This window comes from Mytilus galloprovincialis, chromosome 9 (genome assembly GCF_965363235.1).
Source record: "Mytilus galloprovincialis chromosome 9, xbMytGall1.hap1.1, whole genome shotgun sequence".
NCBI lineage: Eukaryota > Metazoa > Mollusca > Bivalvia > Mytilida > Mytilidae > Mytilus > Mytilus galloprovincialis.
Window position 1 is genome coordinate 51,630,781 of NC_134846.1, and position 53,378 is coordinate 51,684,158.

A 53,378-nucleotide genomic window follows, 5' to 3' on the forward strand; every position below is an offset into this window, starting at 1 on the left:
GTCTAAAAGTACACGACCTAGGTCATTTACTAGACCGTTAACACTTTCACTGGTGGCTGTGTCAATTTCAATACTATTCAAAATATCATTTAACTGTTGTAATGAGCTACCTGTATCGTTTGTCAACACCTGAGTGAAATCGTCTGTTTTTGTACTGTCCCACCTGATGTAAGTATTACTGTTTATTGTATGATTATGCGAATTGTTTAATGAATTGCTCGAGGGAAACGAAAATGAAAAATATAATCTATTGTGAACATCAGAAAACATAGGATTAAAATCAACAATACCGAAATCTGATGTTATATCAAACATACATGGAGACATAATTAAATAATCTACTAAACTTGCATCTTTACAAGTTGTACAACCAATATGTTTATCAGCAAATAATCTGCCATTACAAATATAAATACCACTTCTTTTACAAAGTTCTATTAACATATTACCATATTTATTTACTCTACCACGATCTTTACTACACCTCTCAAGAGGGATATCTTTATCTTTAAGATGAAGGTATGAAAAAATATTATCATCATTATCATAAAAATCATTGACATCTAAAATTTCTAATAAGTTTTCGTCAGGAATAATGTAATCTGAGACAGTAGAAGTTCTGGCGTTAAAATCACCAATTAATGCAATATTTTTTTTATCAGTTGAGTATTTAATTAATTCATCTTCAATTTCCAAAAACGACTCTTCAGAAGTATATCGTGTATTTTCGGGGGGTATATAAATACAACCTAGCAAAATGTTTTCTCGCAAGTTTGATAAATTCTTTGAAATTTCTACCCACTGAACAAATTCAGATTCAGAATTTATAAAATTTAAAAATTTCGACAGGTGTTTTCTATAAACAACAACAATACCACCTGATTTCTTTTTACATTTTTTTCTATGTTTTGCATAAAAAGTATAATCGTGTGGTAATTTCAAGTCATCTAGATCATCAGTTTTAGTTTCAGTAAATATAAGAATGTCATAACTCTTTATTAATGTGGCAAAATCTGGATTCAGCAATTTAGAATTAATACCACAAACGTTAAGATAGGTAAATTTTAAATTGTCAACTGTCCAATTTAAAGGTCCATGATTGTCTGATGTGTTGTCCTAACTGTAATTTCCTCTACCGTTGTGTATTGGATTAGGAGGCTCGTCACGGGATGGATTATAAGGTTGTCCGTCTACCATTATTTGGTCGCAATCTAATTAAAAACCGATCTCTCATCGCTCCTGTTTCTGATATGTCGCGTGGGAGATCTAACGAAACCCGCTTTGAGGTCACATGTGAGTGAACTAAAAGTCATGAATTTATAAAGATATGCAAATGAGTTGACGACCTATTAATAAGCCAATCAAAAAAGTTTATGAATTATTATGACTGACGATTTCGTCGTAAATAAAATAAGTTACATCCCTTTGCCTTACGTTAAACTTCGAAGATCGTGGAAGACTCAATTTCATTGGTCGAAAAAGACACACCTACGAGGTCACTCACATGTGACCTCAAAGCGGGTTTCGTTAGATCTCCCACGCGACATATCAGAAACAGAAGCGATGAGAGATCGGTTTTTAATTAGATTGATTTGGTCGTAAATTAAGGAAGCTTTTGTACCTCGGCGCTGGAGTTCTTTAAGTTTAGGGATCAACGCTTTACGGCGATTGCTAATTTCGGTTGGATACTGTTGGTTCACTGAGAATTGTGGTTTTGTTTTAAGTTTATTGGGCACAGATTTACGTACACGTTCGTGGTCACGGTAATTTGTAAATCTAGCGATAATATTGCGAGGTTTTCCATCACGACGTTTTCTTAGTCTGTGCACGTTTTGAAATTGAATAGCATCTGCATTTGGGATTTCCAGTTCTTTTTCTATAAAGTTTTTAATCACTGCTTCTGTGTCTTCGTGATCATCATCAAGGGTCTGTTGAATTCCGCCAAAAATAAGGTTATACTTCATAGAGTGACTCTGAAGTTTTAAGAAATCTTCCCTGACATTGTTTGAATCAATTTCTATATCTTGTGTATAGTTTTCTACCACTCGCATTCTATCAGAAATTTCGTGATGATGTTTTTCTTCAGTTTTTAAAATGTCATCATGCATTTTCTGTGTCTCCTTAATTTCATCTATCTCTTGCCTCATCCCTGTTAAATTTTGATCTATTGCTCCGAAACGTTCATCTAATTTTTTGTCAAGTTGAGAGAAGCGGTTAGTAAATTCCAAATCAAACCTTTCAAATCTTTGGTTCATCACATTTATTGACGAGAACAACATTTCCATAGTTATATGGGTACGTACAGTATCATTTGAGACAGGAAATTGTTGGGATGCAAACGGAGGTTGTGGATTGTGATATGCAGGATATGTAATGTCTGTTGGTATACTTGTACATTCAAACGTCTGGTTCATAGGATTATGTTGATATTGTGGTGGAATGGGCACACTTCTGTTAGATAAATTATGAGGTGTGCTAGTATGCAAAGTGTCATGAGCTTGGTTCAGTACTTGAGAAAAACTTTGTTGTTGTTGTTGAAAGGGCGACGCCATATTTGATTTTGTTTTGTTTGGAGGTGTAAAACCTGTTTGGCTACCAGTGCTCCTTGTTCTCTTTTTGCCCATTTAGATCAAGATGCATATTAAATGATCAGTATATATCACTTTCGAAAACAAAATTCGTTTCAAATTCATGTTTTTCAATCAATTCAGTCGAAATTTTGCGGGAGCTCTTGCATACCGACCTACTCACTCCGCCATGTTGTTTTTCTAATATGCTTTAAGTTGGCATTTGAAACCACAAAGTGCAGGTTCAGTTACATCCGATATTAGGTCAACTTTTGGAAGGAAAAACCAAAGAACTATCAGTGGATCATCTGATTTAACCTTTTAAATGCAATGAAATAAAATGAAGTATAAACAGTGCACTCAATGAAATGTCTCAGTTGCTTCACTGATCATGAACTTGTTTTAGTACAAGTACAGCCCGTAACAGAGAAGTGATCGAATTGATGTTTCTTTACCGTCAAAATTAGCTACGTTATCGACAAACTTAATTGAGTAGTGACCGAACTATTGGTACTTTATCATTAAAAAGATTGACAATGCTGACAAACTTTCATGTGTCGGTAATCAAGTTTAATACCGATAATACTGAAAATAATTCTAATAATATGAAACAAAATATGTCCATGCACCATTTCAAAGTCAGAACAGAAAAAAGATTTATGGAAGGACGTCTTGATAGTATTATTACCCAAAACTAAAAGATATATACTGGTAAACAATTAAAAAGATGTTTGATAGGAATGAAGTCCTTTATTTTTTCGGACTACAATCTGTACCATATGTGTGATGGATTTGAATTCAATCAATGACTTTGAAATGTTTTCTCATATGTATACACAAAAGGGAGGGCTGGTATTTGTACTTCTGTTAGAATATGTCTTCGTCCGTTTCACATGCCAAACTTTTCTAGTACAGTTTAAACGGGAATTTTTTTTTTAATATGACAAAATAACGAGCAAAACTATTTCTTCGCACATAGAATATTTTTGTTTAGTAAAAAGCAGTAAAAAAAAAATTCTCCCAAATATACCATGGCCAGGACCTGACAGTTTTTAGCAGTGTACAAATGAAAATCGTCCGGAAAACTGCGCTTGCCAGGGTCGGATCCAGGATTTTGGAAAGGGGGGCGAAGTTTTAAAATTTGCCGAAAAAAATTTTGGAACTTTTTTTGGCTAAAAAACATGAAATAAGTGTAATATGCACTTTTAAAACGATTCCTGGCGTGGTGCATGTATATTTTGTAGTTCCTGAAAGGTGTAAGGGTTGGACATTTTAAATGCTGTATTCTCCCTATTAATTGTCTATCATTAAATGATAGTACGGATTTCAAGCTATTTACCGATAAATTTGATGTGGGACTTTTCAGTTAAAAAAGACACATGGAAAATTCTCGCTTGTTTGCTGTAAGTTAAGTTATTATAACCTCACAAATTTCTTGTTGTAAACAAGATATACGTCGGGCTATTCGATAAAATTTACAATACTACGGACACGAGCTAAAAAAGATAAACAAGCAATATTTATCCAAATGTTTGGCTGATATGTTTCACCCAACAAAATTAAGGGATTCCAAATCAACCAAAAGCTACGAATGAGTCTGAAATCATCGGACAACGAATATATAAATGACGGTCGAAAAATGTAGACATTAAGTCTGTTAAGGTTGTAGTCTGGTCTTGAAAAAAGTATTCAATATATCAGTTCGGCGAAACAGACATTCCGGTCAGACATTCAAACCCCGGCCAAAAAAATACGCCCGTATTTATCTATCATGTTCATTTAATGCTTAATAATTCTGTTGGATATTCGTTTCTAATAGCAAAAGAATGGACAAGATTATTGTTTTCAATCCAGATACGGCCAGAATTTTTGTTTGATGCAAAAATTAGAGTCAATTTTTTATCTCTCAAATATCTCAGACTGCCTCCTCAAATCAAATAGTTCGTACCTTAGAATTTAAATCTATCTAGAAATTATACTGACTGGGGATCATTATTCAGCTGTTATTTCAAAATAAGATGCCGATCATGGGGCGTTACGAGTTGAACATGTTTTCGTAGGCAAATAATATTGCCGAGGATTTTTTTTCTTCATGAGAGTGTACTTATATAACTAGTTTTACTGTTTTGTGGACTAATGAAATAGAAGTCAATATTTTCTTGCTCAATCCTGTGTCGCCTTGAAGGTGTTAAGATTGTCATGCTCAGCCTAAGCAATTTTGTGACAGTAGTTTAAATTTTAAAATGACTGAGTGACGTTTTTTCGACGCACTGGTCAACTCCACCATAGTGAATCACATGACTTTCAGTTAGTATACACCAGCGAAAAATATCTTTATAAGTAAAGAATTGGCACATAAAATAAATACACGGGAAATTGCAAAGTTCACGTCGTCTAGTCTAGTCTAGTCTGCATGATTAATCATTAAACTTTTACAAAAAAAAATAAAAAATGTCCAAGCAAAAGGGGGAGGGGGCGTACGCCTTCTACGCCCCACTCTGGATCTGCCACTGATTTGATCATTTCAACTCCTTTGTATTTCATAATATTTGTCATGAACAAAGACATATGTTCGATTGAATAATGATTTCCTCGTAACAAATGATAGAAATTTCGGAGATCCCGTATTTGATCCTTTACCGTTAAAATGAAAATGCCAATGACAGAGGTTGATTATAAAAAATGTTTTACTGTGTTAAAAAAACTTTGACTTAAAGTCATAAGAAACCTCAAATTAAAAAAAAATATGCATATGTTTTTTATAACTAAATGGATAGTTTTCATTATACAACTTATGTACATATACAATGAAAACTTACACGTTGGACATGAAATATTTTGTCGATGAAGAAAATTAAATTATGTCACTTCTGAAATAAGTTTGTCGATAACGTAACTTATTCTGACGGCAAAGAAACGCGAATTCGATCACTACTCTGTTACGGGCTGTACAGCCCGTAACAGAGAAGTGATCGAATTGATGTTTCTTTACCGTCAAAATTAGCTACGTTATCGACAAACTTAATTGAGTAGTGACCGAACTATTGGTACTTTATCATTAAAAAGATTGACAATGCTGACAAACTTTCATGTGTCGGTAATCAAGTTTAATACCGATAATACTGAAAATAATTCTAATAATATGAAACAAAATATGTCCATGCACCATTTCAAAGTCAGAACAGAAAAAAGATTTATGGAAGGACGTCTTGATAGTATTATTACCCAAAACTAAAAGATATATACTGGTAAACAATTAAAAAGATGTTTGATAGGAATGAAGTCCTTTATTTTTTCGGACTACAATCTGTACCATATGTGTGATGGATTTGAATTCAATCAATGACTTTGAAATGTTTTCTCATATGTATACACAAAAGGGAGGGCTGGTATTTGTACTTCTGTTAGAATATGTCTTCGTCCGTTTCACATGCCAAACTTTTCTAGTACAGTTTAAACGGGAAATTTTTTTTTAATATGACAAAATAACGAGCAAAACTATTTCTTCGCACATAGAATATTTTTGTTTAGTAAAAAGCAGTAAAAAAAAAATTCTCCCAAATATACCATGGCCAGGACCTGACAGTTTTTAGCAGTGTACAAATGAAAATCGTCCGGAAAACTGCGCTTGCCAGGGTCGGATCCAGGATTTTGGAAAGGGGGGCGAAGTTTTAAAATTTGCCGAAAAAAATTTTGGAACTTTTTTTGGCTAAAAAACATGAAATAAGTGTAATATGCACTTTTAAAACGATTCCTGGCGTGGTGCATGTATATTTTGTAGTTCCTGAAAGGTGTAAGGGTTGGACATTTTAAATGCTGTATTCTCCCTATTAATTGTCTATCATTAAATGATAGTACGGATTTCAAGCTATTTACCGATAAATTTGATGTGGGACTTTTCAGTTAAAAAAGACACATGGAAAATTCTCGCTTGTTTGCTGTAAGTTAAGTTATTATAACCTCACAAATTTCTTGTTGTAAACAAGATATACGTCGGGCTATTCGATAAAATTTACAATACTACGGACACGAGCTAAAAAAGATAAACAAGCAATATTTATCCAAATGTTTGGCTGATATGTTTCACCCAACAAAATTAAGGGATTCCAAATCAACCAAAAGCTACGAATGAGTCTGAAATCATCGGACAACGAATATATAAATGACGGTCGAAAAATGTAGACATTAAGTCTGTTAAGGTTGTAGTCTGGTCTTGAAAAAAGTATTCAATATATCAGTTCGGCGAAACAGACATTCCGGTCAGACATTCAAACCCCGGCCAAAAAAATACGCCCGTATTTATCTATCATGTTCATTTAATGCTTAATAATTCTGTTGGATATTCGTTTCTAATAGCAAAAGAATGGACAAGATTATTGTTTTCAATCCAGATACGGCCAGAATTTTTGTTTGATGCAAAAATTAGAGTCAATTTTTTATCTCTCAAATATCTCAGACTGCCTCCTCAAATCAAATAGTTCGTACCTTAGAATTTAAATCTATCTAGAAATTATACTGACTGGGGATCATTATTCAGCTGTTATTTCAAAATAAGATGCCGATCATGGGGCGTTACGAGTTGAACATGTTTTCGTAGGCAAATAATATTGCCGAGGATTTTTTTTCTTCATGAGAGTGTACTTATATAACTAGTTTTACTGTTTTGTGGACTAATGAAATAGAAGTCAATATTTTCTTGCTCAATCCTGTGTCGCCTTGAAGGTGTTAAGATTGTCATGCTCAGCCTAAGCAATTTTGTGACAGTAGTTTAAATTTTAAAATGACTGAGTGACGTTTTTTCGACGCACTGGTCAACTCCACCATAGTGAATCACATGACTTTCAGTTAGTATACACCAGCGAAAAATATCTTTATAAGTAAAGAATTGGCACATAAAATAAATACACGGGAAATTGCAAAGTTCACGTCGTCTAGTCTAGTCTAGTCTGCATGATTAATCATTAAACTTTTACAAAAAAAAATAAAAAATGTCCAAGCAAAAGGGGGAGGGGGCGTACGCCTTCTACGCCCCACTCTGGATCTGCCACTGATTTGATCATTTCAACTCCTTTGTATTTCATAATATTTGTCATGAACAAAGACATGTGTTCGATTGAATAATGATTTCCTCGTAACAAATGATAGAAATTTCGGAGATCCCGTATTTGATCCTTTACCGTTAAAATGAAAATGCCAATGACAGAGGTTGATTATAAAAAATGTTTTACTGTGTTAAAAAAACTTTGACTTAAAGTCATAAGAAACCTCAAATTAAAAAAAAATATGCATATGTTTTTTATAACTAAATGGATAGTTTTCATTATACAACTTATGTACATATACAATGAAAACTTACACGTTGGACATGAAATATTTTGTCGATGAAGAAAATTAAATTATGTCACTTCTGAAATAAGTTTGTCGATAACGTAACTTATTCTGACGGCAAAGAAACGCGAATTCGATCACTACTCTGTTACGGGCTGTATCACACCCACTTAACAATAGCAAGAATCAAATGAAAATTGAACCAATGTCAGTTGCACCCTGCATGAGTCGAACAAATACAAGTTTACAAACATTGTACATAAATATATAGTTGATTGTGTCTGGGAAACAAATTTAGCAACAAATCTTAACGTTGACTCATGAAAATGAAGTCAAGGTCAAAGGAACATGCATGTATATCTTACTATCCGACCCCTACACCCTAAATGGTTGGCACAATGGGTATAAAAAAAATCAGTTTAAAAAGCCTTAACTCATCAGATTGATACACATATAAATAACAAATTCACAGAGTGGATGTGACCGGGTACTTGTACATCCACAAAACAAAAGACCAATATGTTGAATTAAAGATAAATTAAGAAATATTATAAAGCCGAAATATATGTCATTAGATGGAGAAAAAAATATACGTTGATTTTATTTTGGTGCGGTTGATCATATTTCTGGACTTATCTTCACCATGAACGATGCTGTAGAGGTCCGGACGAGCCTGTTTTGCCAAACTGGTCAGAGTTCACAGTTATCGTCATTTGATTTAAGCCCCAGTCCCACTAGACCACGATTGCACCACGCTCACCGCGATCTAAAAATAAATTCAGATCGTGGTGCGGTCGCGGTATGAGCGGCATGAAAATGTAAATTTTCGTTGCTTTCACGATGCTACTACGTCCTCATTACGCTTCTACAACGATCCCACTACGATTATACCACGTTCTCACCGCGCTTATTCTGCGACCTCACTACGCTTATCAAGATCTTTCTACGCTCATCACGTTCTCACTACGACCATACCACGAGTTATCCGATTGCAACATGATCTTACCACGCTTCTACTGCGATTATAGCACGTGCTTACCACGATTATACCATGTTCATACCGCGATCTTACTACGCTCTCAGCAATAACGTCAACAGCGTGTTCCATTTTAATACAGTTCCATTCCTTCTATTTCTGATTAATGCGTACATTTCTCGGAAACAATAGTTATGTCACCAAAATCTACTAGAACACGTGGGTGTGGTGGTGGGGGTTGATGTAAAGGCAGAGGGAGCTCTGATAGTAACGAATCCTGATCAAGTAGAGATTTCGGACCGACCAATCCAACCTAATTTACAACCTATTGCTGGTCCATAAAGCTGAAATGACGATATTTTAGTGAACGGTAGCCGAGAGATGACACAGATGTGTCAATAGATATAGGAAGATGTGGTATGAGTGCCAATGCGACAACTCTCCATCCAAGTAATAACTTTTAAAAGTAAACCATTATAGGCCAAGGTACGGCCTTCAACACGGAGCATTGGTTCACACCGAACAGCAAGATATAAAGGGCCCCCAAAATTACTAGTGTAAAACCATTCAAACGGGAAAACCAACGGTCTTATCTATATGAAAACGAGAAGCATGGTTGAGTCGTTAGAGAAAATGGACAAGAGGTCTCAAATACATAAAGACAAACAAAACCTGGAGAGATTTAATATATTTTATGTGAAAATGACAATAAGAATGTTGGTCGTAGTATGAACGTAGTCAGGTCGTGAGAAGAGCGTGATGAGGACGGCAAGGGCGTGCTAAAATCGTACTATGGTTGTGAACAGCGTGGTATAGTCGTAGTGGAAGCGTAGTTGGGTCGCGGTGAGAACGTGATGGTCGAAGCAAGGTCGTGATAACGTCGCTGTGAGATCGTAGCGCAGTTTCTCCGAATAGAATCACGCTTTCGCTACGATGGTACAGCGACCTTTGCGATCTTTCGACGATCTTATTGCGCTCTCACTACTACGCTCTACTACGACCTGATTTCGCCACAACCGCACCACGATTGTTTTGAACATGTTCAAAGTTGGCCACGCTCATCACGATCTTGAAGACCTCACCACGACCGTGATACGACCTTACTGCGATCTACACGATCGTACTGACGGCGTGCACAAAGTTGACGGCAAATGTAAAATGCGCCTTTTAAATAGTTTTATACAACCGTGTTTAAAATATTTTTGAATAAGAATAGGAATAAGAATTTTTTTATGATAAAATGATGAATGCATGCCATTAAAATCCACATTACTAGTAAGGTAAATTAAAATTTAATCTATAAACCATGAAACGGGCATATAGAAAACGGCAAAAATACGGTGTAACTTGTAACGTTAAATAAGCATAAATTAGAGTTTTTGACCTAAAACTTATACAAATTCAACATATTTTCCTGCATTTTCGTATAATAGAATTGTTCGGATTCGGACTCGGACATCACACGAAATTCATCGCAAAAAAAAAATCAAAAACGATCATGGTAGATAAGTTTGGAATGGTCTTCGTTATGTGTAAGAAGTAGTAATTTGGAAGGACTAATAATTGAAATGGAAGAATCGACAAGAAAAATATGTAATTACAATCTTTTTATTTTCAAAATAACTTGGTATTCCAAATGTGCATAATGTTTAAAATAATCTGCAAAATATGAATGATTCGATAGTCCAGACTGAACACCTGAATTTTTTTAATGTCCAGCTAGTATGTTACAATCTTAAGAAATGACGTTTTAACCCTATTTTCTGAAAAGGGTACACGACATAATCGCTAATCATTTCCATTTCACTGCTCCTAGCATATATCTATTTATATTTCCAGAATGTGCATTTGCTGCACTTTTTTGTTCGAAAGAAAAAAGAAATATGTTGAACGTAAATATTTAAAGTTATGTGATAAACTAAATGTCCAGTGTTTTTGTTACGCGCTTGTTTTCTGGAGGAAAATGCCGACGTCGTAAATGGTTTTAGTAATTTGAAGACGTTACGTTTGTGGACTCAGCTTTGTGCACGCCGTCACAGTTACGATCATTAAAATTTGCATTTTTTTCACAGATCGTAGTGCGATCGTGGCTTAGTGGGACTGCGGTATTAGAAATTATAGTCTCTAGTGCATGTAAACAGTGTATAACTTGAATTTTTTTTTCATACATTTTCCCAATTCATATCTTGATATTTTATGCATGAAATATTAAGTAAGGGGATAAAATTGCATGTAAAAAAAATGGGTGGTTAATCTTTATGCTTAGTAGTCATTTGGCCCAATTACAAAAGATCAAAATTAGTATGCCTGAAGCTGTCAAACTGAATTATAAACCGCCTTAACACAGATTTTACTATATTTTGAGTTAGAGCTGGTAGACTTTTCTAGGTACGATTTTTTTTATATGAATTTATTGTCCAAAAGAAATGCACTACGAAATAACTGTTCTCGGGCCCACTGGATTATGTATAAAGAAGAAGATGTGATATGATTGCCAATAAGACAACTTTTACAAGAGACCAAATGACACAGTAATTATAACAACTATAGGTCACGATATGACCTTCATTAATAAGCAAAGCTCATACCGCATAGTCAGCTATAAAAGGCCCCTAAATGACAAATGTAAATCAATTCATACGAGAAAACTAACGGTCTAATACATGTATCAAAATGGTTTACTTTTACAAATTGCGACTTGTATGGAGAGTTGTCTCATTGGCACTCGTACCACATATGAAATGGGGACCAAAACATTAAATCCTTAATACACAGTTTGATCTAGCATATATATCAAAGAATCCAAATCATTTATGTTATTTTTATTATGAAATCAAACAAAGTTTACTATCGAACCATTTAGACCCCGCAATGAGAACTAGTTTAAAAGCAGGCCTAAACTCCAAAATCAATCATATTATTTTTCAAGTATGAGACCTTATGGTCATGACATATTCATAAAGATCCACAGACTTATACTCAAGTGATTGTTTTGAAACTAGAAAATCATTGTTTTTGCCCTTACACCCTAGACGGTTTGGGTCATATTAAACACCCAAAATCAATCCGCAACCATCCATTTGATGTATGGAACCTTGTGCTTCAATTCTGTATAGATCAATACACTTATACCCAAGTTATTGTCCTGAAACAAGAAGCGGTCCTATTTTGGCCAGTAATCCCTAAAACAGATAGAACATTAACCTCGAAAATTAATCCCAACCTTCCTTTTGTTTTATAGAACCATTTGGTACAATTTCATAGAGATTCATACACTTATACCCACGGCCGACACTCGGCTAAACGAGAGTTTGGTCGGTTAATCTATATTGAGTATGCGGCTATATCGGCGGTTGGTCTGTTACGCGGGTTGGCTAAAGTCTGTTAATCAGGTGTTATCGAGAAAATCATTGAAAGTTCAGCATGTTTCATTGTATAACTTTTTAAATATATTGTTATCATAAGAATTATTCATGTCTAACAAAACAATTCAATGTACTGAATGCAGTGGTGTAATTATTATTTTTCTAGCTTCAATGTACGATCTATAAAATGAAAAGGCGGGTCAGTACTCATCAATAAATTCATACACATTTTACACACAAATAAAGTACACAAAATGACACGTTGGTTGAATTTACTTGCATGCATATTATTTGAACATCGAAAAAAGACAGGCATTATGTTTGTTAACCATATTGATATCATTGTGTGAAAAATCTACACAAAAATCTGTGTTTTCGTAACATAAATCAATCTTTATTTAAAACCTGGTCTGTTAATGGGTCGGATGTATAAAACCCGGTCTGTTAATTGGTCTGTTAAGAGTAATGAATGGCAATAAAGTATTAATTTATTGCTATATTGGGTGTGATCGAATCAAATGAGTAGGCTCAAGACAAGCGGCTAAAATAAACAGAAACAGCACATGGGCAGTGAAACATAAAATATACGGAAACAACACATGAACAATGAACAATTTAGACAATGGAAAATGAAAATTGATAAAAACGGTTTCAAAAAGTGTAATATTGTAGTAATATTAATTTCATCCAAGAATGGTCGCATATATCATGTGGATTCTGTTTAATTGTCATGAATGCCACCAATTTGTCATCTACATTGGTAACCAGTATATAAATCAGAGATAAACGTCGTAATGTAACTCAACATCAGTAAGTAAAATATATTGGGATGCTTTAGTATAGAGAAAGAATAATGAGTAAGATAAATAAAATTGAAAAAAAAGTGACATAACAATTTTAATAGCACAGAAATAAACAACACCCCGATCCGGACCCTCGTGGTATACACGAGAATCTGGATGGAGACGCAGAATATAGAATAATAAATTAGAACAGTAGAGACTGGTGCATTGCTAAAAAAAAGAGAGAACAAATAATATTTTTTTAAGAATACAGACATGAAACCCCTGAGTGTGGAAACAGTAACGGATTGCGATGTACTCATATTGGTGACAAATGCTAGAAGTTTACATGTGTAGTTCTCCTCTGCACTCATGTAGAAAGGAATTAGACCGTTGGTTTTAAATTTTCCGTTTGAATGGTTTTACACTAGTAATTTTGGGGCCCTTTATAGCTTGTTGTTCGGTGTGAGCCAAGGCTCCGTGCTGAAGGCCGTACATTGACCTATAATGGTTTGCTTTTTTTATTAAATTGTTTTTTGGATGGAGAGTTGTCTCATTGCCACTCACACCACATCTTCCTATATCTAAAAATGGAATGAAATGAGTAAAAACTTAAGATAACCTTATGTAGCTGCATTCTCTCCTTTCCATTTACTTCTTTAGAATGATTTGTAAACAATATATGATTAACAATGATTAAGTAATAAAAGAAAAGAATCAATTGGATGATTCTGACGAATTAGGATTAACGTCCAGTGAAAAACATTATGTGCATATTAGGACAGCAACACGTTATATGTACCCTGTGCTGTATTAGAAAGACACTTTCAGTCGGATTTGAGAACGTGCTACTCTGAACACACACAAAAAAAGGCTGATTGAAAACGTTAATAATAAATGCATGCATATTCCAGCGGCCAATCCATAGACACATCCTTCCAAAAAATGCAAAGAAAGTCAAAATAAAAATGCTCTTACTAGAAGGATACTGTTGCACCGTATTCAGTTTCAATTTTTGTTTTACTCAAGTACATCCCATTCTTAACTTTTTCAATGGGAAAATATAAAGGTAGCAAAACTATTATGATATCGTGGCTTAATAACTCTTAACTGACACAATTTCAATTGTCCAACCCATTAACAGACTTTATTCCCATAATTTTCACTAAAACGAGGTATTATTCACGTTATATTACAATTATGAAATGTTTACTAATGTCAATTTATTTTTTAGAACAAAAGTACTATTTTGTGTCCTTTAAATGATATCTTAAATTGTTTGTTTCGCCTTTTATTAAAAAAAATTGCTATTCGTATAAGCATAAATAAAACATACTTGCGCGACGCCTTTTAGTTTTACTGAAAACTGTGCAGACTATGAAATATTTTTACAGGTGAAAACTGTTCTATGATAGATATCATTTTGACAGACACTTTTCTTTTTTTGATTTGGTTCTTATAATATGCCAAAAATCTGTATATTAAATAGAGTTTAACATTAAATTGTGCGTTTTACTCTTAACAGACGTATTACCAACCCGATTAACAGACCAATCGCCCATATAGCCACATACTCAATATAAATTAACCGACCAATCTCTCGGTTAGCCGAGTGTCGGCCGTGATACCTAAGCTATTGCCTAGAAACAAAAATGCTTCGGACGAAAACGGTGACCGCACGACATCGCCATACCATTATACGGCCGCACATATTTGGCGGACGTATTTGAAGTAGAATTGTAATTTATGGGCAATAACTCTAGTAGGAATTTGACTGTTATTTTTCGTCATTTTCAGATTTTTGTAGGTTTTGTTTCACTGATTAATCTTAGTGTTAAGTTTTTTTTATCCACCATTTACAAAAATAATATTTTCCAGATTACAGTTTCAGTGATATTGATTTTGCTTTAACACGCGAATAACTTTAACAATAGCAATATGTTTGAGAAGTTTTACGATGATCGGAGAAAAAACACCATAGGAAAGAAACGGAACTCTGATATTTTGAACACAAAATGAAACGTTGGACATTACGTTTTTGTTTAAAAATTGGATAATTCAGTGTTATAAATCCTGGTTTATTTAAATTTCGGTTCCTTTTTTTCCTTTAATTTCAAGTCTAATGTGATGAATTCAATCAGAAATCACTGTATCTTTAATCGAACTGACCAGTCTACATATCTATTTTTTATGCTAATCTATAGCAAAATGGAATTGGTACCAACATCGTGCTCAACGTATATGTAAAGTTTTTCTATTTACCTTACAGTTTTCATAATTGAGTGGAGATGTGTGTTGTTTTTTTTTTTGTTTTTTTAGTTTTTTTTTAACGGATAAATCTCCACTATATTAAAAGAAAATAGACGATACTTTGAAGGTTCAGAAATTAGATTAATCTTTGGAAACGCAGACAATTGCTTAAAGTTGAAGTTTTTTTCGCATGAAATGAATTATTTATGACTATACGCACAGAAAAACAAATACAAGGAATGAAGGCTTGATTTTTGAAAGTAGTCTTTTCTTAAAAATGTTATTACGTACACTACATATATATATTGAATGCTTCTTGTGATTTATTTATGTTGGAAAAGCGTTGAACGTTTCCACATTTTAGTATGATAAGGGATATATAACTGAATTATTTATTGTCTTTCGATTATCGTTTGATTATGAATACTAAATCGTAACTTGGAGACTAACTGTATTCCCGTTTGTACATTTGGTAAACTGTGATTAAAGCGAGATAACTCTAATTAATATGTTACTGGCTTAGACTTAACAACAATCAATTAAATAAATATTCTTGTCATCTGTCGGTAAATGTGTCTTCCTTTAATAGTACTGCAACCAGAGTTCATTTTTTAAAACTTTAATGGTCCGGAAGAACACACACCTAAATTATATATCGATGGAAAGAGAAAAACGTGTATAATAAGAAAAAATGGGTCGTAAAAATTCAGAGTGGTCACAATTTTGTGAAATTGAGGTCAAAGGTCAGACTAAAAATATCAACATTTCAACCACAAGGACAAAAAGGAGAAATATTCTGATATTTATTCAATAGAATGCTACAAAAACGATTCAATCATAAGCATATGGTTTAAACGATGTTAAAACGACAAATTTGACTACTTATATGAAAAGCTGCCATTAAAAAATGGCGTTGATTTGGAACCATCTGATTTTTTTCCATTTAAGACATAGCAAAAGAAGAAGTGGCCTTGACCTTTTCACATCCATAAACTTTCATATTGTGTATAGTATTTCACTATAGTATATTACAGAATTATTTTCTAAAGTATAAAACACCAGTTTATCAAATTATTTCAATATTTTTTCTATCTTTGAAAAAAAACAAAATTCAAGCGCTGAAACAGTGTTTTTAATTTTGCATCTTAAAAGTTGTGTATTTTGTGAAAATTAGTATCTAGTTATAGATAAATACATATTGTGTATTTGCAAAGTCTAGACAGAGCAGTGATAACACAAAATATACTATAGTCACACGAGGCGAATGCGAGGTTTAAAAAAAATTAATGTAAAACAAAGTCAGTTTGGTACATGAACATTTTTTAGTGGGATACCGTATTCGGCCGTGTATAGTACGCATTTATGTATAGTCCGCACCCCCTTTCCATCCCCTTAAAATCGAGAAAAAAAGTTTTTTTTACATTTTTTTTTTTTTTTTTTTTTTTTTTTTTTTATTTATAAAAGCCTAGTTCAGTGTAAAAATCCATTGAATGGGACCTATTCTCAATGTATTTTATAAAAAAAAAAATTGTTTTATTTATTTCATGAAAAATAATGAAATGGTAGAGCTTTTCATCAGGTAATTAATATTAAATAATTTTATAAAAGTAGTTATTAATCAAAAGATCCCTGTTAAAATCAACATTTGTCTAAGTATCTCCAAGCTGATATAATATAAAAAAAATAATTTGAATATTTTGGAACAAAAGAAAAAAGAGATCAAACATTTCTCTAAATTAATTAGCTGTAATCAAAATGTTAAAACTATTTAATCTTATATAATCTTTTCATTGATCATGTTGTTTTTTTGCCTGGGATTATAATATGTAACACCTTTCAAAACTTGACATCATTATTTAATTGCTACACACCCATACTTAATCCTTAATTACCCCTCTTGATTACCTTTGCAGGATGTAACACCTTTACTTTGAATAATCAATTTTGAAGAGAAAAGTTAAAAAAGAATAAAAGAATAAGAATTAAATGAAATAAATATAATAAACGTCTCCAATATACATTATTAATGCAATAAAAAAAAAAAAAAAATTTTTTTTTTTTGATAAAATTTCAAAAACCATCTATAGTTGTGTATAATCCGCACCCCTTGTACAAACTACATATTTAAGGGAAAAAAGTGCGGACTATACATGCCCAAATACGGTAATCCTGGTAAAAAAGTTAACTCATTAATTTTTTAAGGGAAGGATGAAAAATTATACAATGCAATGCTAATTTTCTAATGTTGTAATTCAAAATCAGTCATGATCCTTATATAACTTTTAAAAGTGACACACAATAGCTCAAGTATTCATAAAATAGGGACATGAATCAATCTCTTAGTCATCATATGCGGATTCAGTACGCGTATTAGCATTACAAGACACTTCCCTTTTTCATAAGAACAAGTTCGGCGTAGGACAGAGTTTGTTCAAAGCAAACACAGTTTTTGAGTACAAATGCTATCTGGAGCGTAAATACCGTCATGATTCGGTCAAACTCGTCAGATATAGTATTACCTTTGCATAGGAAATACAAAAGAAATGTGAGTACAAAGTTTCGATAAATGTTAGTGACCCATATTCCCATATGCATATGCATGATGTATCTGCACTGCCAATCCAAAATGTAATAGGGCGAATGTTGCTACAGAAACGATTGATTTTGTAATAGCCATCCATTTGCGAATTTTTGTTATCTTTAGGGACAATATACGGTGTTATTTTTATCAATTAACTAACAAATGAACTTTTGAGCCTAGGCTCCGTGTTGAAGACCGGACCGTGACCTATAATGGTTTACTTTTATAAATTGTGACTTGGATGGTGTGTTGTATCGTTGGTACTCATACCACATCTTCCTATATCTATTAACAAGCTATGCATTTCCATAGAAATACCAAAACGAGGACATAGCTCATAAGCACGAGATCGTATAAAAGTGTCAGGTTGTGAGGATACATGTCGATCAGTTTGATCACATGTATGGATTTCTGTTGTTTCTAATTTAAAGTTCCCCAAGGGTGACTGGGGAAACGAAATATGGTCACTTGATCTTCTCCAGTCCGGCAGTAAAACGAAGTGGGGCGTCCGTTTGGCTGTGCGGGATGTATCAAGTTCGCAGTCACGTCCGGTCAGAATGGGGACGTTAAGTCCGATGCCTCGTGTAAAGGGAGTGTCACGTTCTTTGCATGTCAAAACCCTTGCATCAACTCTTTGAGGAGTCCGAAGGTGGCCTGTTGCAATGGAAAATTTCTGTCCCAATCCAATATACCATCATTTTCTAGTGCCAGTCTAAATTTTCCCGATCATCATCCCGAATGGCCTCTATTATGACAAAACCTACCTATTGTTTTTATTGTTAACTTGTTCTCGTCCTGAACATGCATGGAATATTTGTCACTGGACGTTAAGCAACCAACAATCAATCAATCAATTTAATTTAAAGACGCACCAATTTTGCCTTCTGGTGCAAGTCTCATAACATCACTGATGATTCGCCCACGGAAAGCAGAATATAAAGAGAAGTTGGTTTTAGCATCACCTTGTCACACACCAAATCTCTGCGAATCTTCAATAGTACTTTTCCCCCGACCACTTGCATGCATATTAATTGCTCTGAGGTTAAACATTGACATACAATGTATTTTCACACAATGTCAACTATAGTCATTATCCGGAAAAACCTCTTATCCGAAGGATTTGGTTATCTTTTATATAAAGTCAAAATTTTATTAACAAAAATATAACTTATTTACAGAAAATACACGAAAGAACTACTATATATATTCAAATCACTCAAAAACAAATTAACTTCTCCTACAAAATCTACATAATCACATCGAAACTATCAAATTGACGGTGAAGGAAAAAATAAATGGTGGAGCTGATTGACGGATAGGAAATTTCCGTAATTAAAAAAGGTACAAATGATGTTTTTATTTTTGAGTTTTTGACAAAATTGTTTGGAATTTGCCCAACGAAATTTGCATGCAGTATCACAATAATATGTTTTGTCCTCTCAAATGTCAAATACTATTTTTGAATCAAATGTTTTCTCGTTTTCAAAGAAAAACGCGTTAAATTTCTACCTAAAAAACAGCTAACGTTAAGTTTGAAAGTTTTACTTGGAGATGGTATTATATATATGTCTTCATCATTCCGATGATCCTTGATAATATGTGCATAGAACATATTTACGAAAATAGCGGGAAATTTAACCAAAAAATATATTTTTGGATTTTAAGGATGAAATTTGAAAAAAATAGGCAGGACAGGAGTTTTGAGTAAAAAAAAGGCAGGATGAGACACTTGCAAAAAAAAAGTCAGGACGACAATTTAGGTAAAAAAAAAGGCAGGATGAGACACTTGCAAAAAAAAAGTCAGGACGACAATTTAGGTAAAAAAAAGTCAGGGTAAACTAAAAAAAAAAAGGCAGGACCGATTAGAGTGAAAAATAAAAAGGCAGGACAGAGATTACAGCTAAAAAAAAATGCAGGACACAATTTTTCATCCTAGCCTCCCCCCCCCCCCCCCCCCCCATAAAAATCAAATGGTAGCCCCCTTAGAATACAAGGGGAAATACTGATTTTTTTTCCATTTTTATCATTGAAACAACAAAGGTTAACTTATAATAATCTTAAACCATGAAAAAGATGAAACCGGCTAGTTGGGATATGTTTTCCTTACAATTAGTCTATACAGCATATATTGGTGACCTATCGCTTATGGTTTCCAAGATAGCAACTTGACCACGAAAACTTGAAATGAAGTCAAGGTCAGGTGAACCCAGTAGGACAAACATGCAGATATTGCAAGGAACAAATCAACAAAATGTAGTTACATGGTACTATTACCGAGTCGCGAGAACTTTTATGTGACAGATCGACATACAAGATATATGGGAACAAATGGCATGAAGCATCCAGGTCTACATTAAAGGGGCACTAGCTACGAGATATATCAAAAATCTAAAGTATGATATTTTTTTGTTCAATCACTAATGAAAGTGAAATAATAATCTGATTTTATCAGCTAAAATGGTTCAATTTTGTCAAATTAAGCTAATAAACATTGATAATGAATTATTCACTTGCAAGTGAATAACTCGACCTCATTAAATCCGTATTCATGTGAACTCCAATTTAACCCCATTGAAAGTTAAACAAAGGTAAATAATTTGATTGACTGATTCAATCCACCAAAAATCATTCTTATAAAGGTAACCAGGTGATCCGCAGGGTGCAGCTTATACGACCCCAGTGGTTGAACCCTGAACAGTTGGGGCAAAATTGGTCACATTATTCAAGCTTGATTCTGTCTGAATTTGGATTGTGATCAAATTTTTGACATAAGATAGGTTTTTGTCACAATATTAATGTGGTCAAAGCTCTAACAAATCTATTGCACAATACTGTGCAATTGAAGATTTCTTCTTGAAACTTTTCAAAATTCGAAATTTGAAAAGTTTTGAAAAAAAAGGAAGCCCTTCGAAAAATGGTACCCCCCCCCCCCATTTTTTGAAACCCCCTTGGAGTAATAACCCTCAAACTCAATCCCATGCTTTCCACTGCAGGATTGAACCTTGTAGTAAAATTTCAGAGAGATCCATACACTTAAACACAAGTTATTGTCATGATTGTTTGGGAACTAGAAACATGCTTCTTTTTGGCACCTAATTCCAACATATTTTGGGCAATTAATCCAAAACTTAATCCCAGCCTCCCCTTTGTTATATGGAACATTGTGGTACAATTTCAGAGAGATCCATACAATTACACATAAGTTATTGTCTTGAAACTAGAACCAGATGCTCCGCAGGGCGCAGCTTTATACGACCGCAGAGGTTGAACCCTGAACGGTTGGTGCAAGTATGGACACAACATTCAATCTTGATACAGCTCTGAATTTAGATTGTGTTTAATAGTTGACACAACATAAGTTTCTGACACAGAATGAATGTGGTCTAAGAACTTAAAAAATTTAAACTGGACATTTACCTTTTATGGTCCAATATCCAAAATCTAAATACATGGTTAGATTCAGCATATCAAAGAACCCCAAGAATTCAATTTTTGTTAAAATCAAACTAAGTTTAAATTTGGACCCTTTGGACCTTAATGTATACCAACTTGAAAACGGGACCAAAAATTAAGAATCTACATATTCAGTTAGATTCGGCATATCAAAGAACCCCAATTATTCAATTTTTGATGAAATCAAACAAAGTTTAATTTTGGACCCTTTGGGCCCTTAATTCCTATTTCTATTTACTTATACTAAAGTTATGGTGCGAAAACTAAGAATAATGCTTATTTGGGCCCCTTTTACCTAAACTGTTAGGATTAAAACTCCCAAAATCAATCCCAACCTTTCTTTTGTAGTCGTAAACCTTGTGTTCAAATTTCATAGATTTCTATTTACTTAAACTAAAGTTATATGTGTCTTCGAACGACGGCGACTACGACGCCAACGTCATACCAATATACGACCGCAAATTTTTTGCGGTCGTATAAACATAAAGTGACGCTACCCAAATTTGTACTTCTGTGTGTTGTGGTAATCAGCAAACTTACGTTAGAGAATGGAAACTACAAATTGGCAATTTTTCCATTTATAAAGGGCAGGGCAGAACTTGAGAATTGTTAAAGTGACCCCACCAAAATTCAAACTTCATCTGTATTTTGTGGAAATAAGCAGTGTATAAGTTTGATAACATTTGGTTGAGGCAAACTTAAGTTAAAGAACGGAACTAAAAATTTGGCTACTTTTTTTTCTATTTTTAAAGGGGTATAACTCTAGAACGGTTAAAGTGACGCCACGAAAGTCCATACTCGATTTGTGTTTTGTGGTAATTAGCATTGTGTACAAGTTAAGTGTTTCATAACATTTTGTTGAGGCAGTCGGCACTACCAAAATTTGTACTTTATCCGATTTTTGTGGTAATATCATTAGTATAGTGTATCTAGTTCACAATATTTGGTAGCCAAAAGTTTTGAGAAAGAAACAAAAACCGGAGGCTCTTAAGAGCCTGTGGCGCTCACCTTGGTCTATGTGCATATTAAACATTGGACACAGATAAATTCATGACAAAATTGTGTTTTGGTGATCATGTGTTTGTAGATCTTACTTTACTAGACATTCTTCTTACTACAATTATCTCTATCTATAATGAACTTGGCCCAGTAATTACAGTGGAAAATACATTCTAAAAATTTACAAAAATTTATGAAAATTGTTAAAAAATGACTATAAAGGGCAATAACTCCTTAAGGGGTAACCTGACAATTTTAATAATGTTGACTTATTTGTAGATCTTACTTTGCTGAAAATTATTGCTGTTTACAGTTTATCTATATCTATTATAATATTCAAGATAATAACCAAAAACTGCAAAATTTCCTTAAAATTACTAATTCTGTGGCAGCAAGCCAACAACAGGTTGTCTGTTTTGTCTGAAAATTTCAGGGCAGATAGATCTTGCTTGACCTGATAAACAATGTATCCCCGTCAGATTTGCTCCAATTGCTTTGGTTTTTGAGTTATAAGCCAAAAACTGCATTTTACCCCCCATGTTCTCTTTTTAGCCATGGCGGCCATCTTGGTTGGTTGGCCGGGTCACCGGACACATTTTTAAAACTAGATACCCCAATGATGATTGTGGCCAAGTTAGGTTCAATTTGGCCCAGAAGTTTCAGAGAAGATTTTTGTAAAAGTTAACGACAACGGACGCAAAGTGATGGGAAAAGCTCACTTGGCCCTTTGTGCCAGGTGAGCTAAAAATCAGAAAAATAGTTCCATTTATGAAGGGGCATAACTCCAGAACTACCAAAATTCAAATTTGATCTGCTTTTTGTGTTGAGCAGTGTAACGTTTCATTAAGGCAAACTAAAGTTAGCAATTTTTCAATTTATAAAGGTGTACAATTCTAGAATTGAACAAAAAATCAAACTTGATCAATGTCTTGTGTATGGCTGGGGCACAACAAACTTGGCACTGATCAATAAACATAAGGTCAAGGTCAGACTATACCTGCCAGACGTTCGTCTTGAATTCATTCCATACACCAAATATAGTTATTTCCAATAGTTGCAATTTTTCCATTCTCAAAGAGGCACAACTCTAAAATGGTTAAAGACTAAGTGACAACCATAACTCAAACTTGAACTATTTTCTGTGCTAATAAGCATTGTGTATAAATTTCATAACATTTGGTTGAGAGAAACTTAAGCTTGAGAACATAAACAATTTCTTTTGCCATTTTTCGATTCATAAAGGGGCATCACTCTAGAATGGTTAGAGAGACATTACTAAAATTCAAACTTGATCTGTGTATTGTGGTAATAAGCAAGGCATACAAATACTCGATTGGAAGGCACTTTAATTATTTCAAAATTGCAATATACAACAAATTTCAGGAGTGGGTTGGTTTATTAAAGTGGAGGGCAAATATTTGTTTCCATTTCCCCCCTCCAGTACCTAATCACTACTGGTTTTCTTTTAAGTTATGGAAATCTGCTTGATACTTGCCCTTTAAATAAGTATGAATTTTGTAATTCAAGGAGCTTTAGCCTTATATAGCTTACTTAAATTTTCTCATTGTTGAAGGCCTTAAAGTCATCTCATTGGCTGTACTTTTACAATTTCTTACTTGGATGGAATACAGGATAGTTGTTTCATTGCTTGTATATGTACCACATCTTGTGTCCCATTTAACTGATATTCAAATCAGGGTATGCTAGATAACCTTAAAGCTTTTTCTATGGACTAAAAGATCTGCTCTTTCATAGGATTTTAACATGTTCAATGCATTAAAAAAAAAACAACTAATAATCATTCTCAGAATATTTTTTTCTTCATAAAAATCTTAATTGCACAGATTGCATTGCACATTTTATTTAATATCTTATGATTGTTTTTGATTATTTGGCAAGAAGTTAAGTTAATATTCTTCCTCTCCTTCCTCTTCACCTTCTACGGAGTCAACTCCGACTTCTTCATAATCCTTCTCAAGAGCAGCAAGATCTTCACGGGCTTCTGAGAATTCTCCTTCCTCCATACCTTCTCCGACGTACCAATGGACGAAAGCACGTTTGGCGTACATCAAGTCAAATTTATGATCAAGACGAGCCCAGGCCTCAGCAATAGCGGTAGTGTTGCTCAACATGCAGACGGCTCTCTGTACTTTAGCCAAATCACCTCCTGGTACAACAGTTGGTGGTTGGTAGTTGATTCCGACCTTGAAACCAGTTGGACACCAATCGACGAACTGGATGGTTCTCTTGGTCTTGATAGTTGCAATGGCAGCATTGACATCCTTTGGTACTACATCTCCTCTGTACAACATACAACAGGCCATGTACTTGCCGTGACGTGGGTCACACTTTACAAGCTGGTTGGCTGGCTCGAAGCAAGCATTGGTGATCTCAGCTACAGACAATGACTCATGGTAGGCCTTCTCTGCAGAGATTACTGGGGCATATGTAGCCAATGGGAAATGGATACGTGGGTATGGAACCAAATTGGTCTGGAACTCGGTGAGATCCACATTCAAAGCTCCGTCAAATCTCAGAGAGGCAGTGATAGAACTGACAATCTGTCCAATGAGTCTGTTCAAGTTGGTGTATGTTGGTCTCTCAATGTCCAAGTTACGTCTGCAGATATCGTAGATGGCTTCATTGTCTACCATGAAAGCACAGTCAGAGTGTTCAAGGGTGGTATGTGTGGTCAAGATGGAGTTGTATGGTTCGACAACAGCTGTTGAGACTTGTGGGGCTGGGTAGATGGCAAATTCCAATTTGGATTTCTTTCCGTAATCAACACTGAGACGTTCCATGAGGAGTGATGTGAATCCTGATCCGGTACCACCACCAAAGCTGTGGAAGATGAGGAAACCTTGAAGACCGGTACATTGATCTGCTAATTTACGGATTCTGTCGAGTACCAAGTCAACAATTTCTTTACCAATTGTGTAGTGACCTCTGGCGTAGTTGTTGGCGGCATCTTCTTTACCCGTGACTAATTGTTCTGGATGGAAAAGTTGTCTGTATGTTCCTGTTCTTACTTCATCTGAAAAATAAAATAACATTTTAAAATTTGATCTTAAAACTTTACATGTACAAGCAGAGCTTGATATAGAGTATAGATAAAAGTATACCTAAAGACCCTGATGGCCTATAGATGGCTCCTGGTAATGTGTTGTTTGGTTTAAGTCTCCTTGATGTATTATATTGTCCATCTACACCACATTCCCCCTTATGTATAATACTAGACTCTAGTGGTTTTAAATATAAAAATACTGGAGTTATTCCCCTTGGATCACACACTGTAGTTTCGATTCATTTTTAGTGAGATTGTTTAAATGTTATTCTTTGTGTGTATCTTATGCTTTTATTGACTATTGTTCATAATAGAGCTTTCTTTAATAAAATATTTCTTGTTAATTTGTAAGCTAATACACATCCTCAAAAAATATATGAACTCTCTAGTACAATCCTTAACAAAATGATTTTTTTTTTATTATTTCCTCCTGTTTGAAAAATATGGTATGTACATGTTATTACTCGGGTCATCTTTGTGTGCATACTTGCACACGAGAGCATCATCATCATACATGTCCATACTTGATGCTCTTATGCACACAAAGACTACGTAAAGTAAGATTGTTTTATTTTGCTTGTATTTTACAGTATTTAAGGACTTGTACTGCAATTTTGTCACAATTGGTGCAGGGAAACCCTGTAGTTTTATTTAATTCATCCCCGTTTATATAATTACATGTACACAACCAGCTTGTATAAGGATCAATCTTCTGAACGTTTTACTTTATTTAAGAAGCTATCAGTTTCACACATTTGATAGACACTACCTCAGCACTTCACAAAATTACTGAACATACATTTCTTCATAAGAAAAGGTTTAAACTGGTGTCAACCTACCTACTACTGTTGGTTCTAGATCTACAAATACAGCTCTGGGTACGTGTTTGCCAGCTCCAGTCTCACTGAAGAAGGTATTGAAAGAGTCATCACCACCTCCAATGGTCTTGTCAGAGGGCATCTGACCGTCAGGTTGGATACCGTGTTCCAAACAGTACAACTCCCAGCAGGCGTTGCCCATCTGGACTCCAGCCTGTCCAACATGTATACTGATGCATTCCCTCTGGAAAAGAAAATGGAATTATCAATTTCTATTGGCATGTTGGTAGTCATTTTATTTATTTTTTATAAGAAAAGGGATTTGAAGTGTCTGTTGTTTCAAGTCTTCATGTCTATCTAAACTTTTTTATTTCACATTTGGACAAAAAAGATTCTGAGTAGGCAGCTAATTTCTAGGTACAATGTAGGTAGGGTTATGGCAAACTCAAATGTTCTTTTCTATGGCATATTGTAACAATTGAACTGCTTCTTTGTTTGAATTCATGCAGGAATACCACCCCCCCCCCCCCCCCCCCCCTGTTTGTTAAATACTGAGAATAAAAGTATGTACACAGAAAGGAAGATTATCATATTTTTCATAGATAAATGACGTATTTCTGATGTGAACAATGACATAATGGTCTATAAATATGTTATAAATCAGGTGTGTCCTTAAATTATCTCATTATCATTTATAATAATGAATCATCGTTCCATTGACCAGTAGGCAGTACTTCAGGAGTCTAGCTCACTTGGCTTAATCACGGAAAGTCAATATAATTATACTTTGATCCTAACCTTTTAAAATCCGCATTTCCTAATTTCGACAACATCATTAAATTATGCTGTATAAAATTCGAACAAGGAAATATGAAAATGAAACAAATTGAAATCCAACAAATTTTAGAAAGAGGAAATTTTACAGACCACTCTACACAATTAACGATTCAATTCTCTGCTTCAACTGAAACAAACTTGATAAAGATGCTACTTCCCTCCAAATACCAGTTTTTTATTCAAGCATCATGGCGCATTTTCCACATCACTCACACATGTTCATGACTCATTCATTAAGAGCCGGTTTGACGAATCATTTATACAAATAATGAAGTAAATGTAAAACAGTTAAATAAATGCTAAAATAGTTACTTACCATTTTGGTTGATCTAAACTTTGACTAAGGTGGAAAAACGTAAAAATGTGTAATGCCTGACCGAACAGTAATGAGTCCACAGGATTTATCTGATGATGGAGCCGGCATTTTCATTTTTATATGAATTCTTTAAGGCGCGACTTAGTGCCCTCTTTATGTTTGTTCGGACTTTATCATTATCAAACATCTTATTTCAAACTTCCGAAAGTAAAATGACATCATGTGGGCGGGATTAACACAGTTACGTTGCTTGAAGTGCTCTTAATTTGCATAAAATATTTTATTTGGACGAATCTATGTATTGATGCTGCAGGGGAAACAGTTATATCAATAATTCAGAATTGTAATTTTAAACATCATTCAAGCGTCGTACTCAATATTTAATTATAATCTGACCACATACTAATATATATAATAATAAGATTCACAAAATTATATCAGAGACATGAAGAATTCGTATAAATCCTTGGTAAGACCCTCGAGGTAAGACCAGAGACATCGATCTCTCCAATACAATTGTAAAGTCTCTTAAGAAATATAAAACAAATATAATATTTTTTAACTTCATTATTATTTTTTTATGACACTTCTTTCGATTTTCATCTTCTGTTATTTTCCATAGGTACTTTGTGATATGACATTTTTTTTAACCCCTCCCCCGTTTTTCAATCCGTTACCCCCCCCCCCCCCCCCCCCCAATAAAATAAAAGTTACATTCAAACAAACAAAGTTTACTATTCACAGTGATCACTATTTATATATTATTTATAGAGGTAAAATACTTGATGGTCCAAAATTGAACCAAGAATTTATTTGATATAAAGTAATTAAACTTTGAATTTTGAATTTTCATTGCAGTAAGATTAAAGCTGCGTTGGATAGAAAACGACCTTATGCAAATTTTGATATCAATACATCTGTTAACCGGATTTGTTTATGTTAAGAACCCTTAGGGCTACAACATATACAGAACAAGAAAAACATCTTTATTTTATTTGGTATTTGAATATTCCAAAGTATGACATAAAAAAGTCTTATGCATATACATGTATAGAATATTTTGCATGAGGTCGATTCTATCCGACGCAGCTCATTCAGTTTAAACCCGTATCAGCCCGCCATTTAGCCTTTAGGTTATGAGATGAACTTGGAGGAGTGCGTAAGGACCAGAATTTCACACATTTATCATGTATATTCAAAGGATAAGTCAGGCAATACACAAGTATCTAATGCCAAATTATAATGCACAAGTCAAGAACGTTATTGTGTTTCAACTTAAATTTGTTATTTACAAACATATACTACTGTAATAATAAATTTAAAACGAACAATTATTTAAGTTGTTACACTCAAATGTTTTGGCCTGCTGTCTCTTTAGATTATTCTTTCTTGGGGGGGGGGGGGGTCTAAGTATTTTCATTATGGTATCATAACCCCCATACAAATTTACTAAGTATGTGTCATTTTTGGTAAGTAAACAGGCAAACAATTATGATTTATAACGAAAACGTGACACTATTGTTCAAATTATTGGTATAGCCAAAAGAACATTTTAAAATCATTGTAGTCACCAATCATAATCATATATTCTGTTATAAACAACCTGAGGGTCAATAAAGTGGAATGTTTATATTGTTATACAGGTCTAGGGGACATGTTTCGTTTTATCTTATGTCATCTTCTTAGATTATCTTTACCGGAATTCGTTATCCATGGCAATCAGGTTTTCTACAAACGCATTTTTTTTTAAATCGGCTGATGTAGTACGAAAGATAACTCTAACATATTTTTTCTTTCTTTAATATTTTTAAGATGGAAGGAAATTCTATATATAATGTTGATGCACAATAGCTGAGTGTATTTCAAAGAAAATTTCGGTTTTATTTTAATTACTAGTACTCTGTTTGAAATATGTGGGTTTTTGTAGGGTCAAACAAGAATTATGACTTTTCCTGGTTGAATTGTTGTACACTAGTCATTTTGGGGCCTTTTGCAGCTTGCTGCTCGGTGTTAACCAAGTTAGGTTCCGTGTTAAAGGCCGCACATTGACCTATAATGGATTGCTTTTACCAATTATGATTTGGATGGAGAATTGTATCATTGGCACTCATACCATTTCTTCTTATAGTTATCATGTCAGATACAATGATGATAGTATAATATATCTCTGGTCAAAAACTAGAATCACCACGAGTGAGGTAGCTAGATAAAAAATGTCAACTATATCAATGCTCTGTTCTGTACTTTTCCAGCATGCAGATGAAGATACTATATGACAGGCTTTCTAAAGTTTTCAATTTAAATAGTGATAATATGAATTCGCCGTCATGCAAAAAGATCAAATGATTTCCAAAAAATATTGGACAGTACCACAGAAAACACCAGCCATTTATAATTAATACTCCTTTACATGTTTTTTCTAGCTACCTCACTCGTGGTGATTTTAGTTTTCGACAAGAAATATGTCATACTATCATCATTGTATCATAATAGCCATAAGAAGATGTAGCATGTCAATAAGTTGATCATGCAATGTGGTTAGGTTGAAACCGTTTAACATGGGCAGGCTAGTACATGATGGTTATATGGGACTAGGGCGATATTTCATTAAAATAAAATACACGATGAAAGACCTGCAGGCTAACTTGCATAGTTGTTATCTGCTATTTACGGTACACGTGATTATGTGTGCGTTAAAATTTACTATCAATTATCAGGTCACATTAATTTTAAGTCAATTATAGTATGTTAAGTGAAATGTTAGCGACTAAGAAAATATCACTTGAAATTGTTAATGAATGAACCTAAATCATGGCAATTAGTTGTTGACCTAGGATTTTCAGCAAAATTTTCAAAGGCGAATGGGAAGGGTTGGGAATCCGAAAATTTTAAAACTTGTAAAAGGAAAGAGCGAATCTGTGTCAAAATCCATAATCATTTTTCAAACTCGGTTCCGAAATAATAATTAAAACTGGACGGAATTTTCGAACTTGACAAGTTTGAAATGGAGACACTGATTTCCCGAATACAATTTTTCGTCTATCTTACAAATAAGAACGTTTTGTATCCCTCGTTAGTTATTGTTTTCTATCGAGGTGGCATATAACAAGGAACTGTTTTGGAGTGGTATCAAACCTGATGGTTATACGTTCTCTGACACGAGTCGACGAATACAGGAAGTGTTATATTAGAATGGAGCTGGAAAACAGTACCCAGAGCTGCATTCATAGTCATCGAACCAACTATTGTTGGTTACTAATTTTCGCATTCTTCATGACAATATAATAGCACACCTGCAATAATATTATTTCTTATATTTTCTTACGTTTTTTTAAAGAAGGAAAAAAAAAGTTTTCCTTTATTCCTTGGCTTTTTGTCGCTATTAAGAAATACAATTTAAGTTTATTTCTCGTTAAAAACTGACACTTGAAACCAGTTAGAAAAGTACAGGTCAATCATGTACTTAAGTATATTCTTAGGTGGGTGCACACAATACAATTTTCTATCCGATTCTTTACCTATCATGTCGTTTCGATAAAAAAAAATCCCATAGTGCGAACGCTAAAATCGGATTTCGTTTGGTTAATCGCCGATTAAATCGTATCGTGTAAGCACAATAAACAGATTATACAAATAAATAAAGCACGCAAATGCCTACCTCAAGTCAGGAGTATGTTATTCAGAGGGTGTGTTACATATTTGTTTTTCGTTCATTTTTTGTACATTAATTAGGCCGTTAGTTTTCTCGTTTGAATGGTTTTGCATTTGTGACTTCGGGGTCTTTTTTAGTCGTGACTATGCAGTATGGGCGTTGCTCATTGTTGAAGGTCGTACGGTTCTTATAGCTGTTGATTTCTGTGTCATTTTGGTCCCTTGTTGAGATCGAGTTGTCTCATCGATTATCTGCTCTTTGTCGGGTTGTTGTCTCTGTAACATATTCCCCATTTCCGTTCTCAATTTTGTATCACATCTTATTTGTAATAGTTCTGCAAATACCGGCACTAATTTTCAATAGTTCGCATACCCATAAATTAATCACATGTATGTAAATGGAGATTAGTTATCTTTTGAATGTGCATGATATGAATAAATCATTGCCAAACACGAACACATTTTATTCGTTTTTGACTCATATGGTCGCAATTTAACACGCACTTAATCGATATTACATGGCAAAAATTGGATTGAATAATGGTCTTATAAAAACGATAACTAATAGATGTATCACAAGTTACTTTAAGATTCCAATTGGACATTCCTTTTGCAACATCTGACTTTGAACGAAAAAGTAAAGTGATGTAATAACACAAATCAAAACAACAAAAAGTTAAAAAGTAAATGAAAATTCGTTCAAATTATATGGGAGTGAAATATACAATATACTAGTATACAAACTAAATGTGAAACAAATCTGAAAAGCATACTTGGTACCAGCTCTACTTTTTTGCATCTAAACTGCATGGACAATGCTTAGAAATATCATCATCATAAATGGTGAAGCCACTTTGTTTCGGTTTGTTTTAGTGCTGTTTTTGTTGCAAGGTATTTATCGTCAATTTTCCAACCCAAAACAACTGGTTAAGAGGACGTTGTTAATAACTACGTTAGGGGTCACTGCGCATGTATGATTTGTATTGCAGAATCCCACAAGCATTTTTTCTGAAAAAAAATCACCTATATACCTTAATGTTCTATTAAGGTAAATAAGTAAAAGTGCCTGTGCAGAATCCGGAAATGGCAGTTCAGCCTACCAATTTTTAGGATTTCTACTTTCTTTATATCATCCGAAATCTTGGTGGTGGTCCGGGATCAGGACCCCCACACCCCCCACCCCTCCCATAAAAAAAAATAGAGAAGAAACATCTCAGTGTTGATTACGGAAATAATATCAAATTGGAATAATAAACATAAACGACCGAATGAAAAGGAGGGACAATATCGATGAACGATTGTTGATGACAATTTCTATATGAACAGCTCCGTTTTGGTTAAACGTTTTGTATATCGTGTCTTGCCGATCAGAATTCTTGTGCACGTTGAAAGTCCAAATCAATTTCGGCGAAGGAGGAAATTAAAATTTCTCAAACGTTATGCCAAATCTGGCTGAGGCCATTTTTAAAGACCAAAAACAATATATCCTATAAAGAGTCAATCAAATTGCAGACAAATTGACCTTTTTGATATTCTAATTGATTTATTTTTGATACCCCAAAACGCAAAAAAAAAAAGGAAAATTACTTAGATAAGTAATTCATTGCAGATTTCTGTCATAATGCTTTTTTACACCATGCATTGCTTAAACATTATTGAGTTTAAAATTTATGTCCTTATAACAACATAGTTTTCAAGATATAAGAAATGAATTTTGAAATTGAACCAGATGCTCCGCAGGGCGCAGCTTTATACGACCGCAGCGGTTGAACCCTGAACGGTTGGGACAAGTATGGACACAACATTCAAGCTGGATTCAGCTCTAAATTTGGATTGTGATTAAATAGTTGACACAGCATAGGTTTCGGACACAGAATGAATGTGGTCTAATGAACTTAAAATATTTTGTTTGCCTTTGAGCAATTCACTATGCTGTTGAATATTAATCCTCTCAAAAAAATGTTTGAAGACATTTTCTTTTTATTTATGAAATCTGAAATGAGAAAAATTTACCCCCCCCCTTTTTTTTTCACATCCCCCTTTCCCTTTTTCCAAAACTGATCTAAATTCAAATTTCTAATGGAGTTTGCAACAATAACTACTCATTTAAATACATCATAAAATATTAAAATGTAACAAAAGGTGCTTGTTATCACTGAATGGTAAAGATTGTTTTAATTTATCAGTTGGTAGTAAAAGTGAATATACATTGTTTATTGTATAAAACAATGATTTAAGTTGATTTAACTACTATTCTGGACAAAGAAAGATAACTCCAATCAATTGAAAATTTCTTGCTATTGCACAATATTGTGCAATTAGATATTTCTTGCTATTGCGCAATACTGTGCAATTGAAAATATTTGCTATTGCACAATACTGTGCAATTGAAGATTTCTTGCTATTGCACAATACTGTGCAATTGAAAATTTCTTGCTATTGCACAATATTGTGCAATTAGATATTTCTTGCTATTGCGCAATACTGTGCAATTGAAAATATTTGCTATTGCACAATACTGTGCAATTGAAGATTTCTTGCTATTGCACAATACTGTGCAATTGAAAATTTCTTGCTATTGCACAATACTTAATATAATAATTTTGGATCCTGATTTGAACCAACTTGAAAACTGGGCCCATAATCAAAAATCTAAGTACATGTTTAGATTCAGCATATCAAAAAAGCCCAAGAATTCAATTTTTTTTAAAATCAAACTTAGTTTAATTTTGGACCCTTTGGACTTTAATGTAGACCAATTTGAAAACGGGACTAAAAATTAAGAATCTACATACACAGTTAGATTTCGCATATCAAAGAACCCTAATTATTCAATTTTTGATGAATTCAAACAGTTTAATTTTGGACCCCGATTTGGACCAACTTGAAAACTGGGCCAATAATCAAAAATCTAAGTTCATTTTTAGATTCAGCATATCAAAGAACCCCAAGGATTCAATTTTTGTTAAAATCAAACTAAGTTTAATTTTGGACCCTTTGGACCTTAATGTAGACCAATTTGAAAACGGGACCTAAATTAAGAATCTACATACACAGTTAGATTCGGCATTTCAAAGAACCCCAATTATTTAATTTTTGATGAAATCAAACAAAGTTCAATTTTGGACCCTTTGGGCCCCTTATTCCTAAACTGTTGGAACCAAAACTCCCAAAATCAATCCCAACCTTCCATTAGTGATCATAAACCTTGTGTTTAAATTTCATAGATTTCTATTTACTTATACTAAAGTTATGGTGCGAAAACCAAGAATAATGCTTACTTGGGCCCCTTTTTGGCCCTTAATTCCTCAACTCCCAAAATCAATCCCAACCTTCCCTTTGTGGTCATAAACCTTGTGTTTAAATTTCATATATTTCTATTTACTTATACTAAAGTTATTGTGCGAAAACCAAGAATAATGCTTATTTGGGCCCTTTTTTGGCCCCTTATTCCTAAACTGTTTGAACTAAAACTCCCAAAATCAATCCCAACCTTCCTTATGTGGTCATAAACCTTGTGTCAAAATTTCATAGATTTCTATTCACTTTTACTAAAGTTAGAGTGCGAAAACTAAAAGTATTCGGACGACGACGACGACGTGATACCAATATACGACCAAAATATTTTTAATTTTTGCGGTCGTATAAAAACAAAAATGTCATTTGAGACTGTAGTTCAGTGGTTGTTGTTGGTTTATGTCCGTCATATATGTTTTTCGTTAAGTATTTTGTTTCAAATTAGCGTTATTTATTCCGTTTGAATTGTTACACATTTCCTCATGTCAACGGCTATAAAAGCCGACTACAGGGGCGGATCCAGGATTTTTGAAAGAGGGGAGGTAGTTTTTAAAGATCGCCGAGCGGAACGAGGCGAAAAAATATTTGGGCCCCTTTTAGGACTAAAAACATAAAATAAGTGAAATATGCACTTTTTAAACGGTTCCTGGCGTGTTTTGTAATTGCTGTTAAGGTGGAAGGGTTGGACATTTTCGATGCTGTATTCTCCCTATTAATTGTCTATCATAAAATTATAGTATGGATCCAAAGCTATGTACTGATACATTTAATGTGGGATTTGTCAGTAAAACATTGACATGGAAAATTCTCGCACGTATGTTGTAAGTTAAGTTGGAATAACCTCACAGATTTCTTGTTGTAAACAAGATATACGCTGGACTATTCGATTGAATTTGAAATACGACCGACACGAGTTAAAAAAGACAAACAAGCAATTTTTATCCAAATGTTTGTTTGATGTTTCACCAACAACATTAAGGGAAGTAAAGGGTTCTAAATCAATCAAATGCTAAGAATGAGTCTGAAATGACAACGAATTTATGAATGACGGCCGACAAATGAAGACATAAGGCAGCAACCATTTGATTTTCGGGGGGGGGTTCCAGTTTTTGGAGAAAAAAATAATTTGTTTTTGATTCTGAGAAAAAAAACTTGTTTGTTTCACCCTCAGCTGCCACTATATGTAATGCTAAAATTGAAAGAAAAAAAATTGTTTTCGACTTGTCGCGAAAAAAATAGATTGTTTTTCGCCGCAGGCGGAAAAAAAAGTTTGTACAGAAAAAAAAACCATAGCCCCCCCCCCCCCCCCCAAGAAAATCAAATGGTTGCTGCCTAAAGGCCACACCCAGCAGGCAGGTTGCAGTCTGGTCTTGAAAAAAGTATTCCATATATATCAGTTCGGCGAAACAGACATTCCGGTCAGACATGAAAACCCCTGCCACAAAAAAAAAATGCCCGCTTTTATTCATCATGTTCATTTAATGATAAATAATTCTGTTGGGAATTTTCGCTTCTAATAGCAAAAAAATGGACAAGATTTTTGTTTTGCGTCCAGAATTTTTGTTTAAGGCAAAAATCAGAGTCATTTTTTTTTCTCTCAAATATCAAAGACTGTCTCCTCAAATCAAATGGTTCGTACTTACGACTTTAAATCTATATAGAGCTTATACTGACTGGGGATCATTGTTATGCTATATTATTTTAAAAAAGGCTGGGGCGTTTGGGGTTAAACATGTTTCCGTAGTTAGATTATATTGCTGTGGAACTTTTTTTTCATGAGAGTGTAATAGTCTATGGAGCATTACTTTCTGTTTGGTTGAATAGTGAAATAGAAGTCAATATGTTCTTGCTAAGTCATGTGTCGCTTTGAAGGTGTCATGATTGTCATCCTCCTCGTACGCAATGTGTTACTGTAATTTGAATTTCAAAATGACTGAGAGACGTTTTATTCGACGCACTGCAGGTCAACTCCACCATAGCGAATCACATGACTTTGATAATCAGTAAATTCCAGCGAAAAATATCTTTATAAGTCAAGAATTGTCACATAAAAATTAAAAAGTAATATACTGGAAATGGCAAAGTTCACAAAGTCTAGCCTGATTAATCATTTAAAAAAAAAAAAAAAGTCCGAGCAAAAAGGGGGGGGGGGGGCGTACGCCCTCTAAGCCCCCCACTGGATCCGCCACTGGACTATATGGTATGGGAAATTCTCATTGGTAAAGCCCGTAGTGCGATATACATGCTTAAGGTCAAGGTCAGATGGCATGATCTCCGGACACAGTATTCCATCAGCCGACCTATAACTTAAAAGTAATAAAAAAAGGACCATCATGAACCGAAAATAACTAACATTAACCAATGAACCATGAATATGAGATCAAGTTCATATAAACCCTGTCAGGACATATTCATCTTACAATAAATCCATATGATACACCAAAATATAGTTGATTTTTTGTAATGACCTGGAAAAAAGACCAAACCAATCGACATCTACTTTGAACAATAAAACGTGCAACTGATTATGCCGACGAACCCTGACTGAAGGACATGTACACTATACCCTTCTTCAATGCTCCAATATTTGTAGCTAACCTTTTGGGTCTACTATCCGGGATATGAACCCAACCGTACCAAATCTTCGTTGTTAAATGAATCATGCACATGCATATAAATATAATATTTCCTAGGATAACATCAATTGAAATTGCCAAAAAAATATTCAATTCTAATCAAGATAACGTTAATGTAGTAAACTGTCGAGATTATGTGCATTAACCGTAAAATGAAAGATAAAGGTACTGGAAAGTTATCATTTTGTCATATTCACTTTTCAAATGGGTCCCTCTTAATCCCCTAAATTATTCATTTACACTTGCCGCATTCAATAACAGTGAGCATACTCTCAGATCTGTACTTGAAATGATTTTTTTTTGTGTTTTTGTGCTTTGTTTAGTGCTGATCAGCGAGACCCTTTTCGCACAATTTTTAAAGTTAGTCCTTTAATATGTTGTACTGCTCCACCGCTATCCCAGATTTGGATGTTTTATACATTGCTATATGAAAATACGTTATGGGTTTTGCTCATTATAGAAGGCTGTAATGGTGACCTATAGGTGTTAACTGTCATTTGGTTTCTGGTGGAGAGTTGTCTTATTGGCAATAATACCACATTCTGTTAATTATAAATAGTGTTGTTATTTTGAAATAGTTTGACTTCTACCGTAAAACCTTTCGAAGATTAACGAAGGATATCCAATTGAAAGTTTACTCGCATGTTCTATTTTCTAAGTGGTAGCCATTTTGGAATTGAAGATACAATTTTAAAACTTAAACCTTTGGAAGATAAATTGGAAGTTTTATTCAAAGTGCCTAAGGTTTCAAAGAGTTTTTTAACCAACAAATGCAAAGTGACAAAAAAAGCTCAGAAGGCTAAATATTACCCAACCTATCACCAATAGAGAAAATGCTACTGAAGACAAATTAATGATTACAAAAAATAGTTTAGCTCTCATTACTTTTTGTAATCTTCGAAATTTAAGTTACAAAGTTGTAATCTCAAGATTGTTCTGTTGATAATTGACAAAAGAATGTTTAATATTCTTCTCCTTCTTCCTCTCCTTCACCTTCTACGGAGTCTACTCCGACTTCTTCGTAATCCTTCTCCAAAGCAGCCAAATCTTCACGGGCTTCTGAGAATTCTCCTTCCTCCATACCTTCTCCGACGTACCAATGAACGAAAGCACGTTTGGCGTACATCAAGTCAAATTTATGATCAAGACGAGCCCAGGCCTCAGCAATGGCGGTTGTGTTGCTCAACATGCAGACGGCTCTCTGTACTTTAGCCAAATCACCTCCTGGTACAACAGTTGGTGGTTGGTAATTGATTCCGACCTTGAATCCGGTTGGACACCAATCGACGAACTGGATGGTTCTCTTGGTCTTGATGGTTGCAATGGCAGCATTGACATCCTTTGGTACTACATCTCCTCTGTACAACATACAACAGGCCATGTACTTGCCGTGACGTGGGTCACACTTTACAAGCTGGTTAGCGGGTTCAAAGCAAGCATTGGTAATCTCGGCAACTGAAAGTTGTTCATGGTAGGCCTTCTCTGCTGAGATGACCGGAGCATAAGTAGCCAAAGGGAAATGGATACGTGGGTATGGTACCAAGTTGGTCTGGAACTCAGTGAGATCGACGTTCAAAGCTCCGTCAAATCTCAGGGAGGCGGTGATAGAACTGACAATCTGTCCAATGAGTCTGTTCAAGTTGGTGTATGTTGGTCTTTCAATGTCCAAGTTACGTCTGCAGATATCATAGATGGCTTCATTGTCAACCATGAAAGCACAATCGGAGTGCTCAAGGGTGGTATGGGTGGTCAAGATGGAGTTGTATGGTTCAACAACAGCTGTTGAGACTTGTGGGGCTGGGTAGATGGCAAATTCCAATTTGGATTTCTTTCCGTAATCAACACTGAGACGTTCCATGAGGAGTGATGTGAATCCTGATCCGGTACCACCACCAAAGCTGTGGAAGATGAGGAAACCTTGAAGACCGGTACATTGATCTGCTAGTTTACGGATTCTGTCGAGTACCAAGTCAACAATTTCTTTACCAATTGTGTAGTGACCTCTTGCGTAGTTGTTGGCAGCATCCTCTTTACCTGTGACTAATTGTTCTGGATGGAAAAGTTGTCTGTATGTTCCTGTTCTTACTTCATCTGCAAAATAGAATTTGTTTCAAATATTTTCACTAGGGTATTAGAAATTCTTCAATTGCATTGAGAGTCATGTAGATACTAGTGTCTTAAAATTTGAGAGCTGATCATTTGCATTAACAAGCTCGTATGAACTGTTTTACACTGCTGGTCTATATTAGTTAATGATTACAGTTCTACATATTGCTCTTGAAAACGAAATAAAATGTTCAGCATGCAAGAAGTCTTTATATGAAAATCATTGAATGTACATACCAAACCAAGAATATTTTTAATATTTCAATTTTTAAAACATCATATAGACATGCACTACTTATAAATATGCAAGAGATACTTCAATGATTATAGTTGAAGCTGTTGAATTGCAGTTTCACATACATATTCACAAGATGCTCTAATCTGAATCAGTGAATATCTTTATTATACTGTGTTTCACTTGTGAGTCATTCAAAGAACAAAAAATATATATCATTTGTACATTCTATTTAATAAAGTTTGTAGCAATAAAATTGAGAATGGAAATGGGGAATGTGTCAAAGAGACAACAACCCGCCCAAATAAAAAAAAAAAAAAAAAAAAAAGCAACCATATTTGGAAATATATTTTGGTTTTCTTGTTGGGCTGCTGTCTCATTAACATATAGATTTATCTTTCCTTCTTTGAATTTGATACTATTATAAACACGGACCTACTACTGTTGGTTCTAGATCTACAAATACAGCTCTGGGTACGTGTTTGCCAGCTCCAGTCTCACTGAAGAAGGTGTTGAAAGAGTCATCACCACCTCCAATGGTCTTGTCAGAGGGCATCTGACCATCAGGTTGAATACCGTGTTCCAAACAGTACAACTCCCAGCAGGCGTTGCCCATCTGGACTCCAGCCTGTCCAACATGTATACTGATGCATTCCCTCTAAAAGATACAATATTATTAAATTTATGTATCGGCAGCATGGTTTGTAACTAAACTGTTTTTTTTTTTATATTTATAAGCAAGGGTGATGATTACACAGGGGCGGATCCAGCAGTTTTAAAAAAAGAGGGGGGGGGGGGTCCGACTATATGTCCCAATTCAAATGCATTGATCGTCAAAAAAAGAAGAGTTCCAACCCAGGAATCCCCCTCTGGATCCACCACTGTAACACTAATATGAACAGCCAAAATGTACATTTGTATATAAAATTCTAATTAAAATCTTGGGTATATCTACTGGTATGTTATAACTGTAAAAGAAACAAATAAGACATCTAAAGATTAACATACAGTCTAGACATGGGTCGTATGTATAGTTTCTAACAGTCTCGAATAATCAAAGTTTGCGTATGTGTGTGTGTGAGTGTGAGAGAGGGAGAGTGTGCGTGGGCTAAAGATTAACATACAGTCTAGACATGTGTCCGTCTGTATATAGCATCTAACCAAGTCTCAAATAAATCAAAGTATATGTTTGTGTGTGTTTGTGTAGAAGAGAGAGTGTGTGCGTGGGCTTGCATGATACTAGTAGTCAGTATCTTACATGTCAAAAGCAAAAAAAGTATTTTTTGTTAAAACTAGTACATGTCTTTGGAATGTTCATTGAGAACATTTCTATTGATTTCTATCTATATAATAAAGATGAAATACTGAAACTAAATCGATACAGCTATTGAAATATAAAAACCATTAAAGTTTTAGTGATGTTAATAAAGGATTACAAGACTTGGATCGTTCAATTACAATGATGGAATTAGCTTATTTTTAACATTTACAATAAAAAATTTCCCATCCGCATCTTTTAATAAATTATTTAAATTCTGTTAATGAACTAGACCATGGTCCCATTGTGTTAATCCCATATTTTGCTATGGTGTCGCCATAGGGATAAAGATTTGTCATCCTGAATCATCTTTATTTTCTTGACGACTGAACGAATATTTTAATTAACACGATTGAAAATCAATAGTCTACTACTCCTAGATTAATCGACTGTTCAATAAACATGTACTCATCATGCAGCACGCATTCCACATGTGACCAATATTTCACGTTTTATGCTCTTAATTTATGTTACATGTATTAAATATTACAGTATGAATGTGTCATACTGGCTAGTCCTGATGTACGGGGACTTCAAGAGATACGTAGACCTCTTTACATATAATAATAATATCAGGACCAAAGATATATATATATATATATATATACACGGTTCCCATATAATATGATGTTTTAAACCAGTCATACATGTGTAAATTATGACAATTATACAATATGCCTCTGGTAACATACATTTTATATGCAATTTCTGTAATTTTTTCAGTTAATCAACTTGATTAACTTTCGCATATATATCTGAGATGTGTAAGAGACGTTGTTTCTGGTAAAAGTCTGGGGAAAATTTAATTAACCGTTAAGTTTTAGGCTCGTGCATTCATTTAATAGTCAGAGAAACCTATTAAAACTAACTCACGTGTTAAACAACTCACGTGCCTGACAAGAAAACCCGAGAGTACTCGTCAGTAACTGAGTAAGTTTGGTTGGAAGCTATAAAGTTAGAAGACTCCGTCATATTTCACAGAAGGCTCAGTTTAATAAATAATCTCTAAATAAAATTACTTACCATTTTGGTTGAACTAAACGTTGACTAGGGAGGAAAACTTCGAAAAAACTTTAAAGCCTGAGCGAACAGTTAATGAGTCCACAGGTTTTAACTGATGTTAAACAGCCGGTATTTTCTTATATACTATACGGTTTGGCCTTGAGGCCCTTAAACATGTACATTCTGGTTTTACCATTATTACTCATTCAATTTCAAACTTCCGAATGTTTCATGATATCATTTTAGGCGGAGCTTAATGTGTCTGCAGGTGCTTGTGATTTACATAAAAGAATTTTAAAAAACATGGACTGACCTACCAATTGATGCTTCAGGGGAGAGTAGGTTGTTCCATGTTTGAATTACTTGATTATGATAAAAAAAAAAAAAAAAAAAAAAAAAAAAAAAAACGTATTAAACCAGAGACAGATATAAATTGTTTGTGTATATACATGTCTCCGATTTAACTTATTAATTCGTAAGCCAACTTTTTATACCTTTTATTATAAACAAAATGTCTATATTGACGGCTTTAATGTTTTCGTATTACAAACGCATATCATCGAATAAAAAAACCCACCATGGGACTGGTCACAGTTATAGTTTTCTGGTTATATTATAAGTTGGTTTATTTTGAAATGAAAGTTGAGATGGTTTTAATTCTGCTCAATCAATGTCTACAGCATTCATGGCATTGAGTCTGGGTTTAAACCAAAATAAGATAAATGCGTCATAAAAAAAATTATAACAAGGATTTATAACATCCATTGTCTATACCTACATGTACGGATCCAGCAATTTGAAAAAGGCCCAAATCACGGAACACCAAAAAAGTTTAATGAATAAAAAAAATAAAAAAATAAAAAAACTTACAAATAATGAAAAAACCCTCCTGGATTCGCCAATGGCTTATAATACAAAAACATTACAAGGAGATGTGGTTATGATTGCCATTGAAAACTATCAACCACAGCTCAAATGAAGTGAATGTATAAGCAATTGTAGGCAACCATACGACCTTCAGCAATGCCGTGATGGAAAAAAAAAAGAAGAAAAACGAAGAAGAAGAAAAAAAAAAAAACCCGAACAAGTCTATGCAAAACACAACATTGAAAACTTGACTCATAAACACGAATCCCACTGAAATAGGAAAAGTATTTTGATCAAAATGCCATGCATTTGTACCCAGCTTAAACACAATTGAAAAGTCATTATTTGTTTTCTGATTTTACCTTAGTTTCCATTGTTGAGGAATTGGAACGTCTATAGTTACTTTTGTCTTCTTTCAACCGGCAGTAAAACCATTTGCCATAGTTGGTCGTCCGTTAGGGTGCGCGGGATGTAAAAGTACGCAGTCAAGTCGGGTCAGAATGGGAACGTTAAACTCTTAGAGGAGTCCAATTTGTACATTCCGCCTCTCTGTTCCCTACAAACGAGTTAGCCATGTTAAATAAGAAAAAATAGAGTATCAATAGTTTAGATTTGATGCCCATCTATTCTTATTTTACGCGGGGGAAGGTTGTTGAACGGCAACATCTCTGTCTCTATTCAATAAATCCTCATTTCTAGTGGCAGTCCAGATTTCTCAATCCTTCACCCGGATTGCCTCTATAATATAGGACACACCTTTTGTATTTATCATTAATTCGATCTTGTTATGAAAGTGCATGAAATGTTTGCCACTGAACGATAAGCAACCAACTATCAATTTATTTATAGTTGGGTTAATAATTATAAAAAATATTAGAAGGAAGGACTTAGTTAACCTGTATTTGTTTTTATCTCAATTTATATAAAGAACTTAACATGTTTTTTCAAATGCATTATTAACTATCAGGGGCGGATCCAGCCATTTTAAAAGGGGGGGTCCCAACCCAGAACAAAGGGGGGGGGGTCCAAATATATGTTCCTATTCAGATGCATTGATCGTCAAAAAAGGGGGATCCAACCCAAGGAACCCTCCCCCTGGATCTGCCACTGACTATGCATTTAAAAGCGTGGTGACTGATAACCTGACACGAAGTATTATAAGATGAAAACAGAAATCAGACGTGCTCTCAATATTTGAATTGCAAACAGTATCATGCAATACTATAATGTTATATAAAGTTTTATTATTTTAAGGTTTTTTAATATATAAGTATCTAATTCATAGGTAACACGTTTCAATATTCTTCTTCTTCGTCTTCGGCTTCTCCAGAGTCCATACCAACTTCTTCATAATCCTTTTCTAAAGAAGCGAGGTCCTCCCGTGCCTCAGCAAATTCTCCTTCTTCCATTCCTTCACCTACATACCAATGAACAAATGCTCGTTTTTGGAACATAAGATCGAATTTGTGGTCCAAGCGGGCCCATGCTTCTGCAATGGCGGTTGTATTGCTCAACATACAAACAGCCCGTTGAACTTTAGCAAGATCCCCTCCTGGAACAACTGTAGGCGGCTGGTAGTTTATTCCAACTTTAAACCCAGTCGGACACCAGTCGACAAACTGAATAGACCGCTTTGTTTTTATCGCAGAAATGGCGACGTTTATATCTTTCGGTACCACGTCTCCGCGGTAAAGCAGACATACGCACATGTATTTTCCATTTCGGGGATCGCATTTTACCATTTGGTTTGCAGATTCAAAGCAAGAATTTGTGATCTGTGATATCGATAAGACCTCATTATAAGCTTTCTCAGCAGAAATGATTGGTGCATATGTAGCCAATGGGAAATGAATTCGCGGATATGGTACCAGATTAGTCTGGAACTCGTTGAGGTCAACATTGAGTGCTCCGTCAAATCTTAGTGAAGCCGTTATCGAGCTTACAATTTGGGCAACTAAACGGTTTAAATTGATATACGATGGTCTATCTATGTCCAAGTTACGCTTACATATGTCAAATATAGCTTCATTGTCCACCATAAAGGCACAGTCGGAATGTTCAAGTGTTGTATGGGTTGTAAGAACAGAATTATAAGGTTCCACAACAGCAGTGGCTACTTTAGGCGACGGATAAATGGCAAATTCTAACTTCGACTTCTTACCAAAGTCCATTGAGAGGTGTTCCAGTAGTAAGGAGGTAAAGCCAGAACCAGTTCCTCCGCCGAAGCTATGAAAAACTAAAAACCCTTGCAAACCCGTGCACTGGTCGGAAAGCTTTCTTATGCGATCAACTACAGAATCAATCAATTCTTTGCCGACAGTATAATGTCCCCTTGCATAATTATTGGCAGCATCTTCCTTGCCTGTAATGAGTTGTTCTGGATGGTATAGCTGGCGATACGGTCCAGTTCTAACTTCATCTTAAAAAAACAATTCCTTAGTTAGTAAACATACAGAAGCTGTTATGTTTAATTGAGGGTTTTATACCAAGTAGACAAATCTTATCAAAACTTTTGAAACTAGCATATATATACCACCAGTCGTTATTCATTTTTATTTGAGAAAATCGCACACATGTTACAATTCATCATTGTTGAACTGCTGACCGGCAAAGTAGGATATTGGAGAAATGTGTGATAAAAGATGTTGTTTGGCTGCTAGTGTAAGGTCGTGTTCCTAAAAGTTGTATCTTTACGTAGATAACTAAATATGTGGGTTTTTAAAAAAAATATGTTTTTAATTATACCAGAATGTATATGTAAAGAAAGATAACTCTAATTCATCCGTGTGTAAAGTTTAAGCATACCCGAAATAAAAGTTTTATATAGTGTGTTTTTACTGTTTGTATGTCAGTATGTTCTAATGAATGTGTATAATGCGTTATTGCTGCTGTTTTCAAAATGTAGATGCATTGTTTAATAACTGAAGTTCTTGTAATTTGAAATCAATTTCTGAAATAATAATACAAAGGCAAAAAAAGAAACTTACCAACAACAGTGGGTTCTAGATCAACAAATATGGCCCTTGGAACATGTTTACCGGAATCTGTTTCACTAAAGAATGTACTGAATGTGTCATCTGCCTTTCCGGTGGTCTTGTCGGAGGGCATCTGACCGTCAGGTTGGATACCATGTTCCAAACAGTACAACTCCCAGCAGGCATTGCCCATCTGGACTCCAGCTTGTCCAACGTGTAAACTGATACATTCCCTCTAAAATAATAATACAATCATATGTTTGGGATATCTGATGTATAAGTTGTTTTGAACAATTGTTTAAAATTACTCTATCTACTATGTTTGTTGTAAGACAAGTCAGTGACAACAATACGTGTTACTTACTCCTTTTCTCTCTCTATACAATTCTTTGAAATGGAAATATTGTTTGCCCTTGACTGTATACAATATTGTTTATAATCATAGATGTATGGGTCCAAGCTCTCATTATAAATATATGATTACTTTTATGATTTTGGGGGAGGGAATTATATACTACGCCTTTCCAGATAAAAAATAAGATCACTATCTACCTCTCAAAACTAGTATAACGCAACACATGTTATAAGTGGCAGGCTGTTCCTAATCAGGAATTCCATTGGTGGTTGAAAATCTCCTTAATGGTGGCAGCTTCATTTTTTATGTTTTGTGTATCGATAATTTTGTTTTAATGGTTAATGTTTATAGTTATTTTCCGTTACAACTATTCTACTATTGAATGCTTGTATGACTGATTCCAAGAGAGTTTTTTTGGGGAAAAGGGGGGGGGGGTCCTTGAGATTTGTCCCTTGATGACCCTATTACATTTATGTGTCTACTTTGGTTATGTTATCCTGTGTTGGTGGGCTGCCGTCTCTTTAACTTTATCGTTCATGTCTTCTTTTTTTTTTGTTAAAAAAAATTGTCAATTTTAGTATTTCATGATTAACATGAGAAATAGCATCTTCATTTATTGACTCACAGAAAGACTATATTCGTTCTTGGTCCAATTTTGACTAATTTGTTAAAAAGGACTTACCATTTTCAATTAGATAACTCCAAATTTAAAATTAAATGAAAATAAAATAAACTAGAAAAACCTGTATGAACTGTCAATGAGTCCACAGATTTGTATCGTGCTTGATAGTATTAGGTTGTAGTATTTATACTAAGATGGGTGACACGTAAACCAGGTTATCTGATTAAAAGGCGGTTTGTATGAATTGTCCATATCTGAATGTGTAATTGTGTAAAGTCCGTCTGTTTATCTAATCACAAAACATGTGATAATTTGTGTAATGTTCAACAAGCGACTTGAAACTCTATTGTTTGATTCATTTATCATTGGTTTCTTATTGTCACGTCAGCGTCTTCAAACTCGATGTACAGACTAAAGATGCAACTGAGTAACACTGATCAATCAATCAACCAATCAATCAATCAATCAATCAATCTACCAATCAATCAATCAATCAATCAAGAATCAACCAATCAATCTACCAACCAATCAATCAATCAATCAATAAATCAATAAATCAATCGATCAATTATAAAATTAATCAGTGAATCATGTATTCAGTGATAAATTATCAAAATTAACAAAAATGAATGTAAATACCACAGAAGAGACATCTGTTATATAGACAGTTGCACACAATGTGGAAAACTTTCAGAGCCAGAAAAATGGCGTTTTTTACTGTCAGTCTATATATACATTTCCAGTGGCAGTTACAAGTGGAAAGATTCCCTTTGATATCCAATCCAACTCACTTGTTTTTGTATAACTGTGTAAGGGACGATTATTTAAAATCCGTGGGGGTAGGGAGGGGGCTATGGCGTGCGAACATTTATCTTCGTTTTTTACACAATCCGACGTTTTCTGCATTTGTATTTTAGATTGTGAATATTCATTTGCATCCTGTCTTGTAACAGTTATTCATTTTCAGTTATTAACAGTTCCTACAAGGCCAAGTTATTCATTTTCAAAATCCTCCTAAGAAAACCGTCAGCGAAATGGTTGTCCCTGAAGAATTTTTTTCTTCAACAGATTTGAAATATTAAGGTTCCTTTATGTTGATGTCAAAGATGCTAGTATAAACAGCTATTAACTCAAAAATGTAACAATCAATGTGCTTTGTAATTTGACAATTACGTTCAGGACACTGGAATCAGCGGGTGGTTGAGAGGAATCAAGTGCCCCCTTCCCCCAACATTATTTGGAATAAATAACGTGAAGAATTGTCAAAAATTCTGTCCTTTAACCTCAAATCCTGTTTCTAACCCGACTTCGATGTAAAATAATATTTCCGAAGATAATCGATAGTTTTAGCATTGGTCATAAAACAACTGCATCAAAGTTTTCCCGCCATTTTTTAATGATGGAGGATAGACGAAGACCGTGAGTGTCAGTGTGGTTGTGGAAATGGGATTAAACAACTTCCAGCCTATGATATTCTTTTGCCCAACCATCACATAGTCTGATGTTGTGGTTGTGGAAATTCACTAGCAGTGCAGCACTTGACAATGGCTAATCATATGTACAGCTTTAAATTGTGCAAAAATACAATATTTATTGCATTGCAAATATTATATTTTGTTCTGAGTTATCTCCCTTTTATTAGTAAAAGTTTTTTGATATTTTCTGGGTTGATATGAATACAAAGAATATATGATAGATCAGTGGATCACTGCTGCATCTTTAGCCTGAGCATTGAGTTTGAAAGCACTGACGGAAGTTTACAGGAGGATACTTGGAAATGAATACACTGGTCTGAGTTGGGGGACATAATTTGATTCTGAGGTAGGGGAGTGTCAGATTTTTTTAAATGAACATTCCAGCCCCAATTAAGTTAGAAATAAATAATCTTTCTTTATCACAAATGAAAATAGATAAACTGGATGAAAAATATTTAAGATTTTAAAAATAGTTTTAGCTCTCTTTGGTCACCAAATTTACCAGTCAATTAAATGTAGTTTTGTGCACTGCTGAAAATGAAATGTTTTTTAATAAAAAGTTTTATTGGTTCTGAAAATGCTAATAATGAAAGGATGTTAATGGAAAAGTTGGTCGATAAAGAATTGTAAAATTTTATGTGGTCTCTTCAACATACCAAAGACATTGACATTCATTGCACAACACTGAATGTTCTCATTAAATACCTGCTGATTGTGTATTTAGGTGGCATTTGGTTGATTCATATATGGAGTTATACTGTTAAACTTTAGAAAAGTACTAGAATATAGTAAAAGAGGAATATTGTTTTTGGAAAAAAAGACAATATGTACTATGAAAAACCTGTCCTGCACACATCATTTCATGGGGTTTTTAATTAAGAGACTTTTTGAGTTTCTATAAATAGTCTTAATTGCTACATAACAAACCAACTGATATAAAGAAGTATTTAAATGTATGGTTTGAACAGTTCTTTTAAATACATGTACATGTATGTCCACCTTATCCTGTAAAGCAGCCAGACCACTAATCCTTTGAGACAAAGAAAAAATATGATACAAGAAATTTACCGGAAGATTGGTTGTGTCAAGAATCTACTATCGCTGAAATTGATAATGCTATTTGTTTTTTAGAAAATTCAATTGCCGATCAAAGTAATATTGATAACATGTATGAAAATTTTGTGAAAATCGTTAAAACCGAAATGTGTAATAAATTACCGGCTAAAAATATTGTTCTATCAAATGGATTTAATATTAATAAAAGAAGAAGGTGTAAAAAAGAATGGTGGAATGAGGAACTTACTTTATTGTGGAATGAAGTGTGTAAAGCCGAAAAAGTGTGGATTAAATGTAAAATTAAGCGTAATAAACGGGAGTTGCGACATATATTTGTGAATAAACGTAGGATATTCGATAAGGCCGTTCAAAGTTCTAAACGAAAATATTGGTATTCCTTACAAGAAGATTTAATAAAGTCTTGTGATAATCCAAAGGAATTTTGGAGGAAAATTGGTAAAATAGGAGTTGGTAGTGAACGCCGAAGTTTTATCCCAATGGAAGTGAAATTAAGTGATGAGTCAGTATCATGTGATAAAAATGTAGTATTAGATAAATGGAAATGTGAATTTTCTAATATGTTAAATAGAAATAATCTTAATAATGTTGAATATATTCATAGTAATGAAAATGTGTATGATGATTATCTTGATAGCTTTATATCATATGAAGAAGTGTATAATGTACTGTTGTCTTCAAAAAATGGTAAATCGCCTGGCTGTGATGAAATTACGGTTGAACTTTATAAGAATCAAACTGCATTGTTAGCTTTAACTCGAATTTTCAATATTTGCTTTGACTCTGGTAAGATACCTGCTTTATGGTCGAAAGGTATCATTACTCCGATTCCAAAGAGCTCTACTGCAGATCCAAGAGACCCTATGGCATACCGTGGAATAACTTTGGCTCCTGTATCTTATAAACTTTACTGTGGTGTATTAAACTCTCGTCTAACGGTTAAACTTGATGAACTTAATTTTCTTCATGATGAACAAAATGGTTTCAGAAAGGGACGAAATACTATAGACCATATTTCTACTTTGACTACTGTCATAGAAACACGTAAATTGCGTAAATTATCAACATTTGTAGCATTTATAGACTTTAAAAAAGCTTACGACTGGATAAACAGGGATTTGCTTTTTGGTAAATTGGAAAATTTAGGTATAAGTAGTAAAATGTTAAATGCTATTTTTTCACTTTATAGAAATGTATATTCATGTGTAAAAGTAAATGGTAATTTTACTGATTGGTTTGAGGTTAAATGTGGTTTGAAACAAGGGTGTATTCTGTCTCCAATTTTGTTTAACATTTTTATTAACGACCTTGTAGATGAAGTTAAAAAATTAGATACTGGAGTAAAAATTGATGATGAAAAAATTTGTGTACTTCTTTATGCAGATGATCTTGTATTTATAACAGAAAATGAGAAAGATCTACAAAAAATGTTGGATACTTTAAATATATGGTGTTGTAAAAATGATTTAGTTGTAAATCTAGAGAAATCAAAAATTGTACATTTCAGAACTAAGTCTACACCAAAGACAAATTTTACTTTTGTACTTAATAATAATGATATGGAAATTGTTCCTAGTTATACTTATCTAGGTTTACTGTTGTCAGAATTTTTAGACTACAATTGTATGGCTAAGGCAGTAGCTAAATCTGCAAGTAGGTCTTTAGGTTTATTAATAGCTAAATGTAAAGCTAATGGCGGTTTTCAATTTGATACATTTACAAAACTTTTTGATACACTTGTCATGTCTGTCATTGAATACGGTGCCTCAATTTGGGGTCACCAGGATTTTTCTTGTATTAATGCTGTAAAAAATAGAGCAATGAGATTTTTTATGGGTGTGGGTAAATACACCCCTAACTTAGCCTTATATGGAGATATGGGTTGGATGCCCAGTATTATATCTCAGTGGACATGTATTTTTAGATTATGGTCGAGACTTACTAAAATGTCTCATTGTAGAGTTAATAAAAAGGTTTTCTTATGGGGCAATAAATGCTGTAATAGTAAATTTAGAAATTGGAATTATAGAGTCAATGTGAAATTTAAAGAAATGGATATGGAGTTTTTATGTAATACTGATTTTTCTATTGATAAAAATACAATTAAACAAATTGAAAAGGAAAATTTTTGTAGATATAAAGAGAAGTGGTACTCTGACTTAATGTACAATGAAAGAAGTAAATTGCGAACGTATAGAATGTTTAAGCAATGTTTTAATAAAGAAAAGTATTTATGTATTAATATGCCTGGAAAATATAAGAGTGCATATGCTAAATTTAGATGTGGTGTTGCACCTCTGAGAATAGAAACTGGCCGATATGAAGGCATTATGGTTGACAATAGATTATGTTTTAATGAGCAATGTAAGAAAAATAACATTATTGAAGATGAGAAACATGTCTTAATTAACTGCCCAGTATATGCAGATTTACGAGCTATTTTATTTAGACATGCTAGCTCTTTTAATTGTGATTTTGTTAATTTGTCTGATGATGATAAATTCAAATTTTTATTCACTGATGAAAATGTGTGTTACTTTTTAGCCAAAATCTGCTATGATGTATTATTAAAAAGAAAAGGTATTTTATATAATTGTAGATAATTATAATGTGTTTTGTAGAAATTTTATAGTCTCTCATAACTCTTTTTGGAGTGGCTCATGTTGTTTTAAATATTACTGTAATTTTATAAATGTATAAATGTATGTCAATTTTGAGGTGAGACTCTAATAAAGTATTTGTCTTGTCTTGTCTTGTCTTGTCCTTAAGTTAAGATTCGCTAGAAAATCCATAGCTTAATTAGTAGAAAAAATGCCTCAGACACCTGTTCTGCCTCATTACCATGCTTGTCTGTTTCTTATTATTGTTCTGCTAATGAGGTGTTAAATAGATAAAATTGATGCAACTTTTGATAAACTGAGATCTGCTGTTCACTACCCTTTTATTTACGCATTCATTTTGTTTCAGAAATCTTTGTACACATTATTTGGGTTATCTCAATTGTACAAATAATTAACTCTTGGCCTTTCACTATTAGAATTTATCAGTACTATTGTGGGTGGCATACAATACTCTATGTAAAAGTAACAGTAGACTAGTGGTTTTTTGACAAAAGGTTAAAAAGAGTACCTGCCAGATTTGTAAAAAATAAAATAGTTTTTTCCTTTTTCTCAAATACACCTGGTTTCCAGTCTAGATTTCTTTGAAACAATTGATGCAATGCATTTTCATTTTTAAGTTTCATGTTCATATTTTTTATGGACTTTATTGTCCAAAGGTGGATTTGGGGAGAAGTGTGTGACCCTGGTAACCCATTATGGAGCTACATTATTGGTAAACCAGTTCCACTCCAGACATTGTCTAATTTGTGGCCCCTCTTTTCAAAATCCTATGTCCAATTTCACAAAACATCGTAAGTGTAAGATCATATTTAAGACAAGTTTTAAGTCATACACCAATTTCACAAAAAATCCTTATTCAAAACTTCTGACCAACATTCAATTTGATCCTAAACCTAAGAGTGCTCTACCCACATTTTAGAGTTCACAAAAAACTTACTACCACTCTTACTATTATCTTAGGTTTTTACAAAATGGCTGCAGCGTTCCAAATTTTATTTATGAGATGCCACTTTGGTAGAGAAAGAATATTTCAAGACCGCACAAACACTCTAGTTTTGTATACTGTCAGATGCAGAGGAGATAAAGTGCTACCGTTTTCCAAGGGCCACAGTGTTGGAACTAACTGACCACATTTCACCAATAATAGAGAGACCTTCTAGACAGTCGATGTCAATTTCTACCAGCACACAGGTACAGTATAAATGAAATAACATTAATTTATATTCGTCCCCACTCAGCTCAATAAATACAAAATAAAACATGGCCTCGACCTTTACCTTAACCAGAATCTATACTTACATTTAGTCATTTACTCTTCCCAAGTACACTGTTCAATCTTCTCGTCCATGTTAGAACAAAATTATTTAAGTGTTACAAGTTGAATTTAGTTGTCAGTGGTGTAGTAAGAGGATTTTTAAGTGTGCTCCCAATCCTCTGTAATGGGTCTGAAGCCCTCAGTGGGTTACAATGAAGAAGTAGTATGAAAGTAGTTACCACATCTACTTTTTTATCCCACATTTATGGGCATTATGTTTTCTGGTCTATGCATCTGTTTGTTCGTCCCTCTGTCCCTCATCAGGTTAAAGTTTTTGGTCAAGGTAGTTTTTGATGAAGTTGAAGTTCAATCAACTTGAAACTCTGTACACATGTTCCCTATGATATGATCTTTCTAATTTTAATGCCAAATAAGAGTGTTGACACCTATTTCCCTATCCACTGAACATAGTAAAAGATAGTGCGATTGGGCATCTGTGTACTATGGACACATTCTTGTTTCTCAGTGTATAAGACACCTTACAGCCATTCTA

The 53,378-nt window shown here is 34.0% G+C and overlaps 3 protein-coding genes across 3 annotated transcripts; all 3 read right to left on the minus strand.

Annotated features, from left to right (window-relative positions):
• Window positions 1-24,099: 24,099 nt before the first annotated feature.
• LOC143045240 (tubulin alpha-1 chain) lies at window positions 24,100-27,477 on the minus strand. Its single transcript, XM_076217605.1, has 3 exons — window positions 27,337-27,477; window positions 26,205-26,427; window positions 24,100-25,335 (listed from the first exon to the last, which is right to left on the minus strand). Exons 1-3 carry the CDS (start codon window positions 27,337-27,339, stop codon window positions 24,209-24,211), a joined length of 1,353 nt encoding a protein of 450 aa, XP_076073720.1. The 5' UTR covers window positions 27,340-27,477; the 3' UTR covers window positions 24,100-24,208.
• Window positions 27,478-37,790: 10,313 nt separating this feature from the next.
• LOC143045241 (tubulin alpha-1A chain-like) lies at window positions 37,791-41,739 on the minus strand. Its single transcript, XM_076217606.1, has 3 exons — window positions 41,603-41,739; window positions 39,697-39,919; window positions 37,791-39,011 (listed from the first exon to the last, which is right to left on the minus strand). The coding sequence occupies exons 1-3, from the start codon at window positions 41,603-41,605 to the stop codon at window positions 37,882-37,884; spliced, it is 1,356 nt and encodes a 451-aa protein (XP_076073721.1). The 5' UTR covers window positions 41,606-41,739; the 3' UTR covers window positions 37,791-37,881.
• A 1,933-nt stretch (window positions 41,740-43,672) lies between these two features.
• On the minus strand, window positions 43,673-46,576 carry LOC143045242 (tubulin alpha chain). Its single transcript, XM_076217607.1, has 3 exons — window positions 46,461-46,576; window positions 45,436-45,658; window positions 43,673-44,867 (listed from the first exon to the last, which is right to left on the minus strand). Exons 1-3 carry the CDS (start codon window positions 46,461-46,463, stop codon window positions 43,744-43,746), a joined length of 1,350 nt encoding a protein of 449 aa, XP_076073722.1. The 5' UTR covers window positions 46,464-46,576; the 3' UTR covers window positions 43,673-43,743.
• Between the last annotated feature and the right edge of the window lie 6,802 nt (window positions 46,577-53,378).

What these genes read in the sequence shown, in the direction of transcription:
- LOC143045242 (XM_076217607.1), bottom strand. An exon ending in TCTAGAACCCACTGTTGTTG is followed by an intron (nt 44,868 to 45,435) that starts GTAAGTTTCTTT and finishes TGTTTTTTTAAG; the next exon opens with ATGAAGTTAGAACTGGACCG.
- LOC143045241 (XM_076217606.1), bottom strand. An exon ending in TCTAGAACCAACAGTAGTAG is followed by an intron (nt 39,012 to 39,696) that starts GTCCGTGTTTAT and finishes TCTATTTTGCAG; the next exon opens with ATGAAGTAAGAACAGGAACA.
- LOC143045240 (XM_076217605.1), bottom strand. An exon ending in TCTAGAACCAACAGTAGTAG is followed by an intron (nt 25,336 to 26,204) that starts GTAGGTTGACAC and finishes TTTATTTTTCAG; the next exon opens with ATGAAGTAAGAACAGGAACA.